Below are 72,089 nucleotides of genomic sequence, written 5' to 3'. Positions count from 1 at the left end.
CAGGGATCCAAGGTATGAAGTTATTGCAGTCAATCAAGCTGGTGATGATAAGGCCGGAAGCACAGCACTGCAAACAGGTAGCATCGGCGACAGACGTGGGAACTCTTCAGATTAAAAAAACTTGTTGATTGATGATTCGTGGGAGGTGCACTCTCTTGGGGGGTATTTTAAGGTTTTGAATATCGAATTGGAAAGAGTGGAGAATGGTAAATCACGTTTGGGAGATGGTGAGCTTTAGGGATCTGTGGGATATCCAAATGGAAGTATTTAGCAAACAAACTCATGAATCTGATGTTCAGATTGGTGGGCAGGGTTTGAGATCTACAGATACATATTTGGGAGTTAAATGGCAATTAAAACCCTAAGAGGGGTTTAAATCACCCGAAAGAGAACATACAAAATGACAAAGTTGATGGTGGGCGGCGTGATTCATAGGCAAGCCATGAGAAATACCAGGGTTTTAATTGCAGGCAAGGAAGCCAGGGAGGAGATTAAGAGGAAATCGTTTTTAAAAAATAAATAAAAATAGAGGAGTAGAAGAGAACAGGAGGAAATAACACCACAGAAGCCAGTGGGACAGACATATAATAACAAGCAGGTGTCCAGTTGAAGTTCAGTAAGGCAAAGACTTGAAAAGCACCCACTTGCTCCAGCCACGCTGCAGGCAAATTTTCTAGGGTCGTTTTAGTGGAGTGTGGGGTGAGGGAGAGGGAGAGCATCTGGATAATAAAGAATTGAGTAGTGATTAGGATGGAGGAATGGAGAAATGGAATTCAGACCAGTCTCTGCCCTCTATTTGCTTAAAAGCAGGACATAAAGTTGTAAAGATGTCCCCTCTTCCCTCCCTACCAGGAAGGACAGAAGTTAATCCCCAGAGACAACTGTACACCCTGATCAGCCCACAAATGGCACCAGAGGAATCTATGTAACAAACTTTACTAACCAGTTTGTTTTTTTAAATTTATTTTTGGCTGTGTTGGGTCTTCGTTGCTGCACGTGGGCTTTCTTTAGTTGCTGTGAGCGGGGGCTACTCTTCACTGCAGTGCACGGGCCTCTCATTGCAGTGGTTTCTCTTGTTGCAGAGCATGGGCCCTAGGCACGCGGGCTTCAGTAGTTGCGGCACGCGAACTCAGTAGTTGTGGCTCACGGGCTTAGTTGCTCCGCAGCATGTGGGATCTTCCCAGACCAGGGCTCAAACCCGTGTCCCCTGCACTGGCAGGTGGATTCTTAACCACTGTGCCACCGGGGAAGTCCACTAACCCGTCTTATCTATTAAGATAAGTTCCCCTTTTCCATTAGTTTCCCTATCTATATATTTACCTTCCCACAATTTGCTACCCTAGAAATTTGGTGTTTTTCTTTTGTCTTGTTACTTCTCTACAAATTTATTGTTCTTTTGTAAGATACAAGCTCCAGTTCCAACCACCTTTTTGAGTTACTCATCACTGGGTACTTCCATGAGTATATGCAATGCACAGGTTAATAAACTTCTGTTTGCTTTTCTCTTGTTAATCTGTCCTTTGTTAGAATAATTTTCCATCCAGGGAACCTAAAATAATGGGTAAAGGGAAAACAGATTTTTTCCCCCTCTACATCCCCAAAATTCTCTTGATAGGTTGTTTTTTCTTTGTTTTGTTTTGTTTTGTTTTCCCTGTACCAGGCTCCAGTAAAGGTCCACACATTACTTTTGGTTATGTCTTTTTAGCCTCTTAAATATAGGGCTCTATCCCCATCTTTTTGATTTTGTTTTTCACAACATTGGTATGTTAAAGACAGCAGGTCAGATGTCTTAGAGAATGTCTCATACTCTAGATTTGTCTAGTTATTTTTTCATGGTGTCATCTAACTTATTTCACCATTTTCTGAATTTCTTATAAACTGGAAGTTAGGTCTACCTAGAAGCCTGAGTAGTTTCAGGGCAAACAGTTTTTGGCAAGAAGCCTTCGTAGGTGATTCCATGCACGTTGTATTATAGGACTAGGAGGCCCATAAAAACTGGCTGAAGGACTTCTATTTATACTGACGTATAAATGATTGCTAGCAGGCCCTTTTCTGAACCCAGAGTTTTATCAGGAGACAGTGAATTGAAAGCAATTAGGCCTCAAGATTCTCAGAGTAACATTGGCATAAGATTTCTTCCTGTGCTGGGGGAATGGGCCAGGTTAGTGTAAGTAGCAAGATTCCGCATTAAGGTCAAGAAGACCATTTGCCTCAAAACCCAACATCCCCAAAGTGCATGTGGACCATAGATTTAAAAGAACTGCCGTATTTCAATAAAGCTGGTCGAATATAGGGACAAGCATGGTGCATTGTGACAGCCCTGGCCTGGGGGCTCAGAACAGGGTTCTGGTCCCACCTCTGTCACCAAATGACTGTGTAACACTGGGAATCATTAGCCACTCTGGGCTTTTATTGACTCACACATAGGATAGAGGCTGCTGTCCCAGGTGATCAAAATGAGGTCATTTTGTAACTATTACATAAGCACCGATGTGATTGCATGGCAGTGTTTATTTCTTGTGGAGACAAGAAAAAAACACTTTGACTTTACTGCTCACATTCCTTGCGGGGCAAGCAGGGGAGACTCAGTCACTCCCAAGTCAAAGCATTCTTCTTTTTCCAATCACCCAATCATTATTAAAGGGCAATAGGTTAATAGTCTGAACAGGACGCTTCTGTGTGTGGTGCGGTGGGCTCCTTCCCGTCCCTCAGGGAAGCTCTGGACACTGGACCATCTGTGTGAGAACACGTGGAGCTTCAGCGCCTTCTGAATCCTATGCAACCTTGTGTCGTTGGGGAAAACTGGGTGTAGTCAATTTTCCAATTGCTAATGATGGAAAGGGGCTGGATAGTTGAGTGGGAGAATCTGGGGTCAGGGCCCTGCTTACTGTCCCTGTAACGTAGGAGAGCCCTGGAGACGTGCCCTGACAGCTCCACCTGCAGGACAGAGGAGACATGTCCCAGGAGGCCTCCCACTGGGGGATCCTGAGCACAGGAAGCAGCAAAACTCAGCTCTCCCTCTCACTGCATCCCTCCTGCCCGCAAACGTGCTCCAGAGAAACTCCGGCCTGTGTGTGCAAGGAAGACAGGGGAGAAGGGTAGAGAAGAGCTGACTTGTCGCCAAGCGTCCTGAGTAAGGTGCGTCAGGAAGTGGCCAATGCTGGCACACGGGGCTAGGGGGTGTAAGGATACAACAAACAGGACTAGAGAAGTGGATGGAAGCAGGGTAGAGTCAAGAGTGCGAGGCACCTGGGAGGTTGGAGGGCCACAGGACCAAATAACACAGGTGCCTCTGTGGCTTCCTTTTCTGTGGCCTCCTTTTCTGGTCACTTAACACCATCTTGTGCATCTTCAGTGGTGCAGAGGGAGAGACTGATTTATTTCTTGGTTCTGGCTTTTTTTTTTTTTTAAATTAACAAGGGATTTAGGAAAGTCCTGACTTAAGTTTATTCTGCCTTATTTCTTTGGGTGAATAACCAGGCCTTACCCCTTAATCACTGGATAGGGGTTGCGGGGGGGAAGATGGAGCAGGGATGCAGTTGGGAGGCTGGCCCAGTTCATCCAAAACGAGAGACAGGGCTTCCCTGGTGGCGCAGTGGTTGAGAGTCCGCCTGCCGATGCAGGGGACACGGGTTCGTGTCCCGGTCCGGGAAGACCCCACATGCCGCGGAGCGGCTGGGCCCGTGAGCCATGGCCGGCGTCCAGAGCCTGTGCTCCGCAACCGGAGAGGCCACAACAGTGAGAGGCCCGCGTACCGCAAAACAAACAAACAAACAAAACAAAACAAAACAAAAGACGCAATTAAGCCGACAGGTATTTAAAGAACGCCCAAACCTCTGAAACTCAAGCTCTGGAGTCCAAGTTTCCTGGCCTTTAAGGCATTGTTGAAAATCCACATGGTTAGTTAGGCGTTTGCTTGATGGATGTGGGAGGATTGGATTAGCACATAGGAAAAACTCTGTAGGTTGTTCTTGAGTATAATTTACTTAATTGTTTCTGGCCTTGTAAGTATACCCGGAGGCGTAATATTGATGTCTGTGATTCAGCAAAAACAAAAACCAATAAGGTCTTTATCGACTTGTGGTTTAATGGCTTTAAATAAATTAACTTCTTTTGGATCAATTCAGTATACGGATGATATTTACAATCTATTACCTTTTTAACACTTCTCCCCTAAGTTATAACTTTAATATATATGTTTTGGAGAAATCACTTTCTATCCATCAAGAAAGAAATTATTTCTATACGCAGAGAACTTCAAAAGGCATAAACATGCCCATAAAAAAGCATGTATAGGTCTTCCCTGGTGGCGCAGTGGTTGAGAGTCCGCCTGCCGATGCAGGGGACACGGGTTCGTGTCCCGGTCCGGGAAGACCCCACATGCCGCGGAGCAGCTGGGCCCGTGAGCCATGGCCGCTGAGCCTGCGCGTCCGGAACCTGTGCTCCGCAACGGAAGAGGCCACAACCGTGAGAGGCCCGCGTACCGCAAAAAAAAAAAAAAATAAGAAAAAGGGGAGCTCCCAAGCACACCTACTAAAGGCCAACAACTGCACAGCCTCATAACTCACAAGAATGAATGAGCTCATAATTGGTGGATTAAGTAAAACGTTTCCATTATTAAGACATGTTTCTATTTGTGTTGGACTGTTTGTTTTCTTTGTATCTCTCAGAACACAAAACCTTTATTTAGCTCTTAATCTCTGTTACATCTGGAAGGTTTTCTAAAACCTGTTTATCTAGAAAGTTATGTAAATCTTCCACTTAAGAATAGCAGTCAGAACATCTTAAGGGACTTGAAAGATGAAGAGAATGTTATTGTTGTTGTTAAGACATTTATTGAATGTCAACCATGTAATGTGTGACTGTGATCCCAGCTCATGGGTTTATGACCTGCATTAATGCGGGTTAGTGCCCTGGCGGATCCTGGTCCCAAAATGCTTCAACTTGTCTCCGTTAGGCTAAGACAACCCCGTTTTCTTTCTGGAGCACTCACTCAGAGGTCCAGCTTCCTGCTCTCCTATGTTGAAGGGGGTTTAGAGCCCTTTTTTTCGTCCTTTTTTTAATAATGCCAGCGGAAAAAAAATTTTAATACATGAACAGAAAAGAAAACACTAAAAATCATCCAGAATTTTAAATTTAACTACAAACTCTTTTTAGTCCTTCTGAAAGAGTTGCTTATTGACAAATCAATAGATGTCAAGAAGCATTTCTTGAGAACCCAAAACGTTTCTGGCACAGGGCTGGGTGATATAAGGCATAGAAAAGGAACAGGAATCTCAGTCCAGACCCTCAAAATAGTTCATTCTCTTGTTAGCGAACATAATAAAAACAAGTATAGTCAGAGGCTATGGCAGTGGTGATGAGTCACCACTGAGAGGATGAAAAGGGAGGTGTATTATCATTCATTGGATTAACATGCATTGAGCACCTACTGTGGGCTCTCTGCTTTGCACATGGGTAGTTTTCTTTTTTTAATTGGGGTATAGTTGCTTTACAATGTTGTGTTAGTTTCTGCTGTACAGTGGAGTGAATCAGCTCTATGTATACACAGAATGGATGGAGACCTTAAGGAGGTGACAGCAGCCAGTCGGGAAATATAGATGGATAAACAGATAAGGTGCGGGGAAGTACCAAGTGGAAAGAACATGGAAGATTTCCCGGGGAGACAGGAAAAGCTGATGCTTGAACCCATTCCTGAAGGAAGAGAGCGGCCCGCAGGGGGCGCTAACTGAGCACGAAGTCTATGCCTTGTGCCACAGGCTGAGCGCCGTACGTGGATCACCTCATTCAATTCTCACAAGAGCCCTATAATAGAAGTAATTTTTTACCCCCCTCTATTTTACAGACGGGGAAGCTGAAACCTCAGGGTTCTAGAACCTATGAACATTACACAGCCAACAGATGGAGTCGGAGCTCAGGCCCAGGCAGCCTGCCTGCAGGGGCTGTGCTCTTGGCCACCCGCCACACCACGTGCGTACACAGAGCAGCGGCCCGCGCCGCCGTTTCAGCCTTCTTCTCCGCCTCCTGCTGGACCGCGTTCCTCCTCTTCACCCACTGCAGAGGAAAAAGCACATGGCTTTGGTGCACCATCCGTCTGTTTTTACAATGTGAGAGTTCAAGGCTATAAACCAGAAACTGTTGCAGGGACTCTCAATTCAGATCCTTCAGCCGGGTTGGTTGAGGGTGACGGGCGCTCCACTGCTACCACGAACACGATGGAGAAGTCAGATTTACAAGGATAAAGCTGCATTCAGGCCCTCCTGAAATTTCTCTCGAGGTCTGGGATAAAAGCCGTCTTCTTAGGATTCCCCGCCTTCAGGGGCGAGATCAACTGTCCCAGCTGCCCGTCCGCCCTCCACCGTCACTCCCACTGCCACTGGGGGGAGGATTTGACATCCCCTACTCCAGCCTGCCTGGTTTTCCCTGTCGTCTTTGCCCTTTTCCTTTTGTTCTGCGAGCCCAGCACTCCTACAACCTGTCCGGGAATCAATTCACATCCCGCCAGCCATTCCCGGTCACACGCCCTCTTTCAGAGCCCACTCCTCGATAATACTCACATGTTCCCGTTGGAACATGGAGACCCTGAAGTATGTCTTCCTGACGTCCAAACCACCTTTTCTGAGGAGGTGGCATTGTGCCATAAGGAAATGAGCACACGTTCAAAACAGGTAATGAAAGATGGGACAGAATCCCATGCCCAGTGAGTGCAGAGTGCAGAGTGCACTGGGCGGTCAAAATGGGGAGATCAACAGTAACTCAATCTGCGGGGAAAGGTTTCAAGAGGAGGCAAAGCTTGAGAGAGAAATCGAAAGATGGCCATGAACTGAGGAGACACTAACAGAATAAGATGTGGAATAAACAGGCACCTGATTATATTTTTCTCCGAGCAGTTTACCAACTTGACCTAAGAAAATGCTTACAAGGGAGATGTTTCTATGCTGTGCGTACCCGTACTTCGTTCGTGCTTACTCAACAGCAGAAACTACTCAACAAATCAGGCCTTCATTTTGTAAAAGGAACATAGCATATTCTGCCCATAGAGCCTTTTCTGATTCACCAGCAAAAGCTTTTATTTCCTCCTAAAACTATTCTCATTTTCATGCACACAAACATCCCAATAACTATTAACTTTTCATAACATTTAGGACGTGGCAGAAGTTAGATGCCTGACATATGTTTAAATACTTGCGTTCCTACAAGGACTATTATGTGTAAAATGAAGATGCTAATAATAGGTAACTTCATAGGGTAGTTACAAAGATCACATAATGCCTGGCACATAGCGGGAGGCACATAACTGAGATCTAATTGACGAGTGAATTAATACCCTGAGGGCACACGAGACTTCATAAATGTGAGCGGCCTTCCCTTTCAAACCAACAGAAGCAGAATATATGCAAGATTTAATGCATAAATCCCACAAGTGACTGTCTCTCATCTGCTGACCAGCAACTGATCACCTCACTGAACTAAATCTTCCCTTTTCTAGTGACTCCAAAATAGACTGAAATTTCCTCCTTCTTTAATTCAATTCAATTCAATTTAAATTTAATTTAATCCTTCAGTTTATACCTCTGGGTCCTGGCTCAGCTCCCAGGAGCCAACACAATACATAATCAGGCCCCTGGGCTCCATTTTCTTTACTCCACAGCGCCTAGGTTAGCCTTGGGGTGGGTCCTACAGATAGCTACCAGAGTCGATGCCCCAGCACATCCCACCACCAACACACACACTCACCATGAAAGCAAAAATTTTCAGAAAAATTAATTCCGAGCACGTGCCAAAGTTTTATTTCAGACTTGCAGGACAAAAGACTGCACAAGGTAAAAGCTTGTTCACAAAAAAGGTCTTAGGAAAGGGCTCTTTTAAACATTGAAAGGAATGTCTATAGATAAGTGGCTCTCAAACTTTTACTGCTTCAGAAACCCCTGAAGACTTGTTAGAACACCTAAGGCTGGGCCCACCCCACAGTTTCCCATTCAGTAGGTGTGAAGCACGGGCGGGAATTTGCATTTCCAAGTAGCTCCCAGGTGAAGCCGTGACTGCTGGTGGTCCTGGGACCACACTTTGCGAACCACTGATCTAGACTCTAATGAAAGTTGTTGCGATGCAAGACTAACTTTACAGAGCTGTAAAGCTGCCATGCCTTTACCCACTGTCTAAGTAACCCTGGCTATGCCACCCCCGGGGGCCGCGCTTCGTGCGCTTCTAAGCAAAAATACCTAGCTGCCCGGTTCCCTCCTCGGGCAAGACCAGAGGGGGACCATTTGATTAAACAGCAGGGTTTTGCTTTTCAAATTGGGATGCTTTGGGAATGAGATTTGGAACGAAGTTTTGTTTCTCGCCCTCCGACACAGAACTATTCCTTTGGCACCAGCGCGCTGCCCCTCTCACCACCGGGCTCCGTAGCCCGGTACCCCGCACTTCCGGATCTCCAGCAGGGCGTCTCTGGCCCCGCCCCTACCCCCACACTTCCCACTGCGCAAGCGCAGCAGCGCCTCCGACAGAGGCGCCTCGGAAGTAGCCGTGAGTAGCGGCCACATTCCCAGGGGTGACTGAGAACGGATGTTTCCACTTCTCGCTCGCCCTTCAAGTCCCAGCTTTTACCTGGGGTGGAATTAATGAGCCAGGTTACTCTAAACGGGTGATCCTACGAGAAATTCCAATCGAAAAAGAAAGACCCTGCCGAAACCCGGGATCGAACCAGGGACCTTTAGATCTTCAGTCTAACGCTCTCCCAACTGAGCTATTTCGGCGCCTGCTTTGTTGTGTTTGGAGTAAACTATCACTGAACTCTTCGCGTCCGCCCCTTCCGTCTTTGCCTACTAATCACTTACAGCGTTTCTTCCTTGTCCTATGAAATGGTTATATGTTAAAAAGAAAAGAAAAGAAAATTTAAATGGTTATCCGTATTAACATTCTTCTGCCTGCTTTTTACAAGCCATGACTAAGTGCACTGTACGTTACTTACTTTTTTCAGTATAATCCAAACCTTTGGTTTAATCATCGACAGCAGGCGTCGTGAACGACCCGGTGTCCCCGCTGCGGGATTGGGGGGGCAGGGGTTGGGCTGGCCCGCAGCCCAGCGGAGCGGAGTCAAAAGCAGCGACGGCGGCAGTGCGGCGGGGCGACGCCTGCGCGCCCCTAGCTCACCACTCCCCGCCCCCAGTGCTCCGCGGCTCCTCGGGGCGTGGATTCGTCTTCCCCCAGCTGGTCCCCGCGAGCCCCGTGCAGGGTGGTCCCTTTGGCTTGCCCTCCGCCCAAGGAGTCGGCCCTTCCCGCTCTGACCTCTCACTTTTCACGATTAAGGTGGACAAGAAGTGGACCAGGGCATGGAGGCAGGACTGCAATCTCCCTGTGTTCCTGGGTCCTCGAAATGCTCCCTTTCCCACCACCACTTCGCACAGAGCCAGGCGCACCGTAAAAGCCTGGCGAGCTCACTGAGGACGATCATCCAATGTCAATACTACTTCCTACACCAGTTGACGAATGTTTCTGAAGCACCAACTACCTGCCGAGCACAGACATTCTGCAATGTCCGAACATCCTATTGTCTGTTGTTGTTGTTTTTCCCTCTCCAATTAAGTTGTAATTCTCTGAAGGCAGGGGTGTTAATCTCACCTACCTTTCACCCAAGTAAGTGGAAGTTTCACAGCCAGTTTTGAGGGGTGGATGCATGCATGCGTACGAATATGAAAGAAAAAGAAAAAAGTTTTGAACATGGGAAGTGTTTGCAATCTCTAAGGTATAGAGTCACTTTCTGAATTCCTTTGTTGCGTCAAATCCAAACAGAAGAGCTTGAGATTTAAAAGAAGTCATTGGTTAAGGAAGGAAAAGGGACCAAAGAGAGCTTGGGGATGAACAGAGTTCTGTGTAGGCTTGGGGGCAGGGGGGTTGGAGTGGAAGAAGAAGAAACTTGGAGCAGCTGCCTTGTGCGGGTCAAACTTAAAGAGATGGGGAAAGAGGGGGCTTTTACAGCCTTTCTTGTGTGTCGTGAATGTAACTACCTTTCACATTCTCAAAATACCGCAGGCAAGCCTTGAACCTGGGTGACTAGGAAAGTTAAGTTTTGATGGGATTTGGGGTACGGGTAGGGGTGAGGAAAAGGTCCAGGGTCTGAAGGGAAATGGAAGGAAGAGGACTGGAGAGATAAGAGAAGGAAGAGCACAACCAATAAACTTCTTTTATCAGAATTTAATGTAAGATCCTTCAGCAAATTACAAGATAAGAGAAACTACATTGTAATAGTGACCATTCATTGACTAAAGGTGGATTTCAGAATATAAGTGTTATGACGTATGTCATGAATTAATTGGGTGGTCACACAGCCCGGTTTGCCCAGGACAGTCCCTGTTTACCTCCTAGAATCCTGTCATGGTAGCACCCTTTTCACTCTTAAAAGTATCCTAGAATGAAGGGAAAATCAATGATGTGATCACCCAACTTGTAAACTATGAAAAAGAGTCACAGCTTGGGGCTACATAATGAACTCTACCAGTTTCACTACAAGAGAAAAGATTTTTAACAATCAACTCAATATTTGTCATTGGCGTTTTACAAAGGGGACTGAAAGTTTTCAGGACTTAGTGTCATAGTTTCTGTTCTGTGCAGGAAAGCAACCTGGGACGCTGCAGTGCCTTCACAGGGAGCTGCAGAATATGTTAGATTTTTGAGGGAAACGCAGTGATACTGGACATCTGTGGGACACTGCACAAACTGCTAGGTAGTTCATAGTTTCAGCAATAGATCACTCTACAGTTCTTTCAGTGATGTCATCTCTTTGCAAAGCTAGGTTTTCAGCAGTTGTGATAAAAAGCAAGTGCACGTGAAAATAAATGTGTAACAGGAGATGAGAGTAGTGGTGTCCAATCTGCTTCCAAGGTTGGAGAAACTGTGCACTCCCCAACAGGTACACACAGCCCATTGGTAAGTAATGTTGGTTGTTTAAGAATGAAATAAAAATATACCTTTCTTTTCTTTTATGTGTCTAAGTTTTTCCAAACAAAGTCATTGGACATGAATACTTAATAAATTGTTTGGGCCTGAGTACTTCATAAAAGGAACTGTTCGGTATTTCTTTTGGCCTGGGAGCATTGGAAAAACTTACTGAGACACTGAGAACATTATGAACAGAGAAGGTTTGGAAACCTCTAGCTTAGCACCTTAGTGTTGACAGCAGGAATGAAAATTATTACTGAGTTTGGGAGAAAATCTTTGTTCAGCAAGATTACAGAGGCAAGAAGAGCCATCAGAACTTCCACAGAGACCAAACGCCAAGGGCTAAAGTGAAGTGAAAAATCTATGAACACACTCACAGTCGGAAGGAAGAGATGATAAAGAAATTGGCATTCAAATCAGGGAAAGGTTGTTGAAGAAGGACTCCATGTTGAAAAGAAGCTTTGGCTGTAGTCCTGTCTTCCAAATTAGTCCAAGGATTCTGGCCAACTCCAGTCTAATTACCTATGATAACCAGGAAGACTAATTATGAGAACTAACTAGAAGATCTAAGAATAACAAAACTGAAGAGAATATGTTGCATGTAGTTGTAGTAACGAATAGATTTTTGAACAGCTATCAATTGATTATCTATCCTGAACTTTGCTCCTGGGACCCCACAGTCCAAAAAAGTAACACTTATTTTTATTTGCCTCTGATTTCAATCAGTATTTCTCAGAAGTGTTAAAAAGATGGGAATATATCAAAAGGACATAGGAGCCAGTTTAAAGGGGCTCTTACTGGCCAAATCTAGGATAATCCCAGTATCAAAATGAATAAGAGAAGTAATAGATTATTTACCCCTTGAATAAAATAAAAATCCATGAGTACAATAATGGGGAGAGAATGAGATTGAAGGTTCTGGCTTACAGGTGGTAACTGTCATCAACTGATAAATGTGGAAGGAGTGGTTGCATTGGAAATAGCCATTTTCGAAGCATCATAGTAAAGGCTGGTTCGGTCAAGACTGATCAATGGATGCTAAGTATGAGGGGAAGGTTGTATAATGAGGAGGATCATTGCATGGTCTCAAAGTATCTCTCCACAGATTGCTCAATAGTTTCAAGGGGGAAATTGAAACTATACAGTGGGGAAACTGGACAAATCCTTGATCTGGTCACCAAGATGAACCTCACCAATGAAGGACACTGAGACATCATGGGCCTCCTAATGTCTGGGCCTCCTAACAGTCTGGAAGGAAATCATCTTGTCCTGGTATAAAGGGGGAGGGGTCAGCTCATTTTGCTGAATTTAAATCCACAGATGGATTCCAACCCCCTTTTTTCCCTCCCTCTCCGCTTCTCCCAAAGTGGTTTCCAGCGTTTGTATACACATCCATACGCATTAGAATGGTTAGTGTTAACAAGTGACTTTGATTTGGGCTTTGGGGAAATGAAAAATGATTTTAAAAAATGAAGTTTTTAGAACATTTTCTGAAAACTAAAATAATTTGAGGTCATTTCTGCCTAGTCAAAGGGGTGGGAAAATGTACAAAAGAGGAAGGAGCAGGCTATCATGTGTGTTTGCAGCAAAGCTTAGGGGGTTCAACTGGGGGTGTAAATACAGAAGAAGGAACAGAACCCTCCCCCGTGAGGCCAGGGCAAATACGTGTCTGCTCACAATGGGGCTGCTTAGAAATGGCCTAGTTGTAAAACCTCAGATAGGGGCCTGGCCAGGGGGATATGACGATGGAACACTTAACAGAGGGGCCATTGTTTTGCTTCCTCAAGGAATGGGTCAACCCCTGTAGAAGCTGTGATACATTCAGTTTGAAGTTGGAAAGCTAAAAGTTGGAAAGCTAAGGTCCTCCACCCCTGGCCATGTGGTCGCTGGTGACTGCACTTGGGGGGCAAATAGAGTTCATGGAGAAGATCTTTTATCTCCTCTCCACTCCCTCCACGGCACAAAAAGTGTGTCCTAGGCTGTGGACCATTCACACACCCCTCGCCGTGGGACAGGTTGACGCTCACTGCAGCTCAGCTGTATGAGGAAAAACAGGGACTCTGTTCAGAAGGTCTGAATCTGAGTCCCAGCTCTGCTGGTAACTGCGTGAGGACATAATCTTTGCTAGGATGCCTGATTTCTTTGGGCTTATCTATAAAATGGAAAACAATGCCTGCCACCCAGGATTGTTGTGAGCTGTGGATAAAATCACTCCTGTTCAAATGAAATCATGTGTGTCAACACACCCTGCCAGAGAGAAAGCGCCTCTGTATGGGTGACTGTTGGTACTATGTGTTATGATGCTTTTATTATTTAACACTGAATTTACAAGTATTCTATCAAGGAATAATAGCAACGGGTAAGCGAAATGTAGTATATCCATGCAAGAGAATATTATTCAGCCATAAAAAGAAATGAAATCCTTATATACGCTAGAGCATGAATGAACCTTGATAACATGCTAAGTGAAAGCAGTTATTCACAGAAAGACTAGATATTACAGTAAGTCCCCTATATACAGACCTTCGAGTTGTGAACTTTCAAAGATGCAAACGTGGAGCTTACTAATGAAGACCTGATGGAATTGGAGGCCTAGAGAAAGGACGAAGAGAAACAAGAAGAAGAAGAACAATTAACTGAAGAACTGAGGAGACTCACGATGCAGGAAATGGCAAGGGGACTTTCTTTATTTGAGGAGGCACTGTTAGTCTTTGAGGCACAGGACCGGAACGTAGGACGGTACACGAAGGTTGCAGCAGCCATTCAGAATGCGATCCAGTGCTACCGTATCATCTATGATGAGAAAAAAAAGAGCTACTACCCAGACATCACTGGATCCTTTTTTCAAGAGGGTAGATAGAATTGAATCCAGCAAGGAACCAGCACCTGTGCCATCAGCGTCAGGCATGAGCAACATTGCAGCTCGCCCTCTGTCTCCTGTTGCTGACGATCCTTCAGCTCTACCATCTCCCACCTCCTCTCCCTCCTCCAGTCAGTAACTCTTCTTGCCTGTTCCCTCGATGCCAGCCCCTGGATGCCAGCTGTTGTACTGGACTACTGTACTTTTCAAGGTACTGTACTGTAAGATTAAAAATGTTTTCTTTATTTTTTGTGTTTGCTTATTTTTTATGTAGTATTTGTGTGAAAAGTATTGTAAACCTATTGCAGTACAGTACTATATAGCCGATTGTGTTAGCTGGGTACCCAGGCTAACTTTGCTGGACTTAACGAACGGATTGGACTTACGAACTCGATCTCGGAATGGAACTTGTTCGTACGTAGGGGACTTACTGTATATGATTCAATTCATATGACATATTCAAAATAGGCAAGTGTATAGAGACAGAAAGCAGATTAGTGGTTCCTTAAGGCTAGGAGGAAAGGACGAATTGGGGAGTGATAGCCAATGGCTATGGGGGTTTGTATAGTAAAGAAAATGTCCTAAAGTTGATTGTGGTGATGGTGGCACAGCTCTGTGAATGTGCTTAAAAACCATGGAAATGGACACTTTCAGTGGGTTCATTGAATGGCATGTGAATTACGTCTCAATAAAGCTGTTACCTGAAAGACACACAGCAGCAGTTGGAACCACCCAAGGGTTCTGAACATGAAACAGTATCTTTCTCTTTATGTACTCATTAAAGGTATCTGGGTTCCTCTATCAACAATAGTAGCAGCTCACCTTGATAAGCACTGTGAGGTGCCAGGCTCTCTGTTTCATCCTCACAACACAAGTTTTGGTCCTCAGTTTAGAAATATGTAACAAAAGCTCAGAGAGGTGAAGCAGCTTGCCCTAGATCACACAGCTAGTGAGTCGCCATGCTGGGGTTTGAAAGCAGGCAGATGGGCTCCACTGCCTCCATCCTGCCCCCCACCTCCTCATATCTTCATTGAGAGCATATGTTGAAAGGTTTGGGACTCCATGAACTTTCCACTAAAATTTTGTCTCCATGAACTTTCCACTAAACTTAGATGGTTTGGGCTAGTCCTATTTAAATATTTACCATGTAATTTGCCATCTGGGAGGGAAAAAAAGCAGAGTCTAACTCTTTCGGGGAATAGTTATTCTAGAAAGGCATAAACTCAGTACCAGTGACTCCATCTGACTTTACTGCCGGGCATATATTTGATCTTGAGATCATGCCAGGAAGGTGTGTGTTTGTTTCTCAGCCTTTTCTTCCACCTTCCTAGAAAGCCAGAGCTTCAGATATTATTAAAAGCCTGTGTATGTATCTGTTTTCAGAGAAAAAAAAGCGCGGGGTGGGGGGTTAGGTCAATTAACTGGGGAATCATTTAACATTTTGGTAAGATTTGGGGGCCCAATATGGTTTTGTGATCTACCCTGTCGTGAACCCGGAAGGCTATCGGCGAGGCGTCTGCCATTCCCCACACGCTCCAGATGACTTTCCCCTTTGACGCAGGGTCGGTGGCTGTGTCCCAGCACTGTGGCAGCCCTTGCCACTAGAATAGATTAATTTTGTCATTACCCTTTCTCAATTTCTGCCTTTGACCAGAAAAAAAGAGGTTAATTGTGTGCCATTTCTCAGGAGAATGAGGTATCAGCATTTCAATTCCTGATAGTTTATGAATTGTGGGTAGCTAATTAAAACTTAAAGATTAGAGGAGCTATTTCAGCTGAGGCCTTTTGCAGGACTGTGAAATGGAGAGAACAAAGGGTTGTCTTTTCCTTTTATTCGGACAGCTTAAATGAAACTTCAGGCTGGAATAGAGCCTTGAATTGTTTTACCAACTGAGTATTCATTGTATTGATTCTAATTTTAATTTGCAGCCAGTGGTGTGGTATCTGAAAGCTGTTGAGGGGTGAACGCTGAGATTACTGGGAACGTGAAACAGCAGGATTTGCGTTTGGAGGCTCCGTGTGATCCTTCTTGACTTCTGAGAGACATCTTAAAGTCAGATAGGAACCACTTACAGATTCTATTAGATGTCCTTAATTGCCGTCCCAGAACTCAATAGGAATTTAGAGCTCTTCTGTTGTGCCTCACAGTTAACTGTTTGAGTTGCCCCATGGTTGATTAATGGATCTGCCACAGCATTGGCGTTTTCTTGGTTCCTTTACTCCCTGGTTGGCTTCCAGGCTATTCCATTTGTTTGGATACCACCAACATCACCGAAAACCTACACCTCTGGCGTGTGAATCAAGGAAGCCCCCAGCCCCTGCCCTACATCGTGCAAATTAGGAAGGACACAGCTTCAGCCGATGCAGTCCCCGCAGACACGTAGCTTGGAAAGTCAAGTGTGGCTGGATTTTAGCTCCTACCCACCTCCTGACTACGTTCCCTTGAGCTGGGCAGAACGCACACAACAGATGACAGTGGCCATGAGTCAAAGGACTCTTTCTGTCTTAAATTTCTTAGCCATGTGTCTCAATATGCTTCTTGATGTAAAAGAATTTCTTCTCTTTGAAATGAGATTAGGTTAGATGAGATTGAACAGGTGTGTCCAGATGCGAACTCCTTAGATGCAAAACCAGGCTGTGCTCATTTTTCATATCCGCGACCTTCTAGTTTTTTCCTTCTATCCAAATTGAATAAGCAGCTACTAGGGCCAAGAAATAACCAGATTGGGGGAGGGAGTGACGATGGGGCAAAGGAGAAAGGACTTTCCATTCAATCAGAAGAGTGGGGGCAAAGACTGAAGCTGGAAGGGATTTGGTGCATTCTAGGAACTGAAATAAGACCAGCAAAATTGAAGCTTGGAGATCAGGGAGAAGCACGAGGCCAGAAGAAACTACAGGGAGGGGAAGAGGACAAATCATGGGGGCGCTCTGAGTCCATGCTAAAGGTTTGGGACTTGTATCCTATGAGGAACTGGAATCTATCCAGGTACTCAGTCTTAAGCACAGACATAAGCTGGTCAAACTTGTCTTTTAAACAATAACTCTGGTCATGAAAAAGGAACCACCTGGAAGGGAGCAGGGAGATCTGTGCAGAGGTCATGACCCCAGGTCAGGCAACAGACCCTGGTGAGTTGAACGTGGCACTGGTGGAAAGTAGGGGAAAGGGAACAGTTTTAAGAAACCTTGAGAAATTAAAATCAACACGATTTGGTGATGGATTGATCAAGAGCACTAGAGGAGAAAAGCGCCGAGGGTGGCCCCCTGGTTTCGGCATGGGTGACTGGACAGTATTAGTGCCACATCTTGAACTGTGGGACCCTGAGAAGTAGGTTTGGAGAGTGAGATCCTGAGGTGGGTTTTGGATGCGTTGGATTTAAAGTCCCTGTGTGTCCTCCAGGTTGAGCTGGCAGTTAAATACATACGCTCTGGCACGTGACTGAGGGTAGGTAGTGTGGAAGGCCCGGTTGAGGCTCACACCAACAATTTTTGGTGGCATCGGTCTGCCTGGTTGAATCATCGTTTAACAGTTGCTCAGGTGCTGGCACAGAGATGGCCAATGGTTAGGTTGGTCTAGGGTGGAGAGTAAGTCAGCTGGTTATGGAAAGGGAATTATGAGCATCTGCATTGTTATAATGATGGAAAATGGAATTTAGGATGGATGAAGAGGGAAGAGAAGACAAAAAGGAAAGTGAAGAGGGAGGGAGAAGGCCAGTGAGCCAAGGGTCTGGCAGTCCCATAGACTAATGTATCATCAGGTGACAAATAAAGGTTAACAAACATAAATAAGATGACGTCTATGGGTTCCAGGGCTTAGAACCTGTTATCTTTCGGGGGCATTACTCAGCATACTACAGAGTACTTGAGCAAGGAAGCAGGAAGGATGGGAGGTTGTGATCACAGAATTGGGTATTTACATGTTTTCAGAACTTTACCTCCAAAATTACACAGAGTTGTCATTTTTGGAAGCGACACAGTTTCAAGTGATACTAAAGGCAAGAACAGGACCATGAGGGTGGTGTCTAAGCTAGAGGAAAGGAGGAATATTGGAGATGAGGTCAAGGAGATGAGAGCCCGGATACCAGATGGGCATTCACACAGACCTTGAAGTCACATTGGACGATGGCAGAAATGGCAGTGGCCAATTGTCAAGGTCCTCAGAGAATGAGGAAATGCTATTATAAGTCAGAAGGGGACAGAAAAGGAGGAGATGTTGGCAGGTGGAATAAAGCTAAAAGAGCAGAAGAGAAATTGTCTGGAAGCTATTTCCAACCTATATCATTCCCCTCGATCCCCTATTTCACCACTTACCCTCTTGTGATTTAGCAAATGATCACATTTTGGGGGGAAACTTTAGAAACTATGTAATTAGCATGCCTTGACATTTATTTGCAACAGCGAATCTTTGTAAAAACTTTGCTTTTTTGGACACAGTTTTTTTTTTTTTTTTTTTAATTATTTATTTATTTATTTATTTTTGGCTGTGTTGGGTCTTCGTTTCTGTGCGAGGGCTTTCTCTAGTTGCGGTGAGCGGGGGCCACTCTTCATCGCGGTGCGCGGGCCTCTCACTGTCGCGGCCTCCCTTGTTGCGGAGCACAGGCTCCAGACGCGCAGGCTCAGTAGTTGTGGCTCACGAGCCCAGTCGCTCCGCGGCATGTGGGATCTTCCCAGACCAGGGCTCGAACCCATGTCCCCTGCATTGGCAGGCAGATTCTCAACCACTGCGCCACCAGGGAAGCCCTTGGACACAGTTTTGATATTGTTTTATTTTGTCTTTCTTTGAATGAGCTCATAAATTGCTTGGTATTAACATGGATCGCTTCTAAAGATTTATTCTTTTGAAAAGTTTTTTGTTCCCTCCACTGCAAATGACACAAACCATGAAATCTTGAGCACAAAGAAGCATTGCTTAGTTCCCTTAGCTTGAATCATGTGGTTTTCATCAGACATGTTTCTCTTCTGGGCGGCAGTTTTAGGAGGGTTTAGTTGACCCAGCTTGTACCTCAAGCCCTAACTCTGCCAGTTTTCTTCTTCACCCACCCACACTTGACCATCATCTCTTCCTCCTTTGAGCTAAGCCAGGCTCACAGTATCTGGCAGGAACGCTAAATCGGCACATCCCTTCCCATACACAGGCCTGGTTAATAGGAGGCTTGGGAGCTACTGGGACCAATGGAATCTGGTTCCTGAGTCCTGCTCTGTGAGATGAAGGTGCTCTTGTGGTTAGGGTGGGTGGACGGCATACGAGAGCTTGGGTCGCTGCGTATCACTGCCTTGTATTCCAGCCACCGTGGATGTTGTCCTGTTTCTCATTTTCCTCTCTACAGCCTCTCTTGGAAAGGTCACTTTTCAGCCCCACAACTCTCAAATCTGTCCTCTAGTTCAGAGCTCGTTCTTGTGGTCTGGATGCATAGACCAAACATCCCACCAGGAGACCACACAGCACACACCAACTCAACTTTTCCTTCCCCAGCCAAGCTCCCAGATGAGCACATACTACCACAGGCTCTGGCTGTGCAGCTGCGGGCCACTTCCTGGGCATGACCTGCACCGGTGCTGCAAGCTGAGGCCCAGGCTCTCCTGAAGTTCTTTAATCCATTTTGAGTTTATTTTTGTGTATGGTGTTAGGAACTGTTCTAATTTCATTCTTTTACATGTAGCTGTCCAGTTTTCCCAGCACCACTTATTGAAGAGGCTGTCTCTTCTCCATTGTATATTCTTGCCTCCTTTATCAAAGATAAGGTGACCATATGTGTGTGGGTTTATCTCTGGGCTTTCTATCCTGTTCCATTGGTCTACATTTCTGTTTTTGTGCCAGTACCATACTGTCTTGATTACTGTAGCTTTGTAATATAGTCTGAAGTCAGGGAGCCTGATTCCTCCAGCTCCGTTTTTCTTTCTCAAGATTGCATTGGCTATTCGGGGTCTTTTGTGTTTCCATACAAATTGTGAAATTTTTTGTTCTAGTTCTGTGAAAAATGCCATTGGTAGCTTGATAGGGATTGCATTGAATCTGTAGATTGCATTGGGTAGTAACATTGGGTAATCAACCTTTTCACCATGTTGATTCTTCCAATCCAAGAACATGATATATCTCTCCGTCTGTTTGCATCATCTTTAATTTCTTTCATCTGTGGTTCTGACAATTTTTGAATCTTCCCCAGTGGAGAGAGAGGGAGATGGGAAGAGAGAGATGGGGAGGGGGGAGAGAGAGAGAGAGAGACTGAGAGACCGAAATTTAAAGAAATTGGTTTACGTGATCATGGAGGCTGACAAGTGTAAAGTTTGCAGGGTGAGCCAGCAGGCTGGAGACCCAGGGAAGAGGTGATGTTGAAGTTCAAGTCCGAAGGCCATCTGCTGGCAGAATTCCTTCTTGCTCATGGGAGACCAGTCTTTGTTCTGTTACGGTCTCCAACTGATTGAATGAGGTCCATTCACACTATGGAGGATAATCTACTTTGCTCCAAGCTCACCCATTTAAATGTTAGTCTCATCCAAAAAACACCTTCACAGAAATACATGGAATAACTTTTGATTGAATATCTGGGCACCCAGCCGAGTTGACACAAAAAATTAACCATCACAGCAAGTTTTCCAGGGACCAGACTGAAGAGCATTTATTAACTGGTCCCACACTTCGTGTGTTCCCGTGTGTCTCGAAGGAGGCCCAGGACTTGGCTGTCCTCTTCAGCCCACAGGGCTGACCTTCACAGAACTTGCAGAAGCCCTTTGATCCATCTTGCTCTGAAGCCCTGACATCCAGAAGTGCACTGAAGCCTGCGATTTTTTTTGGTTTTCCCACAGTGAGCATGCAGGCTGGCCTTTTCTACCCACATGATGGGCTGATCTGCTTCTGAGGCTCACCTGTGTGTTCGTGAAATGCAAGGCTTCACAGGGCAGGAGCTTCCATAGAAAGGGCAGGATATTGCCTGAAGGAAGATGCATTTGCCTCAAGCTCCTGCAGGGAAGCCTACTCATAATCTCACCAAATTGAAGGAACTGTAGACATAGAAGGTGATCCTCAGTCCTAGGGGTTCAATATTTTCCTGAGATAACCCAAAGATTGCCGATTTCACTGTGGAAACAATGATGGATAATCTCAATATCATAAAATAAAAGACTAAAAATGCCACCTCGGCCTGCTCTGAGAAAACAATGTGTACCTAGTAACAGAATGCCTAATGTATGGGGAGATGAGTGTATCATGGCAAAGAGAAATGCATTGTTTGTCAAAGACTTTGAGAACTAGATGCTTCACAAGACTGGGATACTGTCTGCAAAACTACTGGTACGTTATATGATAGTCTTAGAAATTTCCCACACGATGTTCATCGAAAGCCAAGTCCTTAGTCTTTTGCAGAAGAACACATTGTACTTCGTATGGGTATAGCTCAAGGGATTCTGTCACTTGGGTGAGGAAAGGCAAAATACGGGCATAGCTCAGAGATACTGCAGGTTTGGTTCCAGACCACAGCTATAGAGTGAATACTGCAATAAAGCCACTCACACAATTTTTTTGGTTTCCCAGTGCATGTGAAAGTCGTTTCCACTATACTGTAGTCTGTTAAGTGTGCAATAGCATTATGCCCAAAAAACAATGTAGCTCCTTAATTAAAAATACTTTTTGCTGTTGCACAGCAAAGGAAACCACTGACAAAATGAAAAGAATGGGAGAAAATATTTGCAAATGATATGACCTGTAAGGGGTTAATATCCAAAATCTATAAACAACTCAATATCAAGAAAAAAAATCTTTTTAAATGGCAGAAGACCTGAATAGACATTTTTCCAAAGAGGATATACAGATGGCCAAGAGGCACCTGAAAATAAGTTCAACATCGATAATCATCAGAGGAATGCAAATCAAAGCCACAATGAGATATCACCTCACACCTGTCAGAATGGCTATTGTCAAAAAGACCACAAATAAGAAATGTTGAGGATTTGGAGAAAAGGGAACCTTCTTACACTGTTGGTGGGAATGTAAATTGATGCAGCCACTGTGGAGAACAGTATGGAGCTTCCTCAAAAAACTGAAAATAGGGGCTTCCCTGGTGGCGCAGTGGTTTAGAGTCCGCCTGCCGATGCGGGGGACGCAGGTTCGTGCCCCGGTCCGGGAGGTTCCTGCATGCCGCAGAGCGCCTGGGCCCGTGGGACATGGCCGCTGAGCCTGCGCGTCCAGAGCCTGTGCTCCGCAATGGGAGAGGCCACAACAGTGAGAGGCCCACGTACCGCAAAAAAAAAAAAAAAAAAAAAAAAACTGAAAATAGAGCCACCATATCATCCAGCAATTCCTGGATATATATATATCCGAAGGGGGAAAAAAACCCCACTAATTTGAAAAGACACATGCACCCAATGTTCATAGCAGCGTTATTAGCCGAGATATGAGAGCAACCTAATTGTCCATCAACAGATGAATGGATAAAAGACAATATGGTGTGTGTGTGTGTGTGTGTGTGTGTGTGTGTGTGTGCGCGCGCGCGTATATGTGTGTGTGTATATATATATATATATATATATAAAATGGAATGTTACTTATAAAAAAGTATGAAATTTGCAGCAACATGGATGGGCCTACAGGGTATTATGCTTAGTGAAATACTATGTGTTTTCACTTATATATGGAATCTAAAAAATAAAACAGACGAATGAATATAACAAAACAGAAGCAGACTCACAGATATAGAGAACAAACTAGTGGTTACCAGCGGAGAGAGGAAAGGGGGCAGGGGCAAGATAGGGATAGGGGATTAAGAGGTACAAACTACTATGTACCAATATATAGTAAATAAGCTACAAGGGTATATTGTATAGCCAATGAATATAGCCATAGTTTATAATAAAAAATACTTTCTTGCTAAAAAGTGCTAACCATTATCTGACAAGCAAGGTTGTCACAAACCTTAAATTTATAAAACACAATATCTGTGAAGTGCACTAAAACAAAGTGTGCCTGGGAAGAAATTTGTAAATGATACTTTAATTCTAAATTTAGCCTAAGATGTCTGCTTGCAATGGGGGTAAAATAAGTATTTTTCCCTGAATTAACCTGATTCAATATTCACTTCTGATTGGCTATTTCAAACAAACCTTAATGCCATGAATCTCAGGCAGAGACACGAGGGGATAAATAGCAAAACATGGGCAGTTGTTCCCCCTCCTCTGGGTTCCCATAGCCCTTCTCATGTGCTTCTACTTGAGGGTCTTGCCATCTCACTTTTGTACTGTTATGTGTTTTTCTCTCTTATCAGAACCATCACGGTGCCTGGCACATACCAGACTCTCTGTATGTGTTAGTTGACTGAATAAATGAGTGAATAGCCAGTATATTATGGTCTGTTGATTCTCTTTAAACATCACTAAGGGAGAAGATGGGTATAGTAAGGAGAAAATTACTCAAGAAACATTTTATTAGAAAGGTATTGAGAAGGAAACACTTGAACGAAAGAAAAATGCAGGCAATGTGCAAGTCCAGTTGGCTCCGTTCCTGAGATCCTTCTCATTCTGGATGATTTTCTTGGGGGCTGGCCTGGCTCTGGTCTTTTCTTCTCTCTTCATCAGATCTTCCAACACCTCTGCAAGTTGGACTACTTCCAAGGAAGCTTGGGAATTTTTCTTTGTAAAATTTGGGGATCTAGCTCTAGCTATAATCTGAAGGGTCCACCTATGTTTTGGCAAACAGCATGCCAACATTTGGCACGGTGGTTTTGCAGCCTGGCTGGCTGGCCCAGGGCCCTCGGTATCATGGTGATCTGGGGTTGTTGGGAAACCATCCTGAGATAGTTTGGCTGGTATACAACCAGTCATTCTACTGAATTGGTGACCTTTGGAAACCTCTGAGAAATTGTAGGGAGCAGTAGGTTCTATTTTTTTGTTTGTCTGTTTTGTTTTTTTTTTTGCGGTACGCGGGCCTCTCACGGTTGTGGCTTCTCCCGTTGCGGAGCACAGGCTCCGGACGCGCAGGCTCAGCGGCCATGGCTCACGGGCCCAGCTACTCCACAGTATGTGGGATCTTGCCGGACCGGGGCACGAACCCGTGTCCCCTACACCGGCAGGCGGACTCTCAACCACTGCGCCACCAGGGAAGCCCAGTAGGTTCTATTTCGATCATTGAAAGCCAACCTGATTTCACACAACGTTGTAATCTTAGTGCTTTAGCAGGTAAAAGGGATGCTCTGCGTATCAAAATATAACACACAAAATATTTTTTCTCCTTCACATCTATGCCTTAGCACATCCAAATTCTGTATTTTACCACCAGTCCATACTTGAAGAAGATCAACAAGGTCTGTTCCTGCCATTGTAAGATCTCTGAGATGGGTGGAAATGTTGATGACACGCCAGAATCCGTTCCAAAGACAGCTCGTATAGAATACACCTCTTAAGTTCCAAGGTGATTCATCTGGGTTGCACTTTGTAGGGTTCAGAAGATCAGAAGATAGGGTTGGGTAACAGCAACGTGTCATCGAAGATAAGTGAATATTGACGACAGAGTGAATGCGGGGATGAGAAAGGCAGAGGAGAGTCAGTTGGCAATGCTCCGAGGCAGGCAGTATATTGTTCCTTTCTGAGAAGTGACTGCCATCTGGCTTCTTTTATACAACAGACTTACCATGCAGTGTCACTATGCCTTACAGAGTAATCTTTGCATGAATTCTGAGTAGGTGCTATAGTAAATTATGTATAACCAGATTTAAAAGAAATTCCTCATAATTGAAATATGGGATCATGTTAAACCTCTTATTACTCCAAAAAGGCTTATACAGCTAAACCACATTTCTCTCTCTTTTGAGCTACTGTCCTATCCTCTCTCCTCTACAATTGTGGAGTGATTAATATAGTTAGAGAATGGGTAACCGTGAACATTTAAGAGAAGTATTATAATATGAGTGTTGCAACATATTCGATGAAGGTCTCACGTTATATTCTTATTTTCTCTTCGAATTTTTGCGTCTTGCATTTTGACACACAGTCCCCGATCCATTAACATGTAAACTGTAATGACGTGTGTAATACATTTTTTTCTGCAAGTTTTGGCCTTAAAGATGAATTTATTTCTTGGGCACTTGCATGCTATGCTTTTGGGAGTGGAGATGCTGCAGTCTTTCTGGAAGGCAGTTTGGGAGCCTTCGTGTAAAAAGAGCATTAAAATAAACGTGTACCTTGACGCAACAGTCCTACTTCTAGGAATTTAATCCATGGAAATGGTCAGAGATGAGTACAAAGATTAAACAAAGATGATTGTTGCAGAATTCTTAATACAGGTGAAAAACTGTAAACAACTCTAAATGTCCAAAAATAGGGAAATCGATTACACCAATTATGATAACATCATAATTACTTATGGTGCAGTGAGTTATTATGTACCTTTAAAAATCATGAGAAAAATTTGAATAATATTGCTAAATGGAAAAATTATAATATAGAACGTGATATCACAATTTTGTTTAAATTTATGTGTATGTACCAAAAACAGATTGAACATATAAATGTCAAATAGTAAGCCATGGCTATCTCTGAGTAAAGGACTTATCCATGAATGACTTTCTTCTTTGGTCTCTTTAACAGTTTAGAAACTTTCTATAATGAAATGGATCATTCCTTCATAAGAGGATAAATGCTAGGATAATGCTAGGGAAGACCCCCAAGAAGCCAGACAGCAAAGGGTTAAACGAGATTTCACACATAGTCACTCTACTTTTGAGGCACAGGGTAGAGTACATGAGTGATGGCGGAAGGAACCAAAGATCCATGAACAGTATCAATTAGGCATTCTGGCATAGGACCCAGCCTAGGAACTCTCCAAAGACAAAGAGGAAGAACTAGTCTCAGGGAACCCCCAGTGAAATGAATGAGCCGAACTGCACCTAAAAGAGACTTACAGAACCCAAACAAAAGGATGGAGACTGAGGAAGAAGTGACCAGGGAATAAGAAGAGATCTCTAAGGAAATATTTCCTGGGACCTGCCAGGAGCCAGGATTCTGAGAGGCCATCCACCCCCAGAAGGCAGGTGTCACCAACCGTGAGACCTAGGGGGGGCAGGTGGGGCAACTGGCCGGGAGAGTTTGGGGTATTGGGGGTGGGTTTAATGGAGAGTTGCTGGAGCTTCTAGCCTTTCAGAGTAAGCTTGAACTTCTAAGTGGGATCTCCTAATTTTATAAATCCTGGCCATTAAAATTTAAAAAAATTAATAGGCTTTATATTTTTAGGGCCATTGTAGGTTTATAGAAAAGTTGAGCAGAAAGCAGAGTTCCCATATACCCTCTTACCCCTGCCCCCCAGTTTCCCCCATTATTAACATCTTGCCCTAGTGCAGTACCTTTATTACAATTGATGAGCCAGTATTGATACATTATTATTAACTAAAGCCCACAGTTTACATTATGGTTCACTTTTGGTGTTATACATTCTATGGGTGTTGACAAATGTGTAATAATGTGTATCTACCATCACAGTATCGTACAGAATAGTTTCACTGCCCTAAAAATACTTTGTGCTCCACCTGTTCATTCCTCCCTCTCTCTCCCTGAACCCTGATCTTTTTACTGTCTCCACAGTTTTGCCTTTTCCAGAATGTCATGTAGTTGTAATCATATAGGATGTCGCCTTTTCAATTGGTTTTGTTCACTTAGCTGTATGCATTGAGGTCCCTACATGTCTTTTCATGGCTTGATAGATTATTTGTTTTTATTGATGAATACTATTCCATTTTATGTATGTACTACAGTTTGCTTATCCATATACCTATTGAAGGGCATCTTGGTTGCTTCTGGTACCTTTTTTTTTTTTTAAGACAGCTTTATGGAGGTATAATTGACATATAATAACCTGCACATATTTCAAGTCGAAAATTTGATGAGTTTCCACACACCTATATATCAGTGAAACCACTACCAAAATCAAGATAATGAATGTGTCTATCACCCCCAAAGGTTTCCTTATGCCCCCTTTGTAATCCCTTCCTCATACCCCTACCTGCCACCCTGTCTCCAGGCAAACACTCATCTTTCTGTCACTTGCGATTAGTTTGCATCTTCTAAACTTTATATAAATGAAATCATGCCGTGTCTTTTTGTCTTGCTTCTTTCACTCAGCACAAGTGAGGGCAGGTATTTCCCCTGGATTCTGTAGAAGTCTAAATTTCAAGAAGCTGGCATGTCTCCTGAGGATGGTAACTAAGAAGATGCAGCCAGAGATTTGCCCTAGTGTCAAATGTCCCCTCCATGCAATATCTCCTTATACACTATATTAGTTACGAAAATAGCCCGAACTGTTCTTTCCTTCAGAGTCATGTTGCAAAAGAGTCTCCACTCTCGTGAGTCCACACACGCAGCATTTTCACAGTCTAATGCAGTGAGCCGTCCAAGCACAACACCCTGCCCTCCCCCCATACTGCCACTCCCTGTGACTGATGTCTTTTGATAGGACTGACCTGGTTTTGATGGAGTGAAGCTTTCAACCTTCCTTCACTCTCTGTTTTAACAACCGCAAATTATGGAGAAGCGTTTTTGACATATAATTACATGGAGGATAAAAGTAGATTATAAAAATGTGTATTCTATAATTCCAGTTCGATTAAAAAAAGACTATTGAAGGAATGACTCATTACATCCCTCTGGAATGATAAACAGCAAAAGAGTAATCAGAATTACTTCTGGATGGTGAGATTATGAGTGATTTAAATTTTCTTCTCCGTACTTTTCCATGTTTTTCAAATTTTCTGAAATGAATGTGTGTATTGTTATCAGAAATAGTGTGAAAAAATTTTATATTAAACCCCAAATTTGGGTTTTTGATTTGCAAGAAATTACCAAGTTATTTGGAGTAAGTTCCCACGCCCAACTAACTTGAACCCTAATGTTAGGGGAACTACTGACTGAAACTGCCCACCTTGGCCAGGCACCACAGTAACCATTTGTATGAGTTATTTTATGACAGGAGATCCTGGTAAGGAACACAGAACTAACAAGCCAACACCAACCGGAAAAATTCGGGCAAGGTCAAAAGGAGACCCCAGTCTGTATGTCCTACCAACCTCTCAGAATCCTTCTCGCTGGAATCCATCTTGGTTGAGTGATGCGTGTGACACCAGGAAGGACCCTGAGTCAGAATGATTGGCCAGAGACAATCCAGAAACTAACCCCATCATCATAAAACCTGAGACTTCGAGCCACGTGGCAGAGAAGTTCTCCTGGGTTCCCTCACCCTCCTACTCTCCACCCGGCTGCCCCTTCCCAATAAAGTCTCCTGCTTTGTCAGCACATGTGTCTCCTGGGACAATTCATTTCCAAGTGTTAGACAAGAGCGCACTCTTGGGCCCTGGAAGGGGTCCCCCTTCCTGCAACACTAAGGTAGCAATAGTCACTGTTTATCATTCATTCACTTACTCCTCCAGCAAACATTTATTACTCAGTTATTATGTGTTAGGCTCTGTGTTAGATATTGGATACAAAGATGAACACAATAGTAATCCCCTTCCATTGGAAAGATCCCTCTTCAGCTGATTAGTTATTCAGGTCAGTGTACTGATTTGAAGACGTCGGTCAAGTTGGGGGTTGGGAGGGGGGTGGTGGTTAAGAATTCAACTAGGAAGTTGGTTTTGAAAGAGGAGAAGAAGTGTATTGCTTTTGATACTCAAGACTGTGGAATCCATTCCAATGACAAATGTCATTCAGCATGATTGTATTAGCGCCTCCATCAGTGAACTGGAAGGGTCATTAAATACTTGAGTGTAGTAGCAACTGCGGTTCTACCAATGTGTTTTCTGACTCCATTATTCTAGAGATTTTTTTAAAGTTAACTTCTTACTTTGCAATAATTGTAGACTCACGTGCAGTCGTAAGAAATAGTACAAAGAGATTCCATGTGCCCTTTACCCAATTTCCCTCAAAGGTAACATCTTGCAAAACTATATTATAATATCACACATTCTCAGGATTTTAATACCTAGGAAAATGAAGAAGAGACCAGTCTGGTTCCTTACCAAACTTCCTATATAGCTGGTACCTCTGCCATTCTTGGCAGGATTCTGCAACACTGGCTTTTTCTCTTACACTTTAATAAAGGCCTCCCTGAAGATAGATTTTTTTTCTTTATATCTTAAAATATTCAAGTATTTCCTTAAAGGGTTACATTCAAGTATCTCCTTAAATTAGATTATTTTCTTGAATGAAGTTAGTATATAAATGTGAAGGAACAGCATTTAGTCATCAGGTTATGGGGACCCTGTGAACAGAAAACTTAACCTATGAACAGTAAGGATGTTTGTAGCCATGGGCGGAAGACTGATGAAAAGATTGTTCCCAAAGGAGACTATTGAGCAGTGCACAGCCTCAAAGGGGCCTTCACAGGGGCACCTGGAAGTGAATGTAATCTCCAGCCACAGTGCCATATACAAGGAAGCTTCTATTGCTTCTACAAGAAGAGGAACAGCCGTGTTCAGAGATTCGAAAGACTTAAGTTCAAGGGAAAAATCTGAGAGGGGAAGAGATGGAAAGTTTTCCCAGGAGGAGCCCAACCCACCACCCAACTCAGAAGGAAAAAAAGGAGCTCCCTGGACCTTTCCATAGAGATGGAGGGGCCAGTAAGTCAGGAGACCATCTGGATGTTCAGCTGATGAGTTTATCCTTCAAGGCACAGTGCTTCCCTGTTCTCATTCACGAATTTAATAAATATTACTGAGCACTTTTTATCTGTCCGTCCCTAACTGTTGAGTTGGCAGAAAGATGAGAATTGAGTGACTTTTTTGGGGTTTTTTTTTGAGGATATTGCATTAAAAAAAATTTATTTATTTTGGCCGCTCTGGGTCTTAGTTGTGGCACACGGAATCTTCATTGAGGCATGAAGGATCTTTTAGTTGTGGCATGCGGGATCTTTTTACTTGTGGCATGTGGACTCTTAGTTGCAGCACGCATGTGGGATCTAGTTCCCCGACCAGGGATCAAACTCGGGCCTCCTGCATTGGGAGTGCAGAGTCTTACCCACTGGATCACCAGGAAAGTCCCAAGAGTGACTGTTAAATAAAAGATACTTGAGACAAAGATGAGAGGGAAAAAAGTGTCCATATCAGCAAAGCGATATCTTATATTTTACTCATCCTGGTTGCCTAGCGTCAGGAAAGAGCACTGTACTATGAGTCAGGAGACTGAGGCTCTGTCACTAACTAGCTCTGTGATCTTGGGTAAGTTATTTTTGACTCTGTGTGGGCATTGGTTTTCTCAGATGATTGGTCCAAACAATTTTTAAACTTCTCATCAGCTGAATAATTTATGAGGTAGGATGGCTCAAAGAGATCATGTATAGGACTAACTGTAGAATAATAAGAGTGGTACTGCCTGACAAATGCTAACCTTTAAAGAAGTAAGCTGCCAACACCCAGTTCGGAATTTCCGATGAGATTAAGCAGAATTCTTCTCGTCACTAGAAAGCAGCTAAGGCTTAAAATGGTGTCTCCCCAACATCTCTTCAGTGTCTCTCTCCCACCCACGTGACCCACATCAACCCTCCTTCAAAAGCCAAAATGTGAATGGTTGAGGGTGACCTGGTTGTGAAAAGATATTGAGTTTATGAGTTTTGATGTCCAGTTTCACCATTTACCATCTGCTATGAGTTGAACTGTGCTCCCTCTATGTTTCCCCACCAAATTTATGTGTTGAAGTCCTAACCCCAGTACCTCAGAATGTGACCCTATTTGGAAATAAGATTGTTGCAGATCTAATCAGATGTAAGATGAGGTCATGCTGGATTAGGGGGGACCTCTGGACTTGTGTGGACTTAGGGTGGACTTGTGTCCTTATAAAATGGGAAATTTGGACACAGAGGCACACACATGGGGAGAACACCATGTGAAAACTGGAGTTAGGCTGCCACAAGCCAAGGAACTACCAGAAGCTGGGATACAGTCTGAAAAACATCCTTGCCTCTTGCTTTCAGAGGGAGCATGGCCCTGCTGACACCCTGATCTCGGACTTCAAGTCTCCAGAACTGTGAGTTAATACATTTCTACCATTCCGTTTGTGGTACTTTGTGTTTAAAGTAACCAAACAAGGAGGCCATTGGTCTGAGGTGGCTCTAATGTTTTGGTCGTCAACGCAAGCAAATCAGAACCTAAGCCAGAGTGAATTCCTGTGAAAGCCTCAAGGTTAAGAACAACTCAGTCACAAACAGCCAACTAGGCTTTCCCCCAAAATGCAACCACTTAAGCTATAGCCAATCAAATAATGTCCTTGCTTTGCTGCTGCACCTTCTCTGTAAAAACCTTTGCCCTAGCTCCTGCTGGTGAAGCACTCCTAACAACTTCCGGTTTGGGGCTACCCAATTCAAATCACTGTTTGCTCAAATAAACCCTTAAAAAATTGAATATGTTTTAGCTTATCTTTTCACACTTCCTTATGACAATGATAGCAAGCTAATATACTATCTGTGTGATCTTGGGCAACTCAGACAAATTCTGTGAGGTCTGATTTCTTCCGTGGAAATTGAAGACATAGAGGGAGGTTTATTTTTTTTTAATGTAGGTAAGTTTTTTTTTTTTTAACAGAGAGAATTTAATATAGAGAACTGTTAACACGATAGAAACTTGTGAAATAGGTACTTGAAAGGGTAAAAGCACAACCCTAAGGTATCATGGAAGCAGTATCGGTAGCAAAAGGAATAAGTTAAGATTATTAAAATGAGGAGCCTAGAGGTGGGCTCTACGGAAATGAAACTCAAAGTTCTGCGGAGGAGGTGCCACTCAGCTGGTGCAAGTGTCTGGAGGGCCCCTGAAGAGGCTGATCCTGTGACTGTGGGAAAACTGCCAACTGCATTCAGCTGCTGCTTCAGGAAGGCATTTTTAAGTGTATTTTGTTCCTTAATGCTTCACCCTCTGTAGTTCCCAGTCCCCATGTGCACCATGACTTTGCTTCTTCACTTACAGCTTTGTGTTTCCTTGAGTCTTCAGGGAGGAAAAACATGTTTCCACCAAGAAGACTGCTCACCCCTCCATCATTTCTGAGTTCTGACTTGGGCTTCGAATAATCCTGCTAAGATGAAATCCATTTCTGTGGCATAAATGGACAGTTGGTGTTCATAAATTTCAATTGATTTTTATGACTATAAAATATTATGTCATCATAAGCACCTCTTATAATTGAAGTAAACCAAAATCTCCAATAAATTATCTTGTTTTGCACACTTTTCAGTCTGTTCTTCTTATATTAGAACACTTTAAAAAAGAAGAATTCATAACAACAAAATTTAAATTTAGTAGGTTGCTGTGTGCTGTGATTTGTAAGAACGTATTTCTTTTTTGTAGCTTATAAAATGAACTGGAAGTTTAGAGTTATTCTTTTGGGCTATGTATATTTGTGTGTTCGTGTGTGTGTGTGTGTGTGTGTGCACTTGGCCTATTAAAATTAACTAAATTAATTTAGATGAGATTAAATAAGAAGAAATCTTTTCCAAAGACGGCGTCAGGCACCATGGTTAGATGCTTTTGGACAGCAGTGATAAAATAATGAGCTTGGTATAAAGTATCAGATTCAGGTCAAGTATTTTTTGAAGATTTATTTTATTTTATTTTATTTTTAATGATAGAATTCATCTTTGTCAGCTCTTGAAATTAATGAGTTGCCTCAAATCTGGTTTACCCGGTCTCTGTGGCTTATTTAAGCTTTGTCCACACATATATTTGTTATAATTAATGATGGAGATTCCTAAGTTCTAAGGCTAAGAGAATAGCATACCTGTAAACATAGCACATCATCATTTAATTAATTCAGCAGCATCTAGGAAAGAACAGTTCCCTTCATTTCTGGGTAGTAATATTGCATAAAAGATAAGAATATTTTCCATGTGCTGAAGTTAGAAGTATTGATTTAGTTTCCAGAGGAAACATATTATGAAAAGGACTTCTAAGTAGATTCTTGGATTAGATGTGTGTATGTGTGTGAATGTGATTTATAGATGAGGAAACTGAGGCTGAGAGAGGATAACTACTTTGTGCAAGGCCATTGAATTCATAAGTAGCGGTACCAAGACCGAGAAAACAAATCGTGATATGCCAAAGCCATATTGTTTCTACTACTTACAGGAGGTTCCTTTATATAGTGTCATCCTCACAAGTACCCATCATTCTAGATTTTTTAACTTAAATTTTAAAATTTATGATTAAAAAGTAAGTACTACATGTGAGTGGTTCAATATTCAAAATGTACAAAAATATAGAATGAAAACAAATCTCTTTTTCTCTCTGGTTCCCCAGCTCTTTAGGCCCCCTTCCCAGAGAAAGCCACTCCACCAGTTTCTTGTGTATATTCGTCATATTTACACACACACACATACACATACACTCCCTCACTGTGTTAGCATAGAGAATTCACAGTTATGTATCTTATGATTTTCTCTTGACATTATATTTTGGTGATCCTTGCAGATCCCAAACTGTCTTAACTGTACATTTATAGACTATGGTGGATCTGTTAGTACTAAAATTGTGTAAAAAATTTACATTTTCAGGCCATACAACCTGTTACAAATGTATAGGTGGTATTTGCTGGGTTTGATCAGAAGTGGGCAGAAAGGGGAGTGAATCTCTCCCTTTCACGGATCTGTATTTTGAAGGGGGAGTAGCTATATTACTTACCCAAGTCAGTCATTAAATTATAGAGGTACACATAAAAGAATCCATATTGAATACCCATTACCAGGATGAAGGATAAAAGCCAAAATGATAAAATAAAGATTAGAAGGCACAAGTGTGCATAACAAGGAACTGAGACGGATATAAAGATGAGCGATGCAAAATCTGAAATTAAAAAACCTGTTTGATGTATAAACACAGCCTTAAGAATAGACTATCAAAAAATACATGCAAGAAGGAAAAAATGCATCCAACTGAAATAACCAGAAACCACACAGCCCGTTCCTAACCCTTGATTCCTCTGAAGAACAATTCACACCACGAAGAAAAGAAAAGCTTTTAGATGTAGAAAGCAAAACCCTTATCAGGACAGATGCCCAGCATTTACGAAACAATTTGGACACAGGGGAAAAAAATAATCTCTTTTCCCCACAATGTGGCTGCAGAAAATAGATCAAAAAGCATCAGACAGAGGAGTCCAGCAGGGCTAAAAACAAGGAGGATTTTCACATTCAGGGGCAAGGAAAAGGAGCAGGCAACTCGCTGACAAGCAGAAGAAAGAGGCAGATGATTGATTTCTCTGTATTAATCTTAGCTATGGCTCTAAAATGTTTACCACCCCATTGGATCGCTTACCAGGCTCTGAGCCGTCTCTTCCTCCTTTGAATGTAGCGAAGGCATGGTTCGCATCCTACCTCCAAGGTTTTGCATGTCCACCCTGCATTGTCCACAAATTCTCTAAAGAATCGCGCATTGAGTCCTTTTTATGTGCAAGATGGTACTAGATGCTGAGATGCAAAATCAAAGCGAGCAGAACATCAATTTTCATTCAGATTCTTGCCTCAACTGTAAAGGAAAAGGGTAAAATATATTGCTTTCTGATAAGGCACTTGTCTACTCAGATTATTTCCCTCTGTGATATACAGCTGCCTCTCTTTATTGGCTTTCAGAACATTCCATAGACTAGTCCTTGATTTTATGACTTCCAGTGACAACAAACGGTCTCAATGCACCCAGGAGGTATTTCCTCCTGGATTCTGCTCTTCGCTTTCTAGCAAAGACTTTCCTTTTTGTAAATAAGGCAATGTTTAATTACAGCCATACTCACGATCTGAGATCTTCTAGGCTCATGTCCTTAGATGTCTGATTACTTACACCAGCGTCTCAGGAATTCTTTTTGAATTCTTCTCTAAGCCTCGGCTTGTTTACAAACAACTTGGCTGGGAGCTTATTACTTTTGGACTTACACAGAAATGTATGTGTGCATCTATACATCTCTCCGCCTCCTTTTTCAAGGAACTTGAGATAGACTGGAGAAATACATAAATTTACAAAAGGATAAAATAAGAATTTCCATATCTAGGAACATATGGGAAAGCAAATACCAAACAAAACACTGTGTGAATCAGTTGCTAGACACGGGGCTATGAATTTGGTTCTAAGCGTCATAAATGGTCGAGGCAAAGGAAGAGACACTATCCTAAAATTCACAGGACCTAAAAGTTCAGGACAAGCTAGTTGCTACGGGGAAGCACCGTTTTCTGGAAATTGAACCCTGAGAGAAATCTCTCCCATGGTTCCTCATAAAAATGACATTGTGACGTATATGAGATGATAGAAAAACGCCTTACAAGTTTCACACGGTATTTTGCGATGACATGCCTTAATGTAGGCTTATGGCTTCATACTAAAAGTTAACTCAGTTAATGTAATGGGAGGAGGGACCCCAAATTATTACTTTAGCTAGGCTCCTGTATCAAGATGAGGATTTCTTAACTCTATTCTGACCTGCTTAGGGCTTCCATCTAGGGTAGCAATGTTAAAGCACAGAGAGGAGGAGGTCACGTCCTACGGCAGAGATTAGAATGATGTGGCCTCAAACCAAGGAAGCTGAGGAAGGGCAGCAGCCACTGGAAACTGGAAGAGGCAAAAAGGTTCTCCCCTAGAGCCTTCAGAGGGTGCGCAGTCCTACCGACACGCTGAGTTTGGACTTCTGGTCTGCAAAACTGTGCGAGAACACGTTTCTGCTACTTCAAGCCACTCCGTTAGTAGAAATTTATTAAGGCAGCCCGAGGAAATGAACACACATGGAATATTTCAGTTGACTTGATTCCAACATTTCCTTTGGAGCCTTGCTTTATTCTGACCCAGTGACTCTCACCTCAGACTGCACATTAGAATGGCTTAGAGAACTTAGAAAAAATGCTGACGTCTGGGCCACACGCTCAGAGATTCCACTTCAATGGGCTTGGGCTACAAACTGACAACGGTCAACAGTCAGAGTTGAGAACGTACATTTCTGTGTAAGTCCAACATTTAATTAGTCACAGCAACTTAATATCATAGGGATGACACAGAAGTACATGGGGTGGGAACAGCTATATAAAAATTTTTTTAACTTAGGCATTTGCTTTGGGACATAACATTCTGTATCTTCATGCCCAAATAGAAAGCATTCTTAGACACTGTCTGAAGCAGTTTTGCATCAGCTGTCTGCACAGACCCTTAGGGCACTAAGAGAGTCCTGTTTCTACCATGAGGAGGGAGTATGGATGTTCTCACAGGTGGCCACCGCTGCCCATCTGGACGCTCCCCTCACTGCCTCTGGAAGCACTGCGGAGGCGCTGCCTTCTAGACTGAAGCTGGACAATGCTTCACTTTAACATAAATCAAAAGACATCATTTGTAAGCCCTTGCTCCAAATTGTCCCACTGCCTCTTGACAATTAGACAATGACAATTTTGAATTTCTGGTGGCATGGTACTTTGTGTAATTAAAAAAAAAATCTGCTGCAGAGACGTGCTGAATAGGAGAATAGTACCTTATTATTTGGAGGGAAGAGGGTCCTTCATTGTGAATTGTGGAACAAAGCAATTCCTTGTTCGTCAGCCCTCAATAAATGTTTCTTTATTTGTGAAGTTGTATGATGGCCTGTAGTGGTCTTTCGCTCACATCAGGGAGCAGTCAGGAGTGAGCTGCAGTTAGCAGTGGGGCTGGTCTATGAAGGGCCTTTGACGCCGAGCTCACTGCATCTATTGACTCCCCAGGAAGTCTGAGGTCACAAGCTTGCCTGGAGCACATGAGCCCAGATAATGAAGATGGTTTGGCCTTCTTGAAACAAAGCCAGAAACTTTATCTACTTCATTGTGCCCTTTGGGTCATGTGCTAACGACGAGGATTTGTCTAATACTAATCCCCCTAATGAAGGCTTCTCCCAGCCCTTACACAAACCCCACAAGGCCCCGTGATTTGGCAAGCCAGGCAGAATAAAGGCGAAACGGCGTTTGGCTTTTGAACTGAGTTCAAGGCAATTAAAGCCATGGACTAAGGAGGAAAGGAGGGGGTTTAGAAATACCAGTATAATAAGTAGTATGACTGGAGCGCTCCGTCAATTAACTCAATGAGACAAAGCCTGATTTCACGGGGGAAGGCGGTGAGAAGCGCTACCCTCATTAAATCTGGCCATTAGAGGTGCTTCTAATGGAATTAACTTTGTTTTAGTGGTCTGAGTTATATAAAGTAGTCTGTGCATGTGCACGTACACACGTGCACACAGGCAGGTTCTGTAATTTTTGTGGGTCTTTCTTTCAAGAGGAGAGGAATAGAACGCGAAACAAAAATACACCCCCCAAACCGCAAATCCCCAAAGAACAAAAATCAAAAACGGGGTGGATGCTCCAGTGCTCAAGAGTGGAAGACAAGAGGAAAGCAGGACAGAGGCGAGGAGTGGAAGGCGCGAGAGAGTCCTCCCGGTTATAAAGCCATGAGCCCCCTTCGATGGGGGCTTCTGCTCGGCTGCCTGGGTTGTGCGCTCCCGCCGCGGGTGCGGGCGCAGTTCCCCCGGGTCTGCATGACGGTGGGCAGCCTGCAGGCCAAGGAGTGCTGCCCGCCGCTGGGCGCCGACACGGCCGACGTCTGCGGCTCTCGGGAGGGCCGGGGCCAGTGCGCGGAGGTGCAGATCGACACCAGGCCCTGGAGCGGTCCTTACGTCCTGAGCAACCAGGACGACCGAGAGCGGTGGCCACGGAAGTTCTTCGACCGGACCTGCAGGTGCACAGGTGAGGAAGGCGGGCAGACGTGCGCATGCGCCCAGCTGGGTGGGGCAGGCCCGCTGGGAAAAGAGCCCCTTCCAAGGAAGAGATGGGACTCTTGAGATGCTTAGACTAGGCTTTGAAAAGCAAACCAAGTTGGTCCATCGCAGGCAGGGAATTGAGTAAGGCTGATGTCTTGGTATACTCTTCACACCCTTTGTATATCTAGCTATGAACACTAAATAAATATTCCGTGGGCCAAGCTTCATTACATGAACGCGTGCCGACACACCACGGGCTTGTCTGTTGGAGGGGGTAGATAAAGGGCCCAAGAGTCAGCTTTGAAACTCAGAGCAAAAGTCCTTTCAAGATGGATTCAGTGCCCTCTCCTTCTGAAATGGGTTTGCACTTGTTGAAGAGGGTGGTGGGTGAGGCCTGGCCTCTGGAAGACAGACGTCGAGGGTAGGTGTTCTGTAGTCCGAGTCTCAGCGTTCCTAATGATTTGAACAGGTCTCAAGCAGGATACGTCTTGCTCGTGAAGGTTATGATTGGGTTGTAATTTTGCCAGCATCGGAGAGACGTGGCATGCCAGAGCTTTCTCCGCGAGCTGAAGAACAGAGGCCGGTTAGGAGATAAAAATGGCTTTTTTCCCTCTTACCTGGGTTTGATGTGAGCGTTTCAAAATTTGCTCAGTGTCTCTCTTTTAGACCTTGGTCTCTCTTATTACCTGTTTCTTTGAAATCTCTGTGCACTTCTTAATCCTCCGTCTCTTCTGAGCCATCTCAAATCCTCTTTCACGGGCCTCCCCTCCAGTGTTCAGCAAACATGCACAGCAGTGATAAACACTCAAAGGCTGGCAGGGCATGTGGAATACAAAACACATAAGCCATAACTTTAGCAAAGCCCTTGGAAACTGTTCTACAGTGTCTAGCCACACAAGAGCTTTTTCCTTTTGAAATTATGTTTTTATTGATGTTCTTATATGATGCTGGCACATAGGAAAATACAGATAATTGAGCTACCTAAGGACATAAAAAGGTAAACTAAGGGAATGTACAAAGGGCTGTGATGTGGATGTAGGAATGATATCAGATGTTTTTAACTTAAACAAATTCTGAAGCTATTTTTTATACAGTGGATAAACAGGATCCTATTGTATAGCACAGGGAACTATATTCAACATTCTGTAGTAAACCATAATGGAGAAGAAAAAAAATTCTGGCTTTATAACCATTTTGTAGTCATATTGTTAATTCTGTGATTCAAAGGAACTGTTTTGTCTTGGGGTATTATTGTGACAAAAAGTTTTTAATAGCATGTTGAATATATGCTGTTCATTTTCTCTAAGCTGGTTGAGCATTTGCTTCTGTAGACATTATCTTGTAGATTCTCATGGTTTTTCAGTCTAATGAGAGGCAGCAGGTTTCATATTACTTGTGGGATTGGAAACCACACTACAGAGTGACTTCTTTGTCTATGACTCAAAAATTCTTCTAGAAAATTTGTTTCCAGGTCAATTAATGATAGAGTACCACAAGTTACAAAGGTTGGGAATCTCCATTTTATAGAATCCTGGGGACAGAAGACATTAGGAACTCAGATATAACTGTTAACTCTCCTTATCACCATCTACTCTATATTTCTGACCTGACTAGCAAGTTTTTTAAAAAGTGGAAATGGAAGGAATCAAGGATGGCAGAATAGAAGAGATAATTGCAGTCTCCCTGTCCTGAGGGAATGGTTATAAATATTCCTCTAGAAGTGGCAGTAAATTAGGATCACAGTGACCTAAGTTGTCTCTCTCCTCCAGGATTTGATCTGTCTAGACTCATTCAGGACCATAGCTCTTTCCATCCCAACTTTGGATGGCTCTACTCATGTTGGCTAGACGGTCTTTGTCTTTGAGCCTCAGCGTACCAGGCTAGGTCCTTAGTGACTGAGCTAGACAGCTATTTGGTATACGTAATAATCACCGTGATGTGTCATATGCCTCAAAGCAAGACACATGTCTTTCAGTTTATTCTCCCTAAAGAGTGAGTTGCTTGCTTTCTGAGAGTAATTTCTTCATGATTTAGAAGGCAGTCTTCAGAAGTTAAACCTGATCTCTGGTAGCCTCAAAATTCTTTTGCAAATAGAATCACTGGGATTCTTCTGGTGTCACCCAAAATTTATTAATGAAGAAATGTATATTAGCAACCAGACTGTTGATGACCTTGAGCTTTGTTAATACAGTGGAAAGATAAAAACACCATTCATCTCTTGATGGACATTTAGGTTGTTTCCACATCTTGGCCATTCGGAATAATGCAGCAATGAACATGCGGATGCCAATATCTTTCTGAGATCCTGATTGAAATTCTTTTGGTTAAACACTCAGATATGGGATTGCTGGATTATATGATAGTTTTATTTTTAATTTTTTGAAGAACCTCCATACTGTTTTCCACAGCAGCCGCACTAATAGTGTGCGAGGGTTCCAATTTCTCTGCATCCTCGCCAAGTGGTATGTATTTGCAACTTAATACCGTTCAGCCCTACAAAAGAAGGAAATCTTGTAGTATGCAACAAATGAATGAAACCGGAGGCCATTATACTCAGGAAATAAGTCAGTCACAGAAAGATAAATACTGAATAATCCCACTTATATGGGCATCTAAAATAGTCAAATTCATAGAATCAAAGAATGGAATGGTGGTTACCAGGAGCTGGGAGGAAGAGGAAGTAGAGGGTTACTAATCAATAGGCATAAAGTTTCAGTTAAGCAACATGAGTAGGTCCTAGAGTTCTGTACAACAGAACTGTACAAAATTCTACCTAGAGTCAACAATAATGTATGTACCCTTAAATATGTGTTAAGAGGGTAGATCTCATGTTGGCTATTCTTATCTCAATTAAAAAAAAACACACACAAAAACTCATAGTCTCCTCGATCTTGAAGTTGGTAAAAGATTTTAGCTCAATAAAAAGAAATAAATGCAAACTCTGAGGGGGGGAAGAAACCCTAAATTATGTGCTCAAATTCTCTAGAGAGAACATCTCTATTCTCTGTGGGGATAAATTGAACCCCCCAAATTACTGAACTTAATTGTCAAGAAGTGGTAAATTTCAGGAGACTTTGGCATTAGCCATTCACCTTCCAAGTCTCACCTGCCAGTTGGCATTCCTAAGCATAGACCAGCTGCAGCTGGGTCTTTGGATTTTTGAAAAATATGTGCACCAAATGGTTTATGAACACTTATCTGAGAACTTCTTGTTTGTACAAGTGACTAAGTGCCTCCACTTTCCAATCTCTGAAATGGGGATAATGATGAAACCACATTTGTAAAATCCTTTTGAACTCTGTAAATGAAAGGCCTCATGTGAGTATAAAGTATTGTCATTAATATAATAGAATCTCTAATTAAAAGGAATAGGCTATTTAGAGCTCCTTGTAAATTCACTGATTGGTGGTCTTTAAGCTTAATTAATCTAATAGCCCTTGGAGGTTGAGCTGATGCAGTTCATGTAGGAATGTGCATTGTTTGGTTGTTCTCATTCTCTTTCCATTTTCTCCCCAGTCCTAAGTAGGTATAAGACTTTGTCTTTTTAAATTTAATTTTTACTCAAGGACATACTCAGTGATAGACTGGTATCTAGGGATCCTTTCTTTTTTCTCTCTCCATTTCCCAGGGAGATAACGCAATCCTTTCTAAAAGGGCCCCGTTCATTTATATATCTATATATCTATATCTATATCTATATCTATATATCTATATCTATATCTATATCTTGGCTGCTGCTATTGGTGGATTAATGGAAAAATTTAACTCATTAAGTTGATGTTAGGAAATACTAGGAAATCTAAATTAAAGAAATAAACACTTTGTGTGCTAGGCTTTTATGTTATTGCACTTTTCAGTTGTCTTCAGCACTTTAACAAATTCTTTAAATCAGGGTTAGAAGCTCAAATATGAAAGGGATCTGACTGCAGAGCTGTGGGGTATATTTTCTCTGAGACATGCTGGAAAAGGGATTTTTTATCAAATACATTTATGGGTCATAGGTGAGCTCAGATCCACACAAATGCATTCTTATTAGCATTTCTACATTGCTTTTTCAGGGGCAACTCTGGCTTCACGAGATGTCTTTGTTCAACATAATTGTGAAGCATCTCTGGTCTTCTGAGTCAGAATCAATCATTTTGTCTTTTGTCATTCATGGTGTTTGGTTAATTTTTGTTTTCACTTTTCCCACAGTTAGACTTGCGTTGATATTTCGTTCCGCCCATGTTCCTTGTCCCGCTAGATGAACGCACCGTGCCTTATATTTGTATCCTCTAGGGCTTAATGCCTTTTATTCAGTTATTCATGACTCCTTCATCAGCCACCCAACCAATGTTTATTTAGCACCAATTATGTTAGGCCCTTCAGGTACAAAGGGGAAGAAACCCCAATATAATTTTTGATGTGTCCACAGCGTAGTGGATGAGTAAGACAGGTACGAAAACAAATACTTAGACCATACGACTTGATAAGTGGCATCTGGTAAAACTAGTAATGGTAACACTTCATACAGAACTTACTATGTACCAATACTACTCTATATTAACATGATTGCTTTCCATAAGAACCTGATAAAGTAGGACTCTTATTCCAATAGGACAGGCTTTGAGAGGTCAAGTCCAAAGTTACCACGTGTGGCAATTGCATGAATGTACATAAAGCTGTGGGTGCACGGAGAGGGCATGATTAGTTTTGACCTCCTTTTAGGTATTAGGCATTAATAAATTATTTGTTGAATAAATGAATGAGGGAGATAATTAGTTATTGGTAATTTTGTTTCTAGCAACCAAAAAGAATCATGGTAGAGAAAATGCAAAGATCTTAAAACTCATGGCCTAAGTTATGAATTATTCAATTTTAATAATGAGACCCCAAAATTCAAATAATGAGACCCCAAAATTCAAAGTCAAGTTTTATGCCTTTAAATCTAGAAATGTATCGAATTTACTATTTTGAAATTTGTGTGTGCTATTTCTTAGCATTTTGGAGGAAGGAATTGCTCTCCTATTGTAGAGCTATGACTACACATTCACCTCCAATCACCTGGCTGTAGGTAAACAGCTGGAAGTTTAGGTATTTAGTATTCTTCACATGCATTTTGTTCAATCGCTTCTCAAAAAATACTCTATTCCTATAGACGCTGCCAAATTAGGGGATACATTTTAATCAAAGATGTTTTAAAAATAGATATTATACAATTTTAGTAGGTACCCCAAGGGAAAATAAATAAACACCAAGCTCCGTGAAGCCTGAAGTGCCTTGCATAGCATTTGATACTGTAGTAGCTGTTGAATAAATATTTGTTAAATAATTTATATTTAATAGCTTCACTCCAGTGATCAACATAAGTTTTAATGTTTAATGCAGACTATTCAAGAACTTGATTTTCAGTCTTGGGACTAGTAGAATTTTCCCTTTTAAGTATTTTTTTTAAACTTACGTTCTCATTTGGTGTTGAAACAGGAAAATACAAGTAAGCTGTGTAAGAGTAGGTAGAATATTTTGTATGTTACAAAGAGCATAGAACCCAAATTTTTAAAAAAAATTCTTCTTACTTATGATATTTTTAAGGACATTTTCTTTAACCATCAAAAAATCCATTGGGTTAATAGAGGAGGCCTGTGCATTTTCTTCACGTAGGACACATGTTAATCGTTTTGTTTTCCTGTTATTGGAAAATTTCCTTTTCCTTTAGAGATCCAAATAACCCTCTCTTTACTATGGTCATAATATGTTTTACTTGCATCTATTTTGGTACTTGTAGTTTATCAAAATTATTTGCAGAGCCTGCTTTTCTTTCTAATTCACAAGGGAGAGAAAGGAAGAAGAAAACTGAGGCTTATTGAATCATCTACTACGTGCTTTATATTCCTTTTTTTAATTAAAAACCTTAAATTTCAGCTTTATTGACATACAACTGACAAATAAAATAGTAAGATATTCAAAGTGTCCATCGTGGTGATTTGGCTTTATGCTTCTTTCATTCATTAAAGAAATATTCATTTGTACAAGGCCAAGCATAGGCCTAGGCAGCAGGATAACTGCCTTCCAGTTGTCTGTAGCTGAGACCAGTAGATGTCTACAGTTGACGCGATTAATTCAATGAAAAAGGAAATATGAGGTGTCATAGGAGCACAGCATGAGATCATCACCCTGATGTGTGGGATCAGGGATGACCTTGCAGAGAGCCCATCGTGACGCTTAAAGGTGGAATAGGTAACCCATGCAAAGAGGAATGTAGGGAGACCGTGAGGGAAAAGTGTTCTAGACAGAAGGAAGAGCAAGTAAAAAGATCTGGGAGGGGCTTCCCTGGTGGCGCAGTGGTTGGCAGTCCGCCTGCTGATGCAGGGGACGCGGGTTCGTGCCCCAGTCCGGGAAGATCCCACATGCCGCGGAGCGGCTGGGCCCATGAACCATGTATCAAAAAAAAAAAAAAAAAAAAAAAAGATCTGGGAGGAGGGGTAGGAAGAGAAGGAAGGGAGATTGTCACTCACGTTAAATGCTTTACATAACCCCTCTCATCCCCTAGGAGATAAGAGTTATTATCCCTTTTTGTTTCAACATTTCATGCCAATAATATTTAAATGTTTATTCTAACTTATTACCACCTAAGGAATGAGGTGCTGGTCATACCAAAAGCAATAATCAAGGCTAAAAAGGGAAAAGTCAAGCTAAGATAATTTAAACTTTAGATGCTAATCAGAAAGATGCCTAGAGCTTGGTATGACTAGTCCTCAGTCCCTGGGGCGATAACAAACAAAGCAGAGCCGTTTGTTTGCGCTTCCTGACACCACGGCAGCTAAGTCACCTGCCAGCCTCCGCTGATTTTGTCTTAACTCTGTCTCCTTTGTGAAATAAACCAGCTTTTTAAATGTTGGATTCCACCTTAATTCCTGGAAGTCAGCTTAGTTATTTTGGTTCCACCTTTAGCTTGGTGTATATTCTCTTCCTTCTCTAAATCAATGACCTATTTTGCAGCAGCCCTTCCGTATGTGCTGCAGGGGAGGGCGGCCCAGCAGTGATGACATCCAAGGCTGCAGCTCAACCCCAGGAAGCGACCCCCCCCCCCCCCACGGCATGACCCGTGAGAGGAAGGGAACGTGGAAGGCAGCAGTGTTTTAGTTTGCTAGCGCTTCCATAACAGAGGACCATGGACTGGGTGACACACAGAAACTTATTTCCTCACAGTTCTGGAGGCCTGAAGTCCCAGAACAAGGTGTCGGCAGCTGGGATTCTTCTGAGGCCTCTCTTGCTGGCTTGTTGATGGTGTCTTCTCCCTGTCTTCACATCATCTTCCCTCGGTAACTGTGTCCAAATTTCCTTTTCTTATGAGGACACCAGTCATGTTGGATTAGCCAATGATCATTCCCCCCAATGACTTCATTTTAACTTACTTTTTTAAAGACCCTATCTCCAAAGATAGTCATATACTGAGGTACTGGGGGTTAGGACTTCAGCATATGAATTTTGTGGGGACTCAGTTCAGCTCATAACAGCATGGAATTCATTTCCTGTCCTATTTCTTTGCTGGGAATATTTCTAGGAACTCTACAGTGTTCAGTCCACTTGGAGAGACAAACATTTCAAGAGGAGAGTAAGGAAAAGCAATTGATCTTCTCTTCTGTTCTACCCCAGAAATGTCCTCCAAACTACATAAGCTTCCTCTTCCATCTTTCCCTTAATTTTTATTATTTATTTATTTATTTTTCATATGATACAGGTATTTATTACACCTACTAGGTGTGTTCTCTTTGGGAAATACGAATCTCTTTGAGACATAGGTTGTTCATTTTTTTGGTTTCCCACAAATACTGGGACCTTTTGAGCAGGAAGGTCTATATTTTACTAACATCTAGAACCAGCAGCTAACACGGTGTCTAAGATGTAGTCAATACATATGAAATACATAAATGAACACAATTTTAAGGAAGGGCCAGGACGTGAACGAATAGAAATTTTTCAGTCACAAAGCAAAAACAGACATAAAAATGATACAGACAACAAGTGCTATGGTCATTCAAAGAAGGCATAGAATAGATACAACAAGGATCTCCTCTATGGCACAGGAAACTATACTCAATATTTTGTAATAACTTGTATCCCTTAATTTTTAAAATGCACTAGGAAACTTCGCCGGCTATAACTGTGGAGACTGCAAGTTTGGCTGGACTGGCCCCAACTGTGAGCAGAAGAAACCCCTGGTTGTCCGGCAGAATATCCACTCCTTGACCCCTCAGGAGCGTGAGCAATTCTTGGGCTCCTTAGACCTCGCAAAGAACACGCCGCATCCCGACTACGTGATCACCACGCAACACTGGCTAGGCCTGCTCGGGACCAACGGGACCCAGCCACAGATTGCCAACTGCAGCATCTATGATTTCTTTGTGTGGCTCCATTATTATTCCGTTAGAGATACATTATTAGGTGAGTCTTTTTTTTCCCCTGAGTTTAAGGTATTTTATTATAGGTTTGGGATTGGGGGTGGGTTGGTGGGTGGGAAGTACTTTCAGGCAAGTTAATTGACAAGAGAAAAACCTCTCAAGGAATCAAAGAGGAATTAGGTTTATGAAAGTCATTGAATTATCAGATGCTGCCCAGTGTTAGAATGTAGTGGTTTCTCCCTGGACGTTGGCTGCGGACATTTGAAAATGTTCTTCTCTCCTATAGTTCATGTTTTTGGTTCAGGGTCTAAACTCTTCTCTCCGAAGCTATTCATCCTCAAAGGCAAGAGTTGGTGAAGTGGAGGCAAATTCCTTTTGATTCCAGAAGAAAACATGTCTAAATCTGACCATGGAAGCCTTCTCTGACCTGTTCTAAAAGCAAGTGAAGCTTCTTTGTGCAGAATCAGAGTATTGGTATTGGAAGTGTGTATCGCACTAAACTCACATGTATTAGTTGTGAGACTTTCAGGTCATCGCTTGTGGTGCCCATGCACTGCTGTAATGCCCAGGGTTTTTGGACTTGAATTGTCAAGGAAAAGGATGAGCTGACCCACAGCAGTGTAGCTTGGCTCAGCCCTTTGAACCACAGTTAGGCTGGATGCTTGAGAAAATGGCACCCTGCTCTCCCAGATACTAAAACCTGGGGCCTGGGATGGGAGTTGTCTGTTAGGAACGTCATTCATATGGTACATCAAATTTTATCCTCTGTTATTTTCAGTCAGGGGAAAGCCATGGCCACCAGTTAGCTCCAGGAGGGCTGGAGTCCAGTCCAGATTCTGCTCCGTGCTGTCCTGAACTTTGGCTCTATTTGCAATTATCCCCTCTTCTGGGGCTTCTCTTTGGGGTCAGGGTGAATGAAGATACAGAGCTCACTTTGAATAGTAAGATTCTCATTTGAAATCATCTGTCCTTGTGTTTATCGCTCACTCCCCCTCGCTTGATGCCCCCTCATCATTTTGTTTTGAGAACTTTAAACTCTGTTTTGCATTAAAACATTTATGAAGGGCTGCGTAGCCAACATCAGTGACAGCAGTTTTTTCCCCTCAGTGTCTTTTAAAAACTTGCCTCATAGGTAAGTGTCTGTCTTTCTTTATTGGTAGATACGGAGGCTCTTCTGGCTCTAAACCTTTATTGTTTTCCTGTCATCACTCTGAGGAATTTTTGCTTTATGAGAGAGTAGTCTCTCAAGAGGAAAAGAAAACTATAGTTTCTGGTTGCATCTAGGAATTAAATTTATATTCATTTCTGTTCATCTCTCTGAAGTTATCATGGGTACTTTGAAAAAGAACTAAAGTTAGCTAAAGTTTCTACATAACCATCAAAAGCTGTTATGAGAGGGAGAAGAAGGATAGAACAGGCAGTAAGGAGGTCATTAAATCTCCCAAAGCTTTTCACTAAAATTGGCAGTTCCAGAGGCCAGCCAAATTGGTTGGAATGTATTTTTCTCTCTTCTGGGCTTGGCAACCATGCCTGTCAGCTAATAGTTGTAACTGATTGATGGCTGAGGTAGAATCCGTGGAAGTGCCTTTCGGTTACATAAATGCTGAATTTGGACTAAGTGCAGTTGAAGTTGCTTTATTATTCATTAATCCCTCCCTATAAATACATGCTTTTGTGAGGAATAGGTTAGAAAATGTCTTTTAGAAATATATTTCATTTAGGTCTTGATCTCTTTTGGGGGATACTCATTCTATCTTCATGAAACATTGCTTAAAAATTAAATTTATAACAGGAGCTCTTAAGATGACCTGAATTTCTCTGCTGTCAATCAAACTTTCAAGAGATGAAGGAGAATTTATCCTAAAACTGCTAGTTGCTGCTGAGATTGTTTTGTTGTTGTTGCTTTCAGAGAGATAAATGACAAAAACAGTTGTTTTCCCTTATGGTTACCAAAGGGGAAAGGGGGGGATAAATTAGGAATTTGGGATTAACATATACACACTACTATATATAAAATAGATAAAGGGCTTCCCTGATGGTGCAGTGGTTAAGAATCCACCTGCCGATGCAGGGGACACAGGATTGAGCCCTGGTCCGGGAAGATCCCACATGCCATGGAGCCACTAAGCCCATGCGCCACAACTACTGAGGCCCACACGCCTAGAGCCAGTGCCCTGCAACAAGAGAAGCCGCTGCAAAGCTCACGTACTGCAATGAAGAGTAGCCCCTGCTCGCTGCAACTAGAGAAAGCCTGCGCGCAGCAACGAAGACCCAGTGCAGCCAAAAATAAATTAATTAATTAATTTAAAAAAATAGATAAAGAACAAGGGCCTACTGTATAACACAGGCAACTTTATTCAGTATCCTGGAATAAACCATAATGGAAAAGAATCTGAAAAAGAATATATATATATATATGTACATATATTTATATATATATATACATATATATATAAACTGAATCCCTTTGCTGTACACCTGAAACATTATAAATCAACTATACTTCAATAAAAAAATAATTAATTAATTTAAAAAAGTTGTTTTCCGACTAAAACGTCACGGACTTATTGGTTCTGCAGCACCTCCCAGGTAACATTTAACATTTAAAAAAAATCTATTCTGTGACCTCTAACATGTTTCCCAATTGTTTTAGGACCAGGGCGCCCATACAAGGCCATAGATTTCTCACACCAAGGCCCCGCCTTCGTTACCTGGCACCGCTACCATTTGTTGTGGCTGGAAAGAGATCTCCAGGTTGGTCCAAACATTAGTTTCTTTTAATTTTGTTTTGTGTTTGGTCAAGACCCATATCAGTCTTTGCTTTATACAGTTTCTTGTTGTATCTGATGACATGAATTAAATGACTGGTCATGCCCTTTGCTTTCAGCGCCTCACTGGCAATGAGTCCTTTGCTTTGCCCTACTGGAACTTTGCCACCGGGAGGAACGAGTGTGACGTGTGTACAGACCAGCTGCTTGGGGCTGCAAGACAAGATGATCCGACTCTGATTAGTCAAAACTCCAGATTCTCCAGCTGGGAAATTGTCTGTGATAGGTAATCGCATGGGTACCTGCAGCAGAAATCCAGAGATTTTATTTTCTTATGTCTGAGAGATGGAGAATAACTTTACAATTCTCTTTCTAATGCATGTTGGATTCTGTTTACATGTTTCTGAACAGTATTTTCCTGGGATTTTAAAAAACCCTGAGCCCTTTAATAAAAAGAAAATAGAGGGATGGAAATCACACTTGTGAATTGAATATGCTTGGCCATCACTTTGAGATCAACTGTCTTAAAATGAGAAGTATTTCCTGTATTCAACCAACATGTCTTAAGCACTGATCATATTCTAAGCAGTTTAATAGTGCTGGGAATACAAGGATGAATAAAATATAGCTTCCCTTTGGAATATCATTTTATACTTACAAAGGTAGAAGGCTGGTAAACAAATTACAATATAACGTGAGAAGTATTTTAATAGGTGTATGTCCAAAGCCAAGAAGAGAATCAGTGAGAGTCTTTTAAGAGGTGGAGACACGAGTATTCTGAGACTTCAAGGAGGCACAGATCTCTCAACCAGAGGCAGGGGAGGGTAGTGTGTCCTAGACGGAGGGAACATCATGTATGTAGTTGGGAAAGTCCCTAGAAGCAGTCTGATATGGCTGGGCCATAGGGTGCTGGGGAGTTGAGGGGAACAGGAAATGGGGTGGTGAGACGAATCTCTAAAGTACTAAAATCGGGTCATGTGCATCTGGTGTAGAAACTTTTTTCTACCGTAAGTGACACCAGCAAATGTTTGTTATTTGCAAAAAAAAAAGAAAGTACCAAAGAACACACAAGCGGCCCATACCCCACAAAGAATTCTGTCCTTAGGGATTCCTTGAATTTGTTTCTCTTTCCTGGCACACATCTCAGGAAAAGATTCCCCAAGAAGCTCTTCCGTCTTCCTGTATTCATTTGTTTCCTCCACGATCCTCCTGTTTTGAACTCCACTATACTAGTGCCCTTGTCCTTTGTCTTTCGACCGCTCCATGGCACAGAGCTTTGTTGTCCACGCCCCAGGCTGGGCATGTGCGTGTTTTCGGGGGTCTAGGTCTAGCTCACTGTGATCCCATCTTCTACATCCTAAGCTTTTCCTACAGCCCTCCAGGCAGTGCTCATAGGGATGTAGTAAGTGCTTTGTACATGACTTAATGTCGTTCCATAAGGGCACCATTTCTCATAGTGCCTTGGGCTATTAATAGGTGGTATGTGAAAAGAGACTCCTCTGATCAAATAAATTTAGAGAATGCTGAGTTAAAAGGGTTTTAAAAATTTTAGAACGTCTCAGAGCCTTTCATAAGTAACCGTGTTCTTATTTTTCAAGAGGGGCTTAAACTTATCTGACCCTGACACCCTTATTTCACAGACCATCTCACTGGAACACACTTGGGAAAGGCTGCCTTGGAGGCTGTTTTTTGTCTAGTTTTTAGGTACTGGCGTCTTTCATCCTCATGTGCGCTGATTCTGTTCTCACACACCCAGTATGATCCCCTCACCCATTAAAATGCACACAGAAACATCTTGAAAATTTGATCTCTACCAAATGGAATACTGTTCTGATGGTGGAATTCCAGGCCCCAACAGGCATGTAGGATATAATCTTATGGGCACGGGACCTTGCCAGCATCCACGTTTACCAATTAACCATCCCTTCTGCCTTAGAACATTTTCTAATACAGCGTTTCTCCTAATACTTCTCCTCCATATAGTTTCACGTGTTTTCACTCTGACCACCTTCATTTGCCTTCAGTTTACCTGAAATGCTTTCCTAGCTTTACTTCTGCCCAAACTGGCTTAGCTCAATATTAATACAGTCTAGCCTGGTCTCTCCTCAGTTACTCAAGATTCAGATGCACGTAACAGGAGTCACCGTCTTGCCTAGTAAACCCTCTTACTGTCTTTCCAACGGAATGGTAATTTTTCTTCATTATTTATGTGTTGGTTCATATTTCATGCATCTATGTTTTTGAAAATCCTTAATCCATAATTGCTTTTGGAAGCAGTACTTTTACCACATATTTTTGACCCTTGTAAGGTAACTGTAGTAAAATTTTACCACGACTATAACCTTGATTGGTTTGCTGGGCTCAAAGTTATGATACTATCCGTATTATTTCTAATCTCCTTACACATCTTAGCTTGGATGACTACAACCGCCGGGTCACCCTGTGTAATGGAACCTATGAAGGTTTGCTGAGAAGAAATCAAGTGGGAAGAAACAGTGAGAAATTGCCAACTTTAAAAGACATACAAGATTGCCTGTCTCTCAAGAAGTTTGACAATCCTCCTTTCTTCCAGAACTCTACCTTTAGCTTCAGGTTGGTGCTCTGAGCTCTGCGACCCTGGCGTTTTACAATACTTCTAGATTTTCACGCCTGTGGTTGTAATGAACTGGAAGGAAATCCAGGTGTTGGGAGACATCAAAGCTCAGTAATAGGGAAGCACTTGGTAAAAGAGGGTAACAAGGCATCAGTGTCAAGGAAGTCATCATCCACCTACTATCATTAATAGCGTAGTTCGAATATCTTCTAATCAGCCATTCAAAACCACCTTTTGTATTTGTAATTTCTGTACACATATAAGTACAGTCTTCAGAACCAAGGCACCTCACTAAACAGAGTATTTTTGAAATATTTGCTCATGATTTTTCTTTCCTCCCTTAAAAAAATGTCAACCATAGACCTTAATATTGGGGTCTGAGATCTCAGAGGAGTATTACAGATTAAATGCAACTCAGATTACAGCACAGCAATGACATTACGATACTTGAAATTTAAAGGCCAACTAATAATTTTCTCCCTCTAAAAAGACAGTAAGCATGATGAGAAATATGTATGGCTATAAATAAGATTTTAAACAAACATCTTTGAAGCTCCAAAAAAGAATGGCAGATAGACTCATGGTCTTCTCCCAAACTGAATTCTCTCTCTCAACCGTGTGTAAATTATACAATTGGTGTGTTATTTGGGGCCAGGGGCAGGGTAGGCTGAACTTACTGCAGAGGTCGTGCCGAGTGTAGCAGAGCCCAGAGTCTGTGCTGGGGTTGGACACATCCCTCAGAATAGTGTCAAAGGTGAGGTGAAGGATGACCTTTACCTTGAAAAGGAGCATGCATTAGTTTTTCATTGTGATACAAGTGCAGTCGACACAGATTGCCTTCCATATAGATTTTAGTTAAGCGAGTGGTTTTCAAAGTGTGGCGCCCAGACCATCATAATTGACATCACCTGGGAGTTAGGTAGAAAGAACCACAGATTGTTAGGACCCAGCCTGTACCTACTGAATCAGAAACTCTGAAAGTGGGGCATGAAATATGTATTTTTATTTTCCAGTGATTCTGATGTATGCTTAAATTTGAAGATCACTGAGTTAGGGTATGGACAATTAAAATTTCCTGAAAATGAGGAGGGGAAAAAAGAGAAAGGTAAGGGGAATTTGGGGATACGTTTAGAATGCTGAATGTATTACAGTCAAACAGCAGATCTATTTAGTGGAGAAATAGGAATATAAGATTATATGTGAATTCAAAAGAATATTTATTGATCTCAGACCATGTGCTGGGCATGGTACTGAGACCTGGAAATACAAATTTGAAGAAACCACAGTCTCTGTCCTCTAGAAGATCATATCTAGCACGGGAGACAGATATGACAGTAAATAATTGTCATACAGTACACAAAAGATATAGACTCCAACCAAGCAGGTGTGGAAGTAGCATGGATTAGGAGTTCCCTTCTCTTTAGAAGATCTCATTAAAGGCTGTCGCTAATTCTTAGCTATTTAGCTACAACAGAGCTTCCCATTTCCCGATACAATCTCAAAATAGAAGACTATTATCTAGGCTGGAGACAATACAAAGGGACCTTTATCAATTCATGACTCTTGTCACTGACATACTGATTTCTCTCAGGAATGCCCTGGAAGGATTTGATAAAGCAGACGGGACCCTGGACTCTCAAGTGATGAACCTTCATAATTTGGTTCATTCCTTCCTGAACGGGACAAACGCTTTGCCACATTCTGCTGCCAATGATCCTGTTTTTGTGGTATGTTCAAAGACTCAGAAGAGATGAAAACTTTTCTAGATAATGTGTTGGATTTATGTGCTTTACAACAAGATTAAGGTTTGGTGTGTGTTTTATTCTCTGTGTGAATGGGATGTATGCATATGTAAGTTAATTGAAATCTACAGCATAGGGGTGGTTAGATAGCATTTGAAGTTCCCTAATCAGAAACCTATACTTTAGAGATGGTTAGCTTTGGAATGACCCTAGATGGGAGTTTACAGTCCAGAGGTGGATTCAAAAATTAGCATAATAATATTATAAATTATACCATAATTTAGCATAACATATCGTACATTAGCATAATGATGAGTGATTTTTCATTGGTGGGATGAGTGGTGTTGAAGGTAAGTGATGGGCTGGAAGTACTGTGCAGGTACTGTGACCCTTGCATGATGCCCAGGTACCTGAGGTCCAAAGCTCTGTTTGGTGTTTGGTCCTGGCTTCCCTCACTTCACAAAGGATTCTGGCTAAAAATGAGCTGCTTTTGCCATCAGAATATCAGAAATGTGGACTACTGGTCCCAACTTCTTACAAGGCGGGGGCTTGTCTGTGAGTCCTCCATTGCCATCTTTGTTCTTCTGTAGGATGGTCCTTGTTCCCTGGCTCTAACTTGATATCTCACATCGCTTTTCAGGCTATCATTTCAGCCATCAGATTACGCCAAGCATTTTGATGTCTACCTTCTCTGCTATCTATCTACACATCTATTGACACCATATGTCTCTAAATAAGTTTTTATTAAAACACACATTTTAAATTATAAAATTTGTACAGACAACTCATATTCATAAGAAAACATGTCACTCCTACCCAGTACTCCAAAATGTTGAGTAGAATGGCGGAATCCTCTGACAAATTGAGGATTAAACCAAGACCTTTCACTCCTACCAAAGGTGGTAATGGTGATGCTAGTAAGTTTTTTTGTTTTAAACGTCTTTATTGGGGTAGAATTGCTTTACAATGGTGTGTTAGTTTCTGCTTTATAACAAAGTGAATCAGCTGTGCATATACATATATCCCTGTATCTCCTCCCTCTTGCGTCTCCCTCCCACCCTCCCTATCCCACCCCTCTAAGTGGTCACAAAGCACCGAGCTGATCTCCATGTGCTATGCGGCTGCTTCCCACTAGCTATCTATTTTACGTTTGGTAGTGTACATATGTCCATGCCACTCTCTCACTTTGTCACAGCTTACCGTTCCCCCTCCCCATGTCCTCAAGTCCATTCTCTACGTCTGCATCTTTATTCCTGTCCTGCCCCAGGGTTCTTCAGAACCACTTTTTTTTTTTTTTTTTTAGATTCCATATATATGTGTTAGCATACAGTATTTGTTCTTCTCTTTCTGACTTACTTCACTCTGTATGACAGACTCTAGGTCCATCCACCTCACTACAAATAACTCAATTTCGTTTCTTTTTATGGCTGAGTAGTATTGCATTGTATATATGTGCCACATCTTCTTTATCCATTCATCTGTCGATGGACACTTAGGTTGCTTCCATGTCCTGGCTATTGTAAATAGTGCTGCAATGAACACTGTGGTCCATGACTCTTTTTGAATTATGGCTTTCTCTGGGTATATGCCCAGTTGTGGGATTGCTGGGTCGTAGGGTAGTTCTATTTGTAGTTTTTTAAGGAACCTCCATACTGTCCTCCATAGTGGCTGTATCAATTTACATCCCCACCAACAGTGCAAGAGGGTTCCCTTTTCTCCACACCCTCTCCAGCATTTATTGTTTGTAGATTTTTTTGATGATGGCCATTCTGACTGGTGTGAGGTGATACCTCATTGTAGTTTTGATTTGCATTTCTGTAGTTGCTAGTAATTTGATTTTCAATCCTAAGTCTCAAGGATTGCCAAATCTTATGTCCTTATTTTGAGGAAACCCCCTAAGTGTGCAGGACTTGACAACATTTTTCTGTCGATGGCCAGATAGCACGTGTTTTAGGCTTTGCAGGCCAGATGATCTCTGTTGTAGCTACGCAACCCTGCCACTGTAACATGAAAGCAGCCATAGACAATACATGAACAAGTGAGTGTATTAACCCGAAGACTGGGTTCAGTCTCTTGGCCGACATTGAGTCAAAAGACACAACCAAGCTAAAGATTGATCCGAAGAAGGAAGGATTTATTGCTTGCAGCAAGTAAGGAGAACACTGGGGATATTTCCCAAAGCAGTGTCTCTGGGAACAGCAAAATTGGGGAAGTTTTAAGCTAAGGGTATATGAATATTCATGAAGGGGCTCGCGCAGAGGAGATTCAGCATAGAACTGGGGCAAAGGTCGACAGAGTCCAATCTTTAGTTGATTGAAGTCACAAGTCAGAAAAGGTTAACATCATCATCTCCTAGGTTCCGCTGATCAGGTGGTTGATCGCTAGAGGGGGGTTTAGATTCTTTAGAACAGCTCAAGAAAGTGCTTCAGGCCAATCTTTACCATTGAAACGGAACTGAGAGTTCCGTTTCAAAGACAGCTAACTTGTTGTCTTTGCTATAGTTACTTCTCTTGCCTGATAACAGTCAGTTTGTTCCTTTGTTTCCTTAAAATTGTTATTACTGAGGCCTGTTCAAGGGCAAGCATTGAGGACAGGCTTAAATCACAAAACGGCTTAGGCTTAAAATGGCCTCTCTTATGTCGAAAAGCTGTACCTGGTTCTTTCCCACCAGGGATTCCCCCTCCCCTATCTGCCTACAAGTGTGGTGTTCTAATAAAACTTTATTGACAAGAACAGGCTGCGAGCCCTATTTACCCAGCAGGCTTTAGTTTGCCAACCCCAGCTTGAAGGGATCAGTGTCTTCTCTGCCGTACAGATGTCTCTTTAGTCATCTTTCTCTTCCTGCTCTAGTTAGAAGCCCACATTATGACTTTATGGACGAGGAATTCCGTGACTTACACGTAGTTCAAAGACACTAGATGTTTAATCGTCCTTGTCTTCATTACTTTTAATACCTTTAATATTTAAAATTTTGTTTTCTTTGGTATAAGTTATGTATATATAAATAGACAAAAAGCCACAGCCCTTCTCTGAAGGCACAGAAGGAGTAATGTTTGGGCACCAGCTCCAGAACTCACAGTTAATTTAGGCTGTTTACAAAGAGTTTCATGTTGAAGCCAATTCAGCTTCAACAGTATTGAAAGCCAGGTTAAAGCACTTAAGTTAACAGAGCTATAGCTTCCGGAATTTCAAATTCATGAGTCAATTTATGCAAAAACATTGCATATAACATTTATTAAATTTATTTTTCTGAAATCTCTTCAAGCAAGAGAAATACAAAGTTGTATATGATCGCAATACTGAGTATAAGAAGGTATAATGCTAAAATGCAGGAAAAACTCTGAACTGATCTCTGAAATTCTAATTTTAAGGTAATTGAAGGAAATGCACTTATCATTTATCATAAAATGCATTTATCATGGAAAATAATATTAGGTCACAGGAATGCTAAGTAGTTCCGTTTTCAATATTAAATGTAGGTATAACCTAGAAAAGAAGAAAAAGAGGGAAACCAATAGACTAAAAAGTTAAATAGTTAACTGCCACAAAAGAAACTATGCTAGAGACTAGTAACTTTCTTCCCAATTCCTAAAGATAATATTCTTAAAGTGTATTTGGATATTGTCCTCCTAGAAAGTTACATTTGGCAAGTTGTAATTCTTTCAATTCCACAGTAGCTAGGAGACTCATAGGTTGCATGGTTAGTACTCACTGAATAGCTCATGTGTCTGTTCCTCACCTTATATGCTGAAATTCTAAATGGAATTAAGACACACAAGCAGCCTTATTACCATTTGTATTTCTTTCTTCTTTTATTGAGCTATAGTCAATTTATTTACATATAATATTGTATATATTATATATGTAACTGAGTCACTTTACTTCACACCTGAAACTAACACAATATTGTATGTATTCTTTCTCAGATTCTTTTCCGTTATAGTTATTATAGGTTATTAGATTATTACAACATGTTGAATATAGTTCCCTGTGGTATACAGTAAAACCTTGTTGTTTATTTGTATTTCTTAACAATGACAATCATTTGGATAAGAAAGGAATTTAAGAACATAAACCAAGAAAAGAGAAAATGAGTTTCTAAAAACAAAGATCTAATGGATCACACTAAGTTAAGCCTGTAAGACCTTATCAGACTCTACCTTTCTAGGCTGCAATAAAATGACTAAAATTAATAGGTCATAGTAGCAAATATAAAATACTTCTGAGTTAGTATGAGTTTAGTTGAAATTTTACAAAAGAAGTATATAGGACATTGCTTTTCTCCCATCAAGAGCAAAGCACTTACATTGCTTTTCTCCCATCAAGAGCAAAACACTTAAAAATGGGTCTATTATATTTATCTTTCTTAAAAAGTCATAGAGTAATAGCTTGAGTAATTAAAATAACATTGTTTTATGTTAATTTTAAATGTATTAATGGTTTAATGATTTATAATTGCAGAAATATTGGCAAAAAAGTTTTTAGATGTCCATAATTTCATTTCAATATTTCTGCTTATTTTGTTTCATATTCTTATATGTTTATACAGTTGCCAATATAATGCACACATTTTTAGGTTGTTACATAGTTTCCTAAATTTTTTAATTAAAAAAAATTATAACATTATAAGAGGTTCAAATGTAAAAGGCACAAAATGAAGTCCCTGTATCAATACCACCTCCCAGCTATCCATTCCCATTTTTCCCTATTCTTCCAGATATATTTTATAGATATACAAGCACATATATTTATGTATAATATTTCTCTTTTTTATACAAATGGCAGCATACTATAGAGACTTTTGAGACTTTGTTTTACTCTTTAGTTTTTGTTTTTTTACCTATTCTAAACACTTTTTTTTTTAAAGGCCTCATGGTATCCTGTAGCATGAATTTTTCCTGAAATTGGTCTCCTACTGATGGATGTTTAGGTGGTTTCTAATCTTTTGTTTTACAAACAATACAGCAATAAATGAACATGTAAGATAAGTCAAGAGGATAGAATCACGGGCTCAGAAGTTAAATAAACGCATTTGAAATTTTGATAGATGTTGCCAAATTGCCCTCTGGGAGGTTGAATGATTTTTTTCTCCGACCAGCTATGTAGCAGAGGGACAATTCCCCGACTCTTTCTCATTAATATGGTATGTTATTACACTTTTTCATCTTTGCCAATGTGATAAGTGAAAATATTTCAGTGAATTTAATTTTCATTTCTTTTCTTCTAAGTGAAGTTCAGCATCTTTTCACTTATTTGAAGAACCATTTGCATTTCCTTCTCTGTGATCTGCATGTTCATGTAGGATAATGACTTCTGGGAGAGCAAAAAAAACTAAAGGTTCTTAAGAGAATTAGTTAAATGATTTATTCTCTATGTAAGCTAGTAACAAATACAACATCCTCTTTTGATATTTTATTTTTCTTGGAAACCTAATACTCTGTTCATATAAAGATGTATTTTCTAAATTTCACTAGCTTAAGGGAAGCTAATGTGATCATTGATACAATATCCAATCTCCGGAACAGTGGTTAGGTTCTTTAGTGGTTAGTACTTAGTTGATGTGCAATAAATTATTGAGCATCTATTAATGTGTCCCTACACTAGATGCCATGCAAACATAGTCCTTTAAGTTCACAAACTGTGTCTGGTAAACAACTCTCCTCATTTTAAATATGGGGAAAATAAAGTTCAGAGAGGCTAAGAGTTGAGTACATCAGATGAACTAGTAAGTGGCTGAGCAGAGATTATAAGAAAAGTTTTCTCCTCAAAAATTTCCCCACGTGGAGTCTTCCAGCTACAATTTTGCCTTTTGTCAGTTTAGACAATTCTAATTTGATCACTTCACAGTTGCTTTCATTATAGCTGAGGACACATTGTCCTGTTAGATCATGTTGATAGGAATTAACACTAATTGGTGAGGCAGGTCTGAATAATTTCCCTTGACTTTTGAAAAGATAGGGCATTGGTTTTGTCATGAGTAAGGATTCATGACTTTAAAATGCCACATTTACTTATTTAATATATGTATTTTTAAATAACTGAGATAGACAGCCACTGATTCCTAAGTAGCATAACATCTTGGTGAATTTTACAAGAGCTGAGGTGCCAGAAAGGGTGGCTGGCCACTTGCTTGGGCAGGAGCTCCCAGGGTGGCAGGGTTTCTGTAGGCTCAGTCTGGGTGGTTTTATTTTATTTCATTTTATTTTTAATAATTGAAAAGCTCTAATAATATTTAATTAGGTACAAGAAATACTCTTGACTGAAGTGTGCACCACATTCTATCATGATATACTCTTATTTACTCTTTTTTTATTGAGGTATAGTTGATGTACAATATTACATAAGTTACAGGTGTACAATATAGTGATTCGTAATTTTTAAAGGTTATACTTCGCTTATAGTTATTTTGAAACATTGGCTATATTCCCTGTGCTGTACAATATATCCTTGTGGCTGATTTTATACACAATAATTTGTAGAGATGGTTTGATTTTTAACTTGTACATGCTAAATGGCTAAATGGAGCTGAAGGGGTTCTTTTCAACTCTAGACTTTATAAGGATAAACACATACTGTACTGAGAAGAACTAAACCTGTAACTAAGAGATGAACTATATACACTTCATTATTGATGAATTAAGTAGTATAACAGCAAACCATAATTTATATACAAATCTAAGATGGTTCTAGCATTCATTTGAGTTCCTCTCTCCTAGAGCTTTGGTGGTCCCTTAGTCTTGAATGGCCTGGGAGTATCTCAGTTCTTCTCTAGAATCTCTTCTAACATCACCCTGGTCCTCTCTTTCAACCTGTATTGTCTGCCTATGATGTATGCAGTTCAGCATACATCACATCTTTTAAATTGATATACTAATAGCAGAACTCTCCTGTGTTCTCTGTTTGCATCTGTTCAAAATTTAATGCTTAAACTACAAGCTTTCTTCCTCAAGGTATAGCAACTGAGTTCCTAATGCTCTTGATATTTCTTCTTATATGCATGCTATCATATCTTATATACAGTGTATACTGTATAATTTTATGTATACATATGTATATTTTGTATCCAATGCTATTATACAAATCTTTTGTGCAGAAAGGGTGCTTTCCCTATGTAACTCCTCCAAAATGCCTGAAAAATACCTTCTATTCTGTCTGCTCAGGATGCAGTGAGAGAGTGGGTAGAAAAGGATAGGGAGAGAAAATTATAGCAAAACGGGAAACACGCACCATCCGGGCTGAGCACTGCCCGGGAGACTATTATTATTCAAATGCCCATTTTCTCTGGTTGTTTCTTCTCTCTCACTGAATGTGCCGTCTATGGAGTACTCATGTCCCTGTGGGAGAGCTTAGTCAGCTAAGTAGAAGTTGGGTGTTGTGTAACTATTTCATGCCTATTGCATATGGTTTATTTAGGTATGTAAAATCAACATCTTGACTATACACTGCTTCAAATCCTTGACAGAACAAGGCAAGAATAAACAAATATTATTGATACCATAAAATAACAAGCATGGTTAGCTATGCTTTTTACGAGTTACCATTAGGAATTCTCTCATTTAGAAATTCGGACCCAACTTTTTACTTGTGACTTCTAACTTAAGTTTTAAATTAGAGCTTCTCATATGGAACTGTGTGTCTATCATGTGACTTTTAAATGCTCAGATATGAATTCTTAGAGGACCAGAGCATCATCATGTTACCACAATAAGATCCACTCTGATTATGAATGACATCTTCTGGATAGTAATACGCGAACTCAAGTGGTGAAAACCACAGTGAGCTGGTCTTTGATAAAGTACAGATGTGTTTTCAGTCAGCCTCAGGTTTCGATAGTAACGTTCCTCCAGGCACAGATACTCTTCTCTTGTCATCACGCGATTCCATGTGGCCGCAATCTGAATTTGCAGCCATTTAAATGAAGGTTAAGTTTGGTAGTAACTTTATCCTCCAATGATCTTGAGAAAGGCATGCATGCTTTCCCTGTACTTTATTAAGTTTCTTTATGCCTGTAAGCACAACATTTGTCGATCAGTTGCTTTCTTCTGCAAGGGTTACATTTAAAAATTTTTACCTCGAAAGCCCATGTAATCACATTTTCTTCAATACTGCCTCGCAAGTTGAAATTTAGTGGGGTTTTTTTTTCTTCCTGTACCTATCCACACTTTGTTGGAACAAGATAGAATAAGTTTTATACCGAAATTTGTAACCTCATTCCTGAAGCACTCAATTATTAATGCCAAAATGTAACTATGAATCTCTATAGCAGATATAAGTCAACAACAGTTTACTTTTACTTTGTTCTGTTTTTATTTATTATCATCAAATTACATTTGGCCTTTATAGAGATATTAACTTAGCTTATTTTCAACCTGTGTCCAACAAACATATCATTAGTTTCTCAAGAGCAATTCAGGGTATTTCGTTGAGGAACAATGTTCACAACTTCATCAAAAATACCTAGTCTCCAGGTTGCACTACTTCTCTTTCTAGCCTCTGGATATATTGTTGCTCACAGCATTTTGTCTGTTGCCTTTTTTGCATCTTCTTGGCACACACTGGCCTTTTTTTTTTACTACATTCTATAAATTGGGTACTCTGTGTGTAGTTCCTACTAGAGCTTTTATTGTATAATGTTTAACAACCCTTCTGAGACCTATAATCTCTCCTTCTTACTCTTCCCCTGTTATTTCTCCAAATTATGAATTGTTTTAGAGTGTTGTTCCCTCCTTAATTATTTACACTTTGTGCTGGGTTAATTCTAGTGCTTTCACCCAGTTATTTACCTCTTACAGCATTAAATCTGCATCTTTCTATGCCCTGAGAGTCTCTTATTTCTTTTCGTAAATCACAGTTTGATCTCTCACTTGAACTCAGACAGTATCTAAAAGTTCAAGAGATGCTGTATGGCCTTGCTTGGAAAATACATTCTGGTACACCCCTTTTTCTGTGTATCACTTAGCATTTGGTTCAGCTGCTTAAAACAGAAAACCAAAATTACAGAAGCCTAAACAAAAAAGAGGTTTATTTTTCTCTTTGTGTAAAAGACCTCTAGTGGCAGGCGGTCCGGGGCTGGTATAGTAGCTCCAGTCATCATGAACACCTTCTGTCTTTCTGTTTTACCATCCTTGGTGAGTGGCTTCTTTTCTTAACTTTGCTTGCTAGCTGCTAAGATGGCTGCTGCGGCTTCAGCCATCACATCCATGTACCAGGAAGCAGCAAGCAGAGATGGAAAGTGAAAAGGGGACACTTTTAAGCGAGACAACCACCTTTAACGAGATGTCCTAGAAGTCCTATCCACTGACTTGCAGTTAAATCTCATGGATAACTTGACACATTGTTTCACCCCAAACACAAAGGAAGTTACTGTGGAAGAAGCAGAGAAAGGCTATTGGGTAAGCAACCCACAGTGCTTGCTACACTTAGACACTGTACATCTATTGCTTGGTCTCCACGCTTGAGGCAAAACTTCTGTTTGAGGCTGGCAGCCTCCCGAGGCTACGCCTGGAGAAGGAAGCACAATTGCCCTCTCTGGGAACCTCTTAACCTTATGTGGAGTTTCCAGGATTTAGGGCATGTGATATTATTTTCTGGGACCCACACCAACAACTAACACTTAGCTCCTTTTCCAGGGCTGAGGCCCCTTCTCAAAGATGAACTGTTTCTGAACTCTTCTTGTGGGAAACATTGGTCACTAGCATTATCATGTGTTCTTCTCAAGTTGTTGCTCATGCGATAAACTCTATGCCTTTATTCCTCCGGGGTTTAAATTTTGTTACTCAAAGCCAAGATTTCAGAACTCAGAAAATCCTTTCTCTCTGTGAAAGCCCAGGTCTTACAATTTGATGTTTTGGTTTTTAACATGATTGTCTCTGCCATGAACTTTAAAAGTCCATTCAGGAAAAAAATCCCCTCAGTAAATCACTTGATTATTTTTACTATCCTGAATGTAGAAAGCTCTCACTGTTGCCTGAATGGGTGGACTAACTACAAGAAACTTTGGGTAAGTTTTGAAACTATTATCTACTAAATAAACAACAGTAATACAAGCCAGAAGGGCAAGGCAATTAAAAGGGTTAAGAAGTGCAAAGGACTGAGAAGTCAGACTGGGCTTCCCTGGTGGCTCAGTGATTGAGAGTCCGCCTGCTGATGCAGGGGATGCGGGTTCGTGCCCCGGTCCGGGAGAATCCCACATGCCGCTGAGCGGCTGGGCCCGTGAGCCATGGCCGCTGAGCCTGCGCATCCGGAGCCTGTGCTCCGCAACGGGAGAGGCCACAGCAGTGAGAGGCCCGCGTACCGCAAAAAAAAAAAAAAAAAAAAAAGAGGGCAGTCAGGGAAGATGTCTCAGTACAGGGACCACTGAGCTTGTCTTGAAAGACTCTCATGCCAGAAAACAGAAGGAGCAGGATTGCAGACAGAGGGAAATAGCACTTGCTAGAAAGAGGCCTGTTTGGCTGAATTGTACAAAATATAAAACTAATTTGCATGGCACTGTCATCAGCTAACAGAAACTTATTAAGCATCTACTCTGTCCAAGTTGTATGCTAAGTCTAAAACTTCAAAGATGAAAAGGCCTTATCTCTGGCTTTTAGGAGTTAGGGGTCTTGTTAGGGGAAATTGATAAACAAATAACAAGTTATAGTATAATTTGACGAGCTCTATAATTGGTAAATTGGTAAACGAATTCCTTTAACAAGTATTTATTGAATTAAATGTCCCCCTTCCCCCTTGCAGCAAACCCTGGGTTGACAGGCCCTGGGGACACAGCAGGGAAGGAAAAGCAGACAGGGCCCCTGGGCTCCCTGAACGACAGTCTAGGAGTGAAAGAGAGCCTCTAACCACGGGGCTGATTTCTCACATTTACGTCCTGCTGCAAAATCAGGACTATAAATGTGAAATTTTGCTGTTAATATTTTAAAACATGTAATAATGGCTGTATTTGAAAAGGACTTAGCTTCCTTGAGAAAATAAAACAGCACTATGTGCATTACAATGTTTTTAGACTTTTGCTGGTGTAACACTGAGAATTCAGATGATAGGGTTATAAAATGAGCACATAGAAGGGTATTCCTGGTGAGAAAAATTTGAACACCCATTTTGGATGTTTTCTTTCTTTCTTTTCTTTTCTTTCTGTCTTTTTTTTTTTTTAACTATCCGTTTGTATTATAATACTGGTAAACACGTTTCCTTTCTCTCTTGTTAAAACCAAATCATCTGAATATTGACTACACTATATATCTCATCACACTTGCCTTTTTTTCCTGAACCTAATAATTAACATGCATTTGTTGAAGGCCTCAAATATTCCTAAACCAATGTTAAATCTGCAACATGAACTTTCATTTGTCTTAACAAAGGGGTTTATAATCCTGTTTGGAGAGATATGCCATACAGCCTTGGAAACGTCACTAAATATGCCAGTGGGTATGTCACCAAGAAGTTCCTGATGTCAAGAAGAACCAACCCCGGGCTTCCCTGGTGGTGCAGTGGTTGAGAGTCCGCCTGCTGATGCAGGGGACACGGGTTCGCGCCCGGGTCCGGGAAGATCCCACATGCCGCGGAGCGCCTGGGCCCGTGAGCCATGGCCGCTGAGCCTGCGCGTCCGGAGCCTGTGCTCCGCAACGCGAGAGGCCACAACAGTGAGAGGCCCGCGTACCGCAAAAAAAAAAGAAGAACCAACCCTATTTCATTTTAGAGAAAGTTCCAATCAGATTGGTCTGATTGGAACAGACCTATCAATGTTAATTAACACCGTGTTCAACTGTCTTGCAGGTCCTTCATTCCTTTACTGATGCCGTTTTTGACGAGTGGATGAAAAGATTCAATCCCCCTGTGGACGCCTGGCCTCAGGAACTGGCACCCATTGGTCACAATCGGATGTATAACATGGTTCCTTTCTTCCCTCCGGTGACTAATGAGGAACTCTTTTTAACTGCAGACCAGCTTGGCTATAGCTATGCTATTGATCTGCCAGGTAACTAATGCAACTTCTAAATGCATGATTCGTTCATCTTCTAAAGAAGCTTTCGTTCCTTTTTCCTTTCTTTCTAGTGTAAACCACGACCTTAAATGGAAGTACTCAGGTCTAGTTAAGTTTATTGGCAATTTTATAGAGTATCTATATTTACCAAAATGAGCCTTTAAACTACCGATTAAACATCAGAAAAGGGACTGGTTGGATGACTCTTGTTTTAGAAAACTGAAAGTTGTTAAGAGAACTTATTTCACAGGGAAAGTATCTACACCCGATTTGACAATTCTACTTGCATTAATTGAAAACTGGCCGTGGTTTGAAATGCCTAAGCAATAAAATCAAAATACACTAGCCACCTACGGATGGGTACTAGCAGGACCTGAAGGTAAGGCTGGGCTTACGGTGAGGCAGACGCAGCACGTGCCTCAGGCACAAAGTTCAAGGGCAGGCCAAAAACTCAGTAATTGAGCTAAGGAGTAATATTCTCAAATACCCAAATTCATGCAAAAAAATCTATGATGAATACACTACCAAAATTTTAAAGGCAGGCTGTCGTTTGTTTGTTTTATACCCCTGCATCAGTTTGTAAGTAGACCAATTTTTTTTTCCCCCAGTTAGCCAGTACCAACCTGCTGAATGGGTTTGTGAAGATGACAATGGCCTGCCAATAGATTGGGCTGCACGGGACTTCATGTGTACATTTTTTTTTTTAAATGAAATTTTTGAAGTCATGTTTTTAAGTTGTAGGTTTTTTGTTAGCTTTTCCACCTGGTTCAAAATATGGGAGGATGTTTTGATAAGTGTATGTAGGGGCACTATATTTTTTTATTTGCCCAGGCCCCAGTATAGCGCCATGTGTCATTTAAAGAATCTTAGGACAGGTTGAGAAAGGAAGGTAAAACAATTTTAAAAATCTCTAAATTTTTCAAGAAGCTGCAAAACATACGGCCTATCTGCTGGTGGCATTTCCCCATTGGTGCAAAGTAATCAAGATGATTTCTGAGGTCACGTGTCTCTCTCTCTCTCTCTCTCTCTCTGTCTCTCTAACTTTCAAAGCCTTTCAGACCCTGGACCCTGTCCTTTCTTTTTCCTTCCAGTTCTACATCTACTGCAGCTTACTGATTTGAAGTTTCCGTTCTTTGGTCAGCTAAGGATATCTCTTTGAAATCTTTCTCTTTTCTCTGGGATTGAACATAATAATAATCAGAAAGTTTGGAATGTGCATTTTGACCATGCTTCCATGTCTTCTGACATCAGCCAATTAACAGGTACAGACCAAGAGTCTAAACATGCCCAGAATGCACTAACTCAATAGAAGATACAAATTACATTCATTTATTGGTTTAACAAAGAAATTTACAATCCTGCCTGGGGAGACATAACTATAACAAAAGGTTGGAGAAGGGAGAGAGGGATTTGGGAAAGGAGCTGGGTCTTGAACTAGATTAAAGAGACGGTAGGTCTTAGGTAGGTGAGGGGGAAAGAAGGGAGCATGTTAGATTGAAGAAGGGCAGGGAACAGGGCTGTGAAAGACATATGTAGTCTATATAGAGGACCATGAGACGAAGGTCTGGTTGTAGTGGAGGGCTTGGGTAGATAACTGTGAATTAAAGTTGGATTTGAGAGAAGGGCCTGGTTACTGAGTGCTTTAAAAGCTGGGCAAAAACCACGAGATGCCACTCTACATCCAGAAAGCAGAAAGTAACAAGTGTTGATGAGTGTGGAGAAAATGGAATCCTCGTGCACTGCTGGTGGGAATGTTAGGGTAGTCTCTGTGGAAAACAATATGGCAGCTCCTCAAAAAATTAAATGTAGAATTACCATACGATCCAGCAATTCTGCTTCTAGGCATATATATACCCTCAAAGAATTGAAGGCAAGTAATGAGATATTTGTACACCTCTGGTCATAGCAGTGTTATTCACAACAGACAAAGGTGGAAGCCACCCAAGTGTCCAATGACAGATGAATGGATAAAAAAATGTGGGCGATACATACAATGGGATATTATTCAGTCTTAAAAAGGAAGGAAATCCCATCACATGCTGTAACATGGGTGAACCTTGAAGACTTTATGCTAAGTTAAATAAACCAGTCACAAAAGGACAAAAACTAGGATTCCACTTCTATGAGGCACCTAGAGTAGTCAAATTCATAGAGACAGAAAGTAGGATGGTTGTTACCAGGGGCTGGGAGGGAATGGAGAACTGGGGAATTACTATTTCAGTTTTGCGAGAGAAAAAATTTCTGTGGATTGATGGTGGTGATGACTGCACAAAAATGAATGTATTTAATGTCACGGAACTTAATTTAAAAATGGTTAAGGTGGTAAAACATATGTAATGTGTGTTTTCCCACAATTAAAAAATGATAAGTAACTAAAGAAAAGCTAAGCAGAGGAGTTTGGACGATAACAGAGGCAATCGTTTTTGGCTCCTGAACCAAGAAATGACAGAATAAAAATCTGTGTTTTAAGAAGATGAAGATGGCAATAGATCTTGCCAGATTGCTGCAGGAGGAGACAAATTAAAATCCTCTTGGAGAAACACCATTGTGATGAGTCAGGGTCCTCTGTGGGACTGGAGGGAAATAACTAGAAGGACAATCATACATTTAGAGAAGTGTAGAGTACAGAACAAGAACCCAGTTCAGAGAAACTGAATTTAAGAACAGCTGGCCAAGGATATGATAATTTTTAAGGAAACAACAAAAAAGGAAATCCATTAATTTTGTGGAAAAGTGCTTATAAAATATATTTGAATAGAGGATTGGATTTATCATGTGATGATTCAGATTTTATCCACAACTATTTAAATGGGTCCAAATTCCTTCTGCTCTTGCTATTGATTCTCTCCTGTTATAATAGCCAATCTCATTTGTCTTACTCACTTATCACCCCATAAAAAAGGTAGAGACAATAGAAGAATTTCTAGACCTGAAGGTTGTGTATTTTGCAGTTCCCCAGATACCATTTTAGCATGCATTTTTTTACAAATGAGTTTCTAACTCACAAATGTAGTTATATACTTCCTTGGAGGGTTTATTCTGTGTAAGTATTTATCGTAAGAAATTTTTAAAATGCAATAATCTACATTCAAATAATGGAATGCCATTTCCCACTTCCTCCAGAAAAACAATTGTGGATATGATAAATAGTTGGTAAGGAAAGAGAAGATAAATTTTATTCCAGCCAGTGTAGTTTTGCTTTATCAACAAAAGTGCATGTGAAAGGCTAATAGGTTTATTCTTCCCTTGTCTAAGAGTATTCAGCCGATGAAAATCCCAATCATAGACCCTTCTCTTCTGCTTTAATTTCAGTTGAAGAAACTTCAGATTGGACCACAACCCTCTCAGTGCTTATGGGGATGCTGGTGGTTTTGGTTGGTCTTTTTGCACTGCTGCTTCTCCTTCAATATAGAAGAGTCCGAAAAGGATATACACCCTTAATGGAGACACAGTTAAGCAAGAAGAGATACACAGAAGAAGCCTAGATGCTCACGCCTTACCCTGGAGAAGAGGCTGGCCAAGGCTTAGTTCTGACACTGACAGTGAGCAAACGAATCCTCACTGGTTTTCCTTTCATTGAAGATCTTTGGCATAGCTCCTCCTGTTGTGGTGATCCCAAATACGGAAGATGCTCAGCTGTAGTTTCTGGTTTGCTTTGTTTATCTAACAAACAAGCTAAAGTGCTTGAGGGTGTCTCTACCATCAAACAAAGGTAGAGCTGCTGATGATTGGTGGTATTTGTTAATAATTCCTCATTTTGATTAAGCCTCTTCGTGTTCTGAGAGCACCCCAAAAAATCGATAGAGTGGATTCATTGAAATTTGCAGGCCAGTGTAATTTGAGAGCTGAACAAGATCATGGTTAAATCTTTCTCAGCCCACACGTCTTCATTTGTAAAGGGATGGGGGCAGGAAGGTGCAGGTGCTACATGAGTCCCCAAGGTCTCTTTTAGGTGTAAACATCTGTGATTTTAGGTGGCTTCCTGGTCATCTTTCTGCAGCTTCTTTTTCTTCTTTTCTCTTGTTCTCTCCAGCCTGTAAAATGGTCTTGAAGATGAAAATAGGCCTTATTTTCCATACAGGATGGAGAACGAATGAATGAATGATCAATTTGGTTCTCTTTTATAAATTAGACTTTACAGAGTTTATAAAGAGTCTGCAGTTCTTAACAGCAGAGCTATCACCAGAGTCCATATTCCTTTGCTAGGGAGCCTCAGATGAAAACTTATTCATGCATTTGGCTTATTTTTAAGAGTTGACTTTACATTCATGAATGCTGCCCTGTACTGACGTTACTTACAAATGCTAATTGCGTCTTATCATTTAAAAGCAAACCATCCATACAAAATATGACAATTCAGAATGAAATGGCTAGGATCCACTAAGTAATCATCAGATTATGAGAGATGAGAATGAGGCAGTCTTTACGAAAATGTTTAGGCTTATCAAGATGATCCCTACTTCTGACGAGTTAACGGTTTTTGAGCTCTTAAGACAGTTTCATCTGTTCACGTCTGGTATCCATGCAGTAGGAGTGAAGCCACCGAGGTGGCCCTTCTGTCCACTCACTTCAGCTCCTCTCTACTGGAATGGATGTGTGTGAAGAATGGGGCTTAAGAGCACCCTGGAGCCTTCTCCATATGGGGGGGCTAGAGGGTGCAAGATTTACCAATACCCAGTGTTATTCCCCGGAATAAGAATGCAGAAGCCAGAGAAATGGACAGAGCTCAATCTGAACTGAATTTGAGTGAGTCTCATAAAGTATATCTGAGAGTAGGCTCAGCAGAGGAGAATCAAGACAGCCCAGAGTCCTTCATGGGGTGAAGCCCTGCTTGGACCTCTAACCAGCGCCACATGCATAGATCTCAATGCCTGCCTTTAATAGAATTCATGGAAAATTCAGCAATGTGTTATGAACATGGTCCACTCTGGCAGGTTTATTTTCTGAACTCAAGGTTGTTGGGGAACACATTTTTACATCTTGTTTTTAAACCAAAAGAGAAATATCTTAAGATGAAGATATAAGTGCGCGTGGTAGGTATGTTCCTGAGAAGTTGTGTATAGATCAATTATACATTAAAAGCACCAGGGGAAATTACTTTTTATGGACGAACTATTACGAATAATTCTATAAAGCACATAACCACCTCTAGCTTATCCTTCGAGTATATCAGAATTTTCATACATCATATTCTCATAAGATTTGTTTAAAAGCAAGATCTATCTGCGGCAGAAATAAAGACTAACCATTTACACTTAGCTCCTTTTAACTATAGTGTGTGCAACTTTTCATAAATAGTATGTTTTATGATGCCTTCCTAAGAGAAATAGTTTCCTAATTTTGTAGTTCATATTAGAGTAATAAAATTTTCTAGCATTTTCTAACATTACAATAAATCAATGACGACTGCCTTTCAGCAAATCTAAAGGTAGAAAAAACCCGTAGAGTAAAAAGTTGGTATTTACTTACAGTGAATACTATGCAGATAAACTCGGAAAATATCCCCGAGCATTGTACAGCCATACGTCTCAATGATGGGGGGAAATAGTCAACCTTGAAGGAAATGAACAGATTGCTTTATATGCTTCTATCTGTAGTATTAGAAAAATTGTGTGTATATGAAGTATGATTTTAAAAGAAACGCTTCTTAAAAGCTAACGTTCAAAAGTGAAATGAAATCCAGTAACATCTTTCCTTTGTGAATTAAATTCTCTTCTAATTCTAAAATTCTTTGACATAAATTTGTGTCTTGCTTAGGATTTAACATTGTTAATTATAATAATCCTAATGAATAATTCTAATCTCACATTAACAAGAAGTAGAAAACTTACTCAAGAGGAAAATAAAAATTGTTTTGCAGATTATTGTTCGTCTGTTGGGGGCTATTGTTTTTTAATTTGTGAACATCAATTCCCATCTTTTTGGCACTCGATATATACATGAAATTTTATGTATATACATAAAATACATAATAACTACTTCACTTTTGAAAATAAGTCCTTAAACTTGGACGGCATTATGCTAAGTGAAATAAGTCAGACAGAGAAAGACAGATACTGTATGATATCACTTATACTTTGAATATAAAACATACAATAAAGTAGTGAATGAAACAAAAAAGAAGCAGACTCACAGATATAGAGAACAAACTAGTGGTTACCAATGGGGAGAGGGAAGGGAGGAAGGGCAAGACAGAAGTAGGGGATTAAGAGGTACAAATTGTCAGGTATGAAATAATACAGCCAATATTTTATAATAACTCTAAATAGAGTATAACCTTGAAAAATTCTGAATCACTATGTTGGACACCTGTAAATTGTGTAATATTTTATATCAATTATACTTCAATTAAATAAAAAAGAAGTTCTTAAATATGCTGGTGTTTCTAATTTCTATTGAGTTTCTAAGCAACTGCTACTTCCTAGCTCTCTATGATATAGGCAGGAAAAGGAGATACTACCCCTTTTCCCAAGTAAAGAGTCACCTCTGATGTCCCTACAGTCTAAAGTCTAAAGACTGAAATTGGAGTGGGGGGTGAGTAGGGAAGCCACTTGAAGTCACTGTCTAGGGAGGCAGCCTCCTCCTAGAGGAGCCTTTCAGCTCAGTCAGCTCGTTGGAGACGCCCCGAAGAAGGAAATTAGAGCCAATAGAGGTAATGGTTACATGGTGTTCGCTTCCACTTCTAGATTTGAAGCTTCTAGAGGTCAGGTTGTACAGCTCTCTGTACAGCTCCAATGCCATTGTATCAAAGCACTTTAAATAAATAGCTAGAAAACGGTGGTGGTTAATTGATACAGGCACATAAAAGAGCGAATTCACCTCCCCTCCCCTACCCCCTGCCCCCTCAGTGGGAGATAGCTACTCTCTTCAATGCAGTGGCAAAACCCAACTCTTCCTATTTCTCCAGGGCCTTGTTCATCCTGATTACTCTGTAAATATTTTTTGAATGCATAAACTAATCTCGAAGTAGAACTTTTTTTTTTAATTTTGATTTTTCAAAGTAGAACTTTTTTTTTTTTAATTTTGTTTTTTCAAAGTAGAACTTTTCATTCAGGGCTTCTGGCATGTGTTTTGACATGTACTGGATAAAACATAAGATAATGGGGTCTTGTATCGCTGCCATGAAATGAATAGCA

At 41.3% G+C, this 72,089-nt stretch overlaps 1 protein-coding gene, 1 long non-coding RNA gene and 1 other non-coding gene across 3 annotated transcripts; 2 read left to right on the top strand and 1 right to left on the bottom strand.

Annotated features, from left to right (window-relative positions):
• Positions 1-8,683: 8,683 nt before the first annotated feature.
• Positions 8,684-8,756, bottom strand: TRNAF-GAA (transfer RNA phenylalanine (anticodon GAA)). Its single transcript has one exon. It is a non-coding gene; the product is annotated as a tRNA-Phe (tRNA).
• A 4,498-nt stretch (positions 8,757-13,254) lies between these two features.
• On the top strand, positions 13,255-31,944 carry LOC141277058 (uncharacterized). The gene is made up of 3 exons (XR_012327733.1): positions 13,255-14,009; positions 30,732-30,784; positions 31,741-31,944. It is a non-coding gene; the product is annotated as an uncharacterized lncRNA (long non-coding RNA).
• Positions 31,945-36,723: 4,779 nt separating this feature from the next.
• On the top strand, positions 36,724-71,329 carry DCT (dopachrome tautomerase). The gene is made up of 8 exons (XM_019921137.3): positions 36,724-37,478; positions 45,617-45,916; positions 48,527-48,627; positions 48,761-48,927; positions 51,054-51,233; positions 52,826-52,961; positions 64,746-64,947; positions 68,266-71,329. Exons 1-8 carry the CDS (start codon positions 37,184-37,186, stop codon positions 68,436-68,438), a joined length of 1,554 nt encoding a protein of 517 aa, XP_019776696.2. The 5' UTR covers positions 36,724-37,183; the 3' UTR covers positions 68,439-71,329.
• The last annotated feature ends 760 nt before the right edge of the window (positions 71,330-72,089 follow it).

This window comes from Tursiops truncatus, chromosome 18 (genome assembly GCF_011762595.2).
Source record: "Tursiops truncatus isolate mTurTru1 chromosome 18, mTurTru1.mat.Y, whole genome shotgun sequence".
In the NCBI taxonomy this organism is placed as follows: domain Eukaryota; kingdom Metazoa; phylum Chordata; class Mammalia; order Artiodactyla; family Delphinidae; genus Tursiops; species Tursiops truncatus.
This window is presented reverse-complemented; position numbering and strand designations above follow the sequence as displayed.

Excerpts from the sequence above, each read along its gene's own strand:
- DCT (XM_019921137.3), top strand. The coding sequence starts at position 37,184 with ATGAGCCCCCTTCGATGGGGGCTTCTGCTCGGCTGCCTGGGTTGTGCG. Across the intron at positions 48,928-51,053 it reads TGGGAAATTGTCTGTGATAG|CTTGGATGACTACAACCGCC; the intron begins GTAATCGCATGG and ends TACACATCTTAG. Across the intron at positions 64,948-68,265 it reads CTATGCTATTGATCTGCCAG|TTGAAGAAACTTCAGATTGG; the intron begins GTAACTAATGCA and ends CTTTAATTTCAG.